General features: G+C 40.7%; 1 protein-coding gene across 1 annotated transcript; it reads right to left on the bottom strand.

The window, feature by feature from the left end:
• Window positions 1-850: 850 nt before the first annotated feature.
• IL17RE (interleukin 17 receptor E) lies at window positions 851-56180 on the bottom strand. Its single transcript, XM_075183515.1, has 16 exons — window positions 55785-56180; window positions 28678-28693; window positions 27054-27203; window positions 23345-23451; window positions 22720-22840; window positions 20713-20849; window positions 20392-20454; window positions 18794-18860; window positions 18123-18292; window positions 15610-15657; window positions 15088-15133; window positions 11732-11886; window positions 10381-10449; window positions 8382-8436; window positions 7135-7242; window positions 851-5682 (listed from the first exon to the last, which is right to left on the bottom strand). The coding sequence occupies exons 1-16, from the start codon at window positions 55932-55934 to the stop codon at window positions 5048-5050; spliced, it is 2097 nt and encodes a 698-aa protein (XP_075039616.1). The 5' UTR covers window positions 55935-56180; the 3' UTR covers window positions 851-5047.
• Window positions 56181-59677: the final 3497 nt, after the last annotated feature.

The raw sequence follows: 59677 nt of genomic DNA, 5'->3' as shown, positions 1-59677 counted from the left end.
ATTAAATGAATACAAATGGAACTGAGTAGATCCAAAGGAACTATTTAGTATAATCTGGTTGTGCGGTGGCCGTATTTTATAGTCTAGTTATACCTTGTGTTTGATTAAGGTGAGAGTGTCTTTTGTTATCATTCCTTATCTACCGTTTCTCCTGTGTGTTCTTTGCTTTCAAGTGGACTAGGGCAGCACAATTTGTAGCCAGACAAAGCATTACAGAGCTCACAGCAGCACAGAATCTTTCAGGAAAATAATTTGTTGATCTTGTGGGAGGTAGTGTCCCATACAGTCATAGGATTAGGTTAGTGAGGGCGGGGCTACATGTGACATGATGTGATGAGGGGAATGGAGGCAGCAGGAAGTCACAGACTGAGAGTTATATAGCGGAAGGAGCAGGGTCCTCCAGCAGCACAAAGTATATCAGGAGATGAGTGATGTGTTAGTGAGGACAGGGCTGCATGTGACAGGCGCAGTGACATGATGTGATGAGGGGAATGGAGGCAGCAGGAAGCCACTGACTGAGAGTTATATAGTGGAAGGAGCAGGGTCCCCAGCAGCACAGAGTATATCAGGAGATGAGTGATGTGTTAGTGAGGACAGGGCTGCAATGGACAGGGGCAGTGCATGATGTGAGGAGGGGAATGGAGGCAGCAGGAAGCCACTGACTGAGAGTTATATAGTGGAAGGAGCTGGGTCCCCAGCAGCACAGAGTATATCAGGAGATGAGTGATGTGTTAGTGAGGACAGGGCTGCATGTGACAGGGGCAGTGACATGTTGTGAGGAGGGGAATGGAGGCAGCAGGAAGCCACAGACTGAGACTTAGATAGTGGGTAGAGAGTAGATAAACAGAAATGACTTCAAAAATCAGTTTTATTGTAATTATCAAGGATTTGTAATTGAATTCAGTGACTTTTTTGTCTTTATATAAAAAGGATTTCTTTTACAAGCAAGTGAGTCTGTCAATATAAACACTGTACAAAATCTATCATTTTCTTATTTTGCATATATTAAATCTTACAACATGGCAAATATATTATCTATGTAACAGAAAGTGCAAAGTATCTTGAAGTATGATTCATGCGGCAGCTTGCTACTTTGCTGAGTGCAATGCAAAAGATTTATCTGTTTCACCATAAAACACATCCCTGTGGAATAGATGAAGACAATTTCTGCAGAGAACGATATGTTAGAAAAGATTTAAATGTAATAAACTGTAGATTATCCCCCTGCTATAGAATTAGAGAATCACTATGATGAAATTTACCAAAAGTGAGTTTCTACATGGAATTTTTTTAATTGTTTGAGATATTTATTATTGTTTATTTATATAGCATCAATCATATTACGCAGCGCTGCATAGAGCATACGTAGTCATTCACGTCAGACTCTCCCCCTTTGCAGCTTATCTAAATTCTCTATAACACACACACTCTAGGGTTAATTTTGTCAGAATCCAATTAACCTACTAGTATGTTTGAACTCTGGGAGGAAACTGGAGCACCTGGAAGAACCCCACGCAACCACGGGGAGAACATCCAAATTCCATACAGATAGGGCCCTGGTCGCAATAGAACTCATGACCCCGACTCTGTGAGGCAGCAATGTTAACCACTGTGCGGCAGCAATGTTAACCACTGTGAGGCAGCAATGTTAACCACTGTGCGGCAGCAATGTTAACCACTGTGAGGCAGCAATGTTAACCACTGTGCGGCCGCAATGTTAACCACTGTGCTGTGTGTACATGCTGCCCACATGTGTGTACACATGCTGTGTGTACATGTGCAGTGTTAATCATGCAGTGTGTGAAAAAAAACTAAATTTTGTTTGTCTGAGAAACCTAGGGCAACAAGAACTGTAAATAATAAAACTGGTTTTGAAGTGTAATCTACCACCAACTCTTTTATTCCTCTTATTAGAAGACATGTTCCTTACAAGAATTAATATATCAAGAAGCCGCATGTATTGTTAGGCTTAGTTGTTTTAGACCTAATTGGGTACAGATTGTAGCGTGTCCTCCAAAAACATACTAGTAGGTTAATTGGCTGCTATTACATTGACCTTAGTCTTTCTCGGTCTATGTGTGTATATTAGGGAATTTAGACTGTAAGCTCCAATGGGGCAGGGACTGATGTGAGTGAGTTCTCTGTACAGCGCTGCGGAATTAGTGGCGCTTTATAGATACAGGATGATCATCATCATCATCATCATGATATCTCAGCGGGATCGGCAATCTTTTACCACTCAGATCCGCACATGGCCCGAAACTTGCGGTAGAATCAATCAGACGATGACTGTATCTGACGTGTATGTAGTCATTGTCTGAACACGCTGTACCCATGTCCGAGAGGGTCGGGTGTTTCAGACTTGGCCACACATGTTTGGTCAAATCTACCAGAGAACCACCCGCCTACATCTCCCAGCAGTAGTGAATGGGCACGTTAAGTTAAGATTAAAAGGGCAGAGCCTGATTAAGACCCTATAGAGCTAGCGGCGGTGTAAAACGCGTCAGTACGGTTCCGTGCTTACCGGGGTGCCCAGCCAGCCAAGGTATAGGGGATCGGGCATGCACAGTGAAGCCCCGAAGGGCATGGGGCCCTAGGAAAGGTCTGTTTTTGGCCCCTTAACCTTTGCTCTGCTTGTCAAAAAAAACTCATAAAAACAGGATATAGTAATCTGCACCCCTCAGTAAAAAACAAAACGTAAATATAGTTTTGGATAATTAGGGCTCCTCAGTGCCGTAGGGAAGAGCCTAGTTTGTCCAATGCATGATCCGGCTCTGAACAAGAGTACATACATTTTAGAATCTTCCATTTACTTATGACATATTTAAGGTTTTGTGGTCCTTTAATAATGCACTACATTTTTTATTTTATTTTTATTGTGATGTAACTATGTTCCACCTTAATCCTTCTAACAAATCACTGGCAAGAGTTAGGTACAGAACATGATTTTGCAGGGAAATGTCTTGATTATAAGGTCCCCCTCCTAAGCTATAGTCCACATGCCTTGTACGCATCTATGTACATAAAAAGACTCTCATAAATTGATCAATATATACATATTTAATCCTATGTATTTATAAAATTTCAGTGATTGATTCCTATATGTATAAAAATAAAATTCTTTCTTAAAAATTTCCACTTTCACAGTAGTTCATTGAATGCCTGTGTGTCCCGGGAATTTCTGACAGCAGGAAGATGCAGTTTAGTCATTTTTTTGCAGTTTAACATAACTTTATGCTTCCTGTCATATTCACCTACACATGTAATACCAGATCGCAGAGCTTAACCAATTAAACAAATGTCTTTTGTACAAAACCTGGGTGCAAAAAGATGCTTAGAAATACACAGAATAGTGTGAAAATAAAGGGGGTGGGATAGATAATTGGGACGCTCAGCATTAAGGTGAGCAATGTTAAACAGAAAAACTGATTACTGCGGAATAATTCAAGGGTAACCAGCCCTTATTTTCAAATACAACAGTGATATTTAAACACATAGGATTGGCAACAATGTCATTAGTGGGGGGACAGGAAATTAATTGTATTACAATAGAAGGGAAAATAAAAATACATATAAAATGCCAATACTTGGGGAAATAATAGCAGCCGTAAGATTATCACAAAAAATAATATTTCTTATAGAGCCCAGCTAACGTCTCTGTAGAGATTGAATTTTTTTCCATAAATATCTTTGCATTTTTATTATTATTATACAAGTCATTTCTTGTCCTCTATTCAGATTTATCAAATGTTCTAAAAATGGAAACTTGGAGGTGTTGCCCATAGCAACCAATCAGATTCTAGCCCTCATCTTCTAGAATTCACTAGATAAATTATATTTAGAATCGGATTACCGTAGTTGCTATGGGCAACACCTCCACTTTTCTTTATATATTATAGATAATATCACTGACACTTTGTTTTTTTCTTCAGTCTATTCTACCAATTTCTATACATCTTTGTGAGCCCAGGTTGTGTGCAAGAAAACTTTACAGGATTGACAAACCTACCCTAGCAGTCAGCATTAATATTTTCCCACCCATTTTTTTTCCATTTGAGCACAGGAACTTATTGTATTATTTTTTTAAAAAATATATAAGGGTTTTTGTCCTCACTCCAGATAATATTGAAACTATACGCAATTAAGGTGTAATCTATTCAGTAGTGTGGGAAATTTATTAATTCAGTTATTTTCAAGAGGGAAGGTCTATAACAAGTTCTCCTAATTATTATCTGGAAAGTGGACGTTTCAACTTTGGGACACCAACCATTCCCAAAATGCAGTTCACCAAAATTTTAATTCTCCAAGCCTCATTAGCTTCTAGTAAGACAGACTCCACCCACTTCTAGCTATAAAGACTCCACCCACATTATCATGACACTTCAGGAGATTGCATCTAAAGCATGATACTTTTCCCAAATATCAGACCCTCACCTTTTGCTAGACGGGAATGAGGGGACAGTAAGAAGAGTTCTGGCACTTTTGGCTTTCCATATATGACCTGCATCCCCAATAGACACTGGGGGCAAAGAACACCAAAGATTGGGCTTAAGAAACATTATACGTCAGAGCTGATTAGAGAGTGAGGCTTATATTTAAGCAAGCGGCTTTCAGATTTAAATATTGCTTTACTTAATTACTGTATGGATTGTTTCTATAATGTACATAGCAACCTTATTAAACCTTAAATCCTTCTAGCCAGCTTTGTAAAAAAAAAATTCAACGTACAACAAAGACCTTTCAGTCTTAATACAATCTTTACAAACACAAAATGTTGCCACAAACCCTGACTGCAACATCATAATTCAATAACACCTGGAGAAAGTCTTTTTCTGCAAAAGTCTCGTTTTTCATTAATGGACGCTAAATCCACTTTTCAGTGGTCTCCTGTCTTCTGGTTGGGTTCTCCGGAGTACAGTCAAGAGTACACACCCTGGCCTGAACCTCAGCAGGTAGGACATGATGTTATAGATTCCTAATGAGCATCGACTCTGCTTTTACACCAGGACATCTTGCCAGTAATTTGTTCATCTCCACCTCTCCATCTTTAGGTGACCTGTTCATGGAGTTTCGTCTTGCAGAGTTCTATGTGGTGCTGTAGTCCTTGGCTTTTTTCAGAGCTTATAAGCTTTTTAATGAGGTATTTGGCAACGGCCTTTATCAGGCAAGGAGGGGATAGGCAAGTAGTGTCCTGCAGTTTGCTGACCAGTCTGTAGAGGTCCTTAAAAAGGCGATACTTGGAGATCTTCCTGAAGCTTTTGGGGATGTCCTTCTTCTCGCAAAGGCCTTCGAAATAAACCATGGTGTATTGCTCCAAATGTTCATTCTCCTGCTCTACTTCGAAATCTTTCTGCAGACAGGACATGGCGGCGCCGAACAGATTGTTTGAGTCTTTCCACCCAATGCTGTTGAGTTTGCCGTTTCTCCACTGTTCATACATTGTCTTGCTTCGCTTGCTCCACACAATCATCACTTTCCCTTTCCGTTGACTCACCAGCTCTCTCTTTTGGTAAAACCATGGCAGCACCCCAATCTGACTAACAGTGTTCATGTCCCACAGGTCCAAGATGACCTCGCAGCCCAGGATGGTTTGCAGGAGGTCAGCAAAGACGCAGATGAGAGTCCTGTACTCGGCAGAATCTGAGGAATACACAAGGAGAATGGTCCTCCTCCAAAGTGGAGCTTCGTGGAGAAAAAGCAAATAATTAGATTTATAAGGCAAAGATATAGTCCACAACGTGTTAAGTAACACTAGGGGGTAAATGTATCATACCCCGGTTTTTGCAACTCTGATACATTTACCCCTAGATCATTTTAAGAATGCAAAACACCATAATGTTTTTCAAATTTAAAACAATAAGTATATATTGATATTATATGACATATGGAGCACAATGGAATGTATTTGAAAAGGCTTCTGTCTAGAGGCATCTAAATATGGGGCCACCACATCAATGTCAACCCAACTCATGTTGAAACCATTCCCAATCAACATTGCCCACATCATAAAGAACCTACGAAGGAGTGGATTATCAATAGTTTTAAAAGTTAGGATTGACTAGAAATTGGTGGAGATATTTAAGCTAGGCACCCACGGAGACCTGCGGTTGCTTGTTCAAATTGCTAGATCTTTGGCTGAGGTTTAGCCAGATCTGGTCATTCCGTAGATCTAGTCGGCCAATGGCACCCTCTACTGTGACCATTGTCTGATTAATTTTATGAGCCTGCTAGATAAGAATCTAGGGGCTGATTCATTAAGGATCTTAACTTAAGAAACTTCTTATTTCAGTCTCCTGGACAAAACCATGTTACAATGCAAGGGGTGCAAATTAGTTTTCTGTTTTGCACATAAGTTAAATACTAACTGTTTTTTCATGTAGCACACAAATACTTGATAGCTTATTTGTACACTGACATTTAAAGTTGATATTTGTGTGCTACATAAAAAAACAGACAGTATTTAACTTATGTGCAAAACAGAATACTAATTTGCACTCCTTGCATTGTAACATGGTTTTGTCCAAGAGACTTAAATAAGAAGTTTCTTAAGTTAAGATCCTTAATGAATCAGGCCCCTACTTTTTATAAGGCAATACAATCATAGGTGGTTATTTGGGTCCAAATAGCAATATCAGACCAATTAGGTAAAAAAAAATCCTTGATATATTCATGTGATTACATATCTGCTGGCTCAGTTGCAGCTGATTTAAACTAATTCTCAATAAATAATTGAACCTGCTTAGCTCACCCCCCACAATACTCAAACCCTTTCTGCTGATATTCACTGTCCCCCCCACCCCACACGTCACAAGTTACCATTAGCCAGTCCAAGAAGGCGGCACAAATCTTTTTTTTGTGTTTTCGCCAAGTCTGGATATATAAATTAAACCTTCCCAGACTTAGTTGTGTAAATTGTGGGGGCTCCAGATGGGCATGACGCATCCAAACCATTCCGATGCTATATTACTTATACACCATCTGTCCATAGCTTTGGACACCTGTAATGTTCAGCGCTAGAGGTCCTTCAGAGACACTATTGGATCAGAAGGAGTCTCCTAAAGGGGTCAATTCCTAAATCCTGAGATTCTGCTGCCCCCAAAACCTCATCATACACTGAATGAGACACGTCCTCACCTGTGAATATCTTCCATATCCTCTGATAGCTCAAGTACAGGAGTAAAATCAACATGAAGACCACTAGTGTGGTCAGGAGAGCGACCAGGCCCAGGTGTTTGTGAGAAACTGCCAAAAAATAAATAGGAAATATGTTAAAAAGAAGCCTCCATTAAAACACTATGTATTTTGTCACAAACATTTGTGAGAATCAAATCAATTCCATTTCTGTTTTAACAATAGGGACTAGATTTACTAAGCTGCAGGTTTGAAAAAGTGGGGATGTTGCCTATAGCAACCAATCAGATTCTAGCTTTCATTTATTTAGTACCTTCTACAAAATGACAGCTAGAATCTGATTGGTTGCTATAGGCAACATCTCCACTTTTTCAAACCCGCAGCTTAGTAAATCTAGGTGTCAACTTTGCTGGGGAAGTAACCAAGTGAAGATGGAGGAGACGTGTCATGACCTCCACTATTTAAAACTATGCACCACCTACATTTTAATTGATACGAATTTTGAAGTGGAGAGATCCAGTAGTGCCTCACTGATGGGTCAGCTGATATCAACACTCTAATTTTCTAGGAATGCTTACATATTACGTATGGTGGGGCAGCACAGTGGCTCAGTGGTTAGCACTTCTGCCTCAAAGCACTGGGGTCATGAATTTGATTCCCGACCATGGCCTTATCTGTGTGGAGTTTGTATGTTCTCTCCGTGTTTGCGTGGGTTTCCTCCGGGTGCTCCGGTTTCCTCCCACATTCCAAAAACATACTAGCAGGTTAATTGGCTGCTATCAAATTGACTCTAGTCTGTGTGTGTGTGTGTATGTTAGGGAATTTAGACTGTAAGCTCCAATGGGGCAGGGATTGATACGAGTGAGTTCTCTGTACTGTGCTGCGGAATTAGTAGCGCTATATAAATACCTGATGATGATGGTTTCTTAAGGAAGACCTCTATTGAAAATGTATTTTACTACATGGAAGGGCCCTACCATGCTCATATTCTGGGACATCTTCTGGGACTTTATCCCTCACCTCGTACCAACAGTGGTGGTACTGCAGATGCTTCCATTATCTGCAGTGTTTGGTTGTCAGTGAGGAATGGGCACATTAGCAGGGACATGTACAGGACGTGTATCCAGGAGGAAGAAGGACTCCAGCCAATTTAGTATTTTTTTGTTAGATATAAACACTCTACTCCCATCATTCATGTTAGGCAAAAAATGTCCTTTCCCTACGACAGAAGCAGAAGTTCTCATACTTACAGTCAAAGGAGCAGATGAGATATTTTTTTGCAAACCGGACATCAGAACGCCACACCTGCAAGAATACATAGGTGATCAACAGAATAAGTGGAAACAAAATGTAAAAGCTTATTTAATAATACATAACATGTAGCTGTAACCTAAATTCATCCATCCGTTGGCCTAACGTGCAATTATTGGGCCCCTTGTCAAAGTGCGGGTGGTACCTGATCACAGTGTCCAGCCCCTCGGAATGACCCTTTTTAACTTTCAGTCCTGGGGGTAAATGTATCAAGCTGAGAGTTTTCCGGCGGGTTTGAAAAACCAATCAGATTCTAGTTATCATTTATTTAGTACATTCTACAAATTGACAGCTAGAATCTGATTGGTTACTATAGGCAACATCTCCACTTTTCAAACCCGCCGGAAAACTCTCAGCTTGATACATTTACCACCTATAGTTGAAAGTTAAAACGGGGTTTAATATGACGGCTCCGGCTCATGTTCAGGGGCTTCTGGGAAACGTACTGTATAAGATTAGTAAAAGCCACACACAGGAATCTTTGGAGTTTATTTACAAAGCCGGTATTGCAACACTTTACCTAGATGGTCCACCCAGCGAACTTCAAGATGCGCTTGACTCTTTCCATCTTTGGGAGATGTTTTAACAAACTAGAAGCAGGGAACACCTCTAAAAATCCACCCTTTCCACCCATTTAACTAATTTCAATAATCTCACACTGCAACATGACATTTAGTTTTTGTATTACTCCACAAAACCAAACCACCAATTCACCTACTCCACCTCCTCCGCAAACCTATGTTCTTTGGCGGAAATATAGGCGCACCCACACAAATCACACAACACCACTATATAGGATCTCTCAGTGCACCTTGGCAATATTCAGTGACGCTCAGCTCGTACTACAACTTGTCTTCTCGACCCTCTGTACTCATACTCTGTATAGAGGGTCGAGAAGACAAATTGAAGTTCAACTTCAACCTCGCTGTGGACACAACACCAGGATGCCCGAAAGGAACCGATGTTTGAATGGACAACAGGTCGTATATTTTTTTATTTCAATATTTAAATTTTTCAATCCAAGGTAAACCACAATACGAGTGCATATTTCATTTTTACGTTTTGGTTTAGAATCCCTTTGAGCTTTTAGTCCAAATAGTCAATTTGTTTGCGGTAAACTTAGAAGAGAAGCCTTTAAAATAAGGGCTAATACGTTATAAATATTAATGTCTATGATTAGTACTCTTTAGAGAGCCAAAAAATTGGCAAACCACTCTCTTGACTAGAGATGTCCGAATTATTCGAACCGGTTCGCATTAGAATCAATTATATTTGTAACCGTTCCATTGGCTGAATTCACAACAACAAACAAAATATTTTAAAATAAACTGTACAATGTTGCCCGTTTGAGATTAAGTGGATTTAACAGTTTATTTGTATTTATTTAATGCAAGCAGCGAACATTATTGTGTTCAAGTTTGAATTCCGAGTTTGCATGTTGCATGGGAAACTGTTAATATACTATATAATATAGCAATTGAATCTCCAGCATCTGTTCAAATCAGCTTGATCTGGGTTCAACCTGTTTACCTTGTTCGAATTTAGATAGAATTTTAAAACATAACTAAAGATTAAGGGCTAGATTTACTAAGCTGCGGGTTTGAAAAAGTGGGGATGTTGCCTATAGCAACCAATCAGATTCTAGCTTTCATTTATTTAGTACCTTCTACAAAATGACAGCTAGAATCTGATTGGTTGCTATAGGCATCATCCCCACATTTTCAAACCCGCAGCTTAGTAAATCTACCACCTAAGAGTTTATTGCAAATGTTTGAACGTTAGAGCCAAGTCGACAAACCAGTTTGAGAACCACTGAAACAAATTTCAGCGTCTTTAGTCTTCACCAAGACAACAAATGAGAATTTTGTTTCCTCTAACGTTAATTGCAAAGTAAGTAAAAAAATAAAATCATCAAAGAGGGTAATAGAAAGGTCTTACCTGGATACAGCTGCCTATGCTAGGCCGAGGGAGAGATAAGTGCTTCTCTTTAGATCCGCCTGGATGTGACTGAAAGAATATTACATAATGAAAGAGGATAATTCAATGTGTCTGCTTCATTGTGAAGATAAGTAAAGTACAAACTAGCCAGCAGTGATATCGTCATCACTCCACCAGGCAGGATTAGGCTCAATGTTTCCAGGATTAATGTACTGCTAGGAGAAATATATTATAAGTCACCCCATAGTCATGTTCTTTGTACTAAACTAATTGTCTTATATCATATATTACAAATATACACTGTCCCTTTAAGTGCTGTTACAGTTATTTTGCCAGGAATTGATTCAGATTAAGGAATAATTCAGGGTTTAATGAACATAGAAACTGACTCCTGGCCCCTACATTTGGTTTCAGTTTTATTGAAAATGTATATAATATAAACAGTAAACATGTATATGATCATCAATGGGGGAGAATTGTGGAAGGTTGAAGTCATATATCCATTGGGACTGTATAACATACCAGTTATTGGGTCTGTATAATATTCTGGCTATTGGGGCTGTATAACATACCAATTATTGGGGCTGTATAACATTGTGGCCATTGGGGTTGTACAACATACCAGTTATTGGGGCTGTATAACATTCTGGCCATTGGGGCTGTATAACATACCAGTTATTGGGGCTGTATAACATATCAGTTATTGGGGCTGTATAACATACCAGTTATTGGGGCTGTATAATATTCTGGCTATTGGGGCTGTATAAAATACCAGTTATTGGGGCTGTATAACATATCAGTTATTGGGGCTGTATAACATACCAGTTATTGGGGCTGTATAATATTCTGGCTATTGGGGCTGTATAAAATACCAGTTATTGGGGCTGTATAACATACCAGTTATCGGGACTGTATAACATACCAGTTATTGGGGCTGTATAACATACCAGTTATCGGGACTGTATAACATACCAGTTATCGGGGCTGTATAACATACCAGTTATCGGGGCTGTATAACATACCAGTTATCGGGGCTGTATAACATACCAGTTATTGGGGCTGTATAACATACCAGTTATTGGGGCTGTATAACATACCAGTTATTGGGGCTGTATAACATACCAGTTATTGGGGCTGTATAACATACCAGTTATTGGGGCTGTATAACATACCAGTTATCGGGGCTGTATAACATACCAGTTATCGGGGTTGTATAACATACCAGTTATCGGGGCTGTATAACATACCAGTTATCGGGGCTGTATAACATTGTGGCCTTCGGGACTGTAGGACTGTTCATGTATGAATTAATATTTTTGCCCATTAAGCTGCATTCTATGTTGCTGCTCACCATTGACACATTATAGATGACGAACTGAAGGCTGCAGTTCCCTCTGTTTTGGTTTCGGTGACAGATGGCTGCACTGAATGTAGCTGGAACGTTTGAGGATATTGTGACAAATGCATCGAAAAGCTGCATTTTGACATCAAAGTTCCAATTACGGGCTGAAGAGAAACAGGCACATTACACAATTTGACTTTAATTTAACCAGCACGAAACAGATAAAAGACAACATTCCTCATATTAATGACTAAAAACATTTTCTGCAGAAACATTCCATATGTATGAATATAAAACAAGTTATATCTCTCTATTTAATGATCGGTATGTAGACAGAAGCGGTTATATTGCTGACACTGGTCACAGAAAAACCTGTTTGCTGTAATGCACAAAAATGTATTTTGTTTAATGAGTACCAGCATAGGTTTAGGATTTTAAACTATGTAAGCGGCTATGGCTTCCATATGAACACAAGACATCAATTATGTCAAGATCTGGATAGATCAATTGAGCATATCTGTGTCCAAATCAGGAGATGTAGCTTTAGAATATATATATATGGTGCTTTATATGGGACTATTGGTGACTATTGTTATTTTGCAAGAATCATCAGGTTTAATACACTCAGATGTATACATTTGCCAAAACAAGATTGTAATCATCAGGTGAATAAATTGTATCAAAACAGAACCGTTTGTGGCAATTGCAAATTGAAATAGAACATACATTCCTGATGTAATACTAGTTAGCTATATGTTATATCTGTATCATAGTCTGAAGCTGGAGATAGAATATATACAATGTAGCACATGGAATTATCCTTCTAGTAGATTGGTTGGGGACTAGTAGAGTTAAATAATTAAAGCATACTTGTGATAAGAGAGGAGATGAAAGGAGATAGAGGAGAGATGAGCAAACAAAAGAAGAAAATAGAGGATAGGAGAAAGGAGAGGGATGAGAAAATAGGAGAGAGGAGAGGGAAACAGAGATGGAATGAGAGTAGAAGTGTGAGAAGAAGAAGTGAACACGAGAGAGGACATGAAAAAGAGAAGTTTATAAAAATAGATGACAAAGAAAATGAGGGGAGGAGAATAGAGGAGAGATGAGGAAAAAAATGATCAGAAGAGAAGAAATGGGAGAACAGAAATAAGAGGAGATGAGTAGAGAAGAGAAATGAGGAGAAGAGAAAGGAGGAGAGGACATGAGCGAAAAAAGGAGAAGAGAGGAGAAGAGAGGACATGAGAGAAGAAAGAAGAGTAGAGGGTAAAAATATGGAAATGAGGATAGCAGAAATGAGTGGAGATGGGTGGAGAAGACATGAGATAGGAGGAGAAGAGAGATGAGATAATAAGAATAAAGAGCAGTGGGCAAAGGAGATGAGATGAGGAAAGAGGAATAGAGAGAGATAGAGGAAAACAGAAGACATGAGAGAAAACAGAGGAGTAGATAAGAAGAGAGGACATGAGAAAAGAAGAAAGAGTAGAGGAGAAGAGGGTACAAGAGAAGAAGAAAGAGTAGAGGAGAGGACATGAAAGAAGAGTAGAGAATAAGAGAATACAAGAAAAGAAGGAAGAGTAGAGGAGAGGACATGAAAGAAGAGTAGAGGAAAAGCGAGGACATGAGAGAAGAAGAAAGAGGAGAGGACATGAAAGTAGAGTAGAGAAGAAGAGAGGAAATGAGAGAAGAAGAAATAGTAGAGGAGAGGACATGAAAGAAGAGTAGAGAAGAAGAGAGGACATGAGAGAAGAAGGAAAAGTAGAGGAGAGGACATAAAAGAAGAGTAGAGAAGAAGAGAATACAAGAGAAGAAGGAAGAGTAGAAGAGAGGACATGAAAGAAGAGTGAGAAGAAGAGAGGACATGAGAGAAGAAGGAAGAGCAGAGAAGAGTACATGAAAGAAGAGTAGAGAAGAAGAGAGGACATGAGAGAAGAAGGAAGAGTAGAGGAGACGACATGAAAGCAGAGTAGAGAAGAAGTGAGGCCATGAGAGAAGAAGGAAGAGCAGAGAAGAGGACATGAAAGAAGAGTATAGAAGAAGAGAGGACATGAAAGAAGAAGGAAGAGCAGAGAAGTGGACATGAAAGAAGAGTATAGAAGAAGAGAGGACATAAAAGAAGAAGGAAGAGCAGAGAAGAGGACATGAAAGAAGAGTAGAGAATAAGAGAGGACATGAGAGAAAAAGGAAGAGTAGAGGAGAGGACATGAAAGCAGAGTAGAGAAGAAGAGAGGACATGAGAGAAGAAGGAAGAGTAGAGGAGAGGACATGAAAGCAGAGTAGAGAAGAAGTGAGGCCATGAGAGAATAAGGAAGAGCAGAGAAGAGGACATGAAAGCAGAGTAGAGAAGAAGTGAGGGCATGAGAGAAGAAGGAAGAGTAGAGGAGAGGACATGAAAGCAGAGTAGAGAAGAAGAGAGGACATGAGAGAAGAAGGAAGAGTAGAGGAGAGGACATGAAAGCAGAGTAGAGAAGAAGAGAGGACATGAGAGAAGAAGGAAGAGTAGAGGAGAGGACATGAAAGCAGAGTAGAGAAGAAGAGAGGACATGAGAGAAGAAGGAAGAGTAGAGGAGAGGACATAAAAGCAGAATAGAGAAGAAGTGAGGCTATGAGAGAAGAAGGAAGAGCAGAGAAGAGGACATGAAAGAAGAGTATAGAAGAAGAGAGGACATAATAGAAGAAGGAAGAGCAGAGAAGAGGACATGAAAGAAGAGTAGAGAAGAAGAGAGGACATGAAAGAAGAAGGAAGAGCAGAGAAGAGGACATGAAAGAAGAGTAGAGAAGAAGAGAGGACATGAGAGAAGAAAGGAGAGTATATTAGAAGAAAGATGAAACAAAAGTTTAGAAAAACAGATTACATTATGTAAGAATGCAGGAGAAAAAAGAGAACAGAGGATATGGGAAAAGAAAGGAGAAGACTAGAGGATAAAAGAGGACATGAGAGAAGGAAGAAGAGTAGAGGATAAAAGAGGACATGAGAGAAGGAAGAAGAGTAGAGGAAAAAATAGGACACGAGAGAAGGAAGAAGAGTAGAGGAAAAAATAGGACACGAGAGAAAGAAGAAGAGTAGAGGAGAAGAGAGGACATGAGAGAGGACACAATAAAATAATAGTAGCACATAAGAGAAGAACAATGGGAGAGAGGAGAACAGAAATGAGAGAAGAAAAAATAAGACAGTAGAGAAAAGACAATAAAGGAAAGGGAAAGACAAAGGAGAGGAGACATTACCATATGAGGTATAGATGGATTAGTGGGTTCTATGCTCCTATAATATGTGTGATTGATCTTCTGCACACAAAGGTCTGTATTGTATATGCAAATACTGTATATTCCAAAAATCATCCACTTGCTCCTATGACTCTCTCACTTACCTTTTACATCAGGGCATTTTATAAGGGTGTTGTTCAGTGATGCAAACTGTAAACAAAAAAAATAAAATAAAGGCAAGTGTTACAAATATATATTTTCCAATATTTCAGACAGCGTTTCCCTGACCAGATAAAGCCCTAAACTAACAAGCACATCTGGGTCAGGGGCACTCTTTGCAAAACGAAAACAGTTGTCTAATATTATTTAAATATCAAACAGGGGGGGGGGGGTGCCAGCCCGATGACCCCACCCCTTATCTATAGTTTAATAAAAAGATACTTTTTCTGTTTCCCAGACAATCCCGCTCTGTTACTGATTTTATATGAACATTTTTAAGCTTTATGTTAGTTCTGGAATGTTGTCATTTCTATATTCGTATGCTGCTCTTTGTGATTTGATACATTTCTCGCTTACGCCTGTTGGACTGAGTAATCTCTTTATATTTTCATGTATTATTTTAAATAAACTGAGAAAAATAAATTATTTACAGAAATATGAATATGAATATATAAGGATGGTTTTACCTTAAAACACAGGTGAGGATCTCTGTCAACATTTTTAAGATAATATTCCTGGAAGACACAGACAAGAAAGTAAATCAATTATTATATATCAACCAACAATCACTACAAGACATAATAAAACTAATAAGATCTCTACTGTGACTGGTTCATGTTTTGTGTCATTTCATTGCTGTGCCAAAATGACAAGATTCTCCGCGCCCTGCCCCCTTCCATCCTCCCATTTTACCTCCTCGCCGGGATCTCCCGGAGGATAAGACCAAAAATAGTCGGTAAGTATGGGGCATTGGGCCACCTTTTGAAGGCTAGAAGGCCTTACTGTGTGGCCCCTATAATGTATCAGGTTGTCCATTAGTGCCGAATTCCGGGTAGGTCTCCCGGATCCCCGGGAGAGCAGTCAATTCTCCCTCATCCTTCCCCCACTTCCTATTGAAGTGGTCACTATGGGAACCTCCACGACGCATTTCACAGTAAATTTCGTCCTTTTGTCCCCCGTCCCCATGATTCTCCGTGACCTGCCCCCTTCCGTCCTCCCACTTCAGCCCCTCCCTGGGATCTCCCAGAGGGTATGACCAAAGGGTTGGTAAGTATGGGGTATTGTGCGGCCCTTTGAAGGTTAGAGGGCCACACTATGTGGCCCCCAAAATGTATCAGGTTATCCATTAGTGCCATACACCCACTACTTAATCACCGTAGCTCCCCATCGCCCCTACAGCACCTTATCTTTAAAAATGATGTAAAATGAGGTGATTCATAACTAACTCTGATTGATACAAATGGTAATAACAGACAAATAATACAATTTCGATTTACAAGATAAAAAAAACCCATAAAAAAATCCCCAAAACACGATAAACCAAGTGAGACTCGCCCCGGCACCTCTACCTTTCATAGATCTGGATCTGTCAGTAATGGTTTATCATAGGAAACCGGTTTGGTTGCCTTCCTAACATTCATATGAATAGTAACTGAAGTTCAATATAATTTTCACCCAGTGTTTGCTATTGTAAAGACTTGTGAACTGTGGACATAATCCACTGATACGTGCAGAATTATCCTACAGAATTAAAGCTGCCACCTAGAAAACCTGCTCAGACAATCTCATTACTTAGATTAAGGGTAATGTGAAACCCTTATGAAGGTTACAGAGCCACAATATGTGTCCCCGAAGTGTTTCATGTTGTCCATCACTGGACTAGAATGTGAACTTGCTACTCACAGTTAGTTCAGTCTAAGATCTGAGACAAGGTGGTATATTTACTAAACTGCGGGTTTGAAAAAGTGGAGATGTTGCCTATAGCAACCAATCAGATTCTAGTTATCATTTATTTAGTACATTCTACAAAATGACAGCTAGAATCTGATTGGTTGCTATAGGCAACATCTCCACTTTTTCAAACCCGCCGTTTAGTAAATATACCCCTAAGAGTTTAATAGAGACTCTGGTTGTCACCAGGGACCCTCTAGGAGGGTGATGGACTTTGCTGCGAGGGAACCACAGGTGGCGGCTCCCAGAACTAACCTCACTGGGGCAGCGGATGACTTTATAGAGCAAAAGAGACAGAAACGTAGTAAACATGCAGCTCTGGGTGAGGGCAGGTAGAACAGGTTTAGATATGTGACATAAGATACGGTCAGGGTCACAAGCAAACAATCGTAGTCAGAGCAGGTTACAAGAATATGAGTAAACACAAAGGATGCAAACACAGTCTGTTGCTCAGGCACAGGGCCGCATTAAGGTAATGGAGGCCCCTTGGCTAAGGGTACTGTGAGCACCCCACCCCAATATATATACAGCACTAAACTGGTCCTCTTCTCTCGCTGCAGCCTGCAGGCTCCACTTCTTTCTTCCTGTCCTGCTGTCCGTACAGGCGCGCGGTGGGCAGCGCGCTGCTTAGTGAGGAGATCTGGCGTGACTCATGAGTCATAGTCTCACGGAACCTTCTCTCTAGCAGCGCAATGTGCACCGCGGCCACACCAACAGCAGGGCAGCTAACAGCATCAGATTTGCTGTTAGCTGCTCCTACCTAAAATGAATGGGAGGCCGCCCCCGACCCGATCGCCGGCAGTATTACATAAAAATATTTGTTATGGCCCCCCCAGCTGCCCGAGGTCCCTGGGCTATAGCCCACAAAGACAATTAGGTTAATCCGGCTCTGCTCAGGCACCAGAGAATATTCTGAGAGGTTTTAACAGAGAGCGCCTAACACCATGGGCAAAAACCCAGGCATGCCGGAATGTGCACTCGTCGTCAGTCATTCGGGGCGTACGCCTGATAATGTACCCACCAGAAACTGGGGGCACCTAAAACTATGGCCATGTGCTTGAACGCACACTGACCAGTAACTGTTGGGTCCCAACACTAATAGCCACGGGACACCGAGGATCTACTCAATAGGTGGAGTTGTTTGCAAACACGGCAGACTTACAGTTGAGTTCTTAGCTAGATTTTACATCTGCTATCCGTATATTGTTGGGAGGGATGGAGGAGAAATATAATTTGAAATAAAAGTTACCGTTTCATCTCCCCCAATGACAGCCTCTGGTACTGTGATACAACTTCCGTTCTCCTTTATACAGAAGGAAACCTCCGGCACCACGTTACAAGGGCTGACGAATTTAACCATCATTATGTTTGAGTAAAACGTTATCTCTTGTACGGAGACGTTGAGCAATTCCGCGTCATCTGTTGGAGAGATCAGCAGATTAGTTTGTTAAACGCACGATATAAGAGATAATATACCATAGAAAGTAACAAAATATCAGTTACCCGAAGTAAGACAGAGCAGGAAAAGTCATTGGGTTCGTAAGTAACAGCAAATTATACTACCACCGGCTACAGGACGGTCTGCTATTTAAAGGGGTGGGGGGGGGGGGGGTGAAACGGTGCCATTGTGGATATAGGTGAGCAATAATGAGGGTGCAAGTGGGCATTGTAGGGGTGTTTACCGTTTCATTATAAAAAAGTGAGCGTTAAAAATGGAATTGAATTGGGGGTAAAGTTAACCCGCTCGAAAATGATAAAAAACAGCGTTAAAATTACTTAACACGGTCAAAAGAAAAAACTCGCTGACGCTTGAATACCCCCCATAGAGTCGCAAGCGGGAGACACAATATATGTTTCTATGCCCCTTGAATTTCTTAGTAAAAGAGTCTACAGTAACATCTCTACAAATAAAATTCTTACATTGCTCCGCGTGGTCTTGAAAGGGACATGATATATTCCTCTTACTGTCACGACACGTATAAAATACCTGCAGACGATAGGACATAATCAAGGCTCAGGTCTAAGCATAGAAGGAAGACATTATTCAGATTAATTAGAATATATTCCTCTAAAGAAAAAGTTTAATTAAGATATTATCATTATCCTTCGTCATGTAGCAGGGAGGAAACCCACCAGAACACAGAGATAAAAGCCCCATTAGCAAACTCAACGCATTTCGCACAGATCTCCATGCTGTGAGTCAGCAATGCTGACCGCTGTGTAACTATGCCGGGCAAGATATTTTTTTAAGCAGATGTGTCAAATGAAGCATAGTTCTTCAGTGTTCTTAGATGTTTTTCATCACAAGTTCTCAATAGTATTAAGGTCTGGGGAGTTTCCTGGCCATGGACCCAAAATTTCGATGTTTTTATCCCCGAGCCACTTAGTTATCACTTTTGTCTTATGGCAACGTGCTCCATCATGCTGGAAAAGGCATTGTTCATCACCAAACTGTTCTTGGATGGTTGGGAGAAGTTGCTCTTGGAGGATGTTTTGGTACCATTCTTTATTCATGGCTGTGTTCTTAGGCAAAATTGTGAATGAGTCCACTCCCACCAGTGCAGAGCTTGCTCAGGAATGGCAGCAGGCAGGTGTGAGTGCATCTGCACGCACAGTGAGGCGAAGACTTTTGGAGCATGACCTGGTGTCAAGAAGGCCAGCAAAGAAGCCACTTCTGTCCAGGAAAAACATCAGGAACAGACTGATATTCTGCAAAAGGTACAGGGATTGGACTGCTGAGGACTGGGGTAAAGTCATTTTCTCTGATGAATCCCCTTTCAGATTGTTTGGGGCATCTGGAAAAACGCTTGTCCTGTGTCATGTCAACAGTAAAGCATCCTGAGACCATTCATGTGTGGGGTTGCTTCTCAGCCAAGGGAGTGGGCTCACTCACAATTTTGCCTAAGAACACAGCCATGAATAAAGAATGGTACCAAAATATCCTCCAAGAGCAAAGTCTCCCAACCATCCAAGAACAGTTTGGTGATGAACAATGCCTTTTCCAGCATGATGGAGCACACTTAAGGCAAAAGTGATAGCTAAGTGGCTCGGGGATCAAAACATCAACATTTTGGGTCCATGGCCAGGAAACTCCCCAGACCTTAGCCCCATTGAGAACATGTGGTCAATCCTCAATTGGCGGGTGGAAAACCCAGACATTCTGACAAACTCCAAGCATTGATTAGGCAAGAATGGGTATCCATCAGTCTGTATGTGGCCCAGAAGTTGATTGACAGCATGCCAGGGCGAATTGCAGAGGTCTTCAAAAAGAAGGGTCAACACTGCAAATATTGACTCTGCATAAACTTAATGTAATTGTCAATAAAAGCCTTTGACACTTATGAAATGCTTGTAATTTTACATCAGTGTACCATAGCAACATCTGACAACAAGGTCTAAAAACACTGAAGCAGCAAACTTTGTGAAAAATAATACTTGTGTCATTCTCAAAACTTTTGGCCATGACTGTACAATAATTTAAAGAGCAAACTACAAATATATGATAAAATAACACTCACCTCAATACATAAACAAGGAAGTAAGTGTTGATATGACAAAGATGCATTCTGGGAACCACCGATCTGCAAAACAAACAGTAATTTAGTAAGTACACAGCAACTCTAAATGTTTATAAACGCATACACCTTTGTTTGTGGAAATATCACACTGGCCTCGAGGACACAAGCTCTACCTTTTGAGCACATGCGGACTGAGAAGGTGTTGGGGTCATTGTTTCTACTCAACCAGTTATAGAACGGTAGGGAATGAGTGCCTGTGCGGAATTCTGCTAGCTTCTATCCCTGGGAAGAGAACAAATACTGTTTCCCATGTTCTCTTACCAGCTGCTTGGGACTGTAGTTCAGGTCATCACAGATAAACTTCTTGTAGCATAGCCGTGCATAGACATCTGGCCCCGGTGGTATGGACACCTCAAACTTCTTCTCCTCTGCGAGATGATGAAACATGAAATGTGGCTCTGGCGGGAAGAAAAATGTAATAAAATATGATCATTTAGCCGTGTGATCTGCTATTTGTTATCTATAATGAGTTAATTTACACCTACTACTGTGAGTGGAGGGGTTGAGGCTGGAAGGGGGCACCTCTGTAGCCCCAGCAGAGTACCCATGGAGGTTCCTCCACTGTGTAAAGGGTGCAAATCTACCCCAGCCCCCTCCCTTGTCTGACAAGAGCGAAATCCTTTTCTGGGCGGTGTATGCTTTTCAGAGGGGGCCGGGGGGGGGGAGGGGGGCTGTAGCATCATCACTGAGTTGCTACCCAAGTTTTTTTGCACAAAAAGCACATTATGATGGATGCACAGGATCGAGACTCTGTTAAAGTTTCACAAACTAAAATTATAGATCAACATGGTCTAAGATCAGCCCCTCCTAGCTCATTTTGATATGTATGTTTGGTGCTGTTTTGGTATTCAGCAGAATTTTTTTGGGCAAAACCATTTGGTATTCTACTGTGGATACGGACTTGGTGCATTCTTATACATTAAATTTAAAAATGAAGAAAAAAGAAATGCGGGACGTTTATAAAAACCGTTCTACCAGGAACCATGTAGAAAGGAGGTGTTGTCCCTAGCAACCAGATGCTGTCATTTTGTTAGTACACTTTACAACAGTGATGGGCAGCCTGATACCCTTTAAAGGGTCGCAGGTGCGGCCCTCTACCCTTCAAAAGGGCCACACGCTTCCATTAATCTCGGATTAAGAGTTGGGGTCCGCAGGGTGAACTCAGATGGGCATAAAGAAAACAACATGAGCAGGATTGATTAGGCGTAAAGCAGAGATGAGCTGGGGGCCGCAGGCGAAGGCATAGAGGGCCACATGTGGCCCTAGAGCTGCCTGTTGCCCATCAGTTGTTTACAAAGTGAAAAAAAACAACTGGTCACTAGGCGACAGCCCCCTCTCTCTGTACAGTGTTCTCTCCGGGCATCATACAGTTGAGAGTATTTTCGCACTGAGCGCAAAAAAAGCGCACGTGGAGTCACACACATCTCACGACACACCCAACTGGTATAGTTGTATTTGCACCAAGTGTGTGTCATCCGCACAAGTGTGTAAACTTACACTATCCGATAGCGTAGAGGTGCAGCTCACATTGTTAGTAGAAATAACATCAAAGTAATATTACCCTATTTGTACACAATGTAATAATATAATGAGGTGTCACATACGCAGGAAAGTATAGTGTCTTCACAGTTATTGATAATGCGAAGGTCGCATTTTCCATATAAAATGTGAATCAATACAAACAATTCCACATCCATATTTTTAAAATTCCCATTTAAAAATCCAATGGAAATATTCTTTCTTGTTGCAGTCCAAATGAAAATGACAAATAGTCATCATCATCATCATTGTGTATCGTTGCACCAATCCACCAGCAGGCGCAAGATATATACGCCGACCAAGAGGAGTATCGAGGGATGCTTGACCGTCTAATTATGTCACATGTGCCCCCGTTCCTCTGCTACAGGCATAAGTGGCCGAAAGCCTATACAGTACGCAAAATTCTAGACAAGGACGCAATATGGTGCACCGACAAAATTATTTAGCTACACATAATACACCAATGTGGGTATACAGCCCATCAGGAACTACTGATGGCTGAGAACTAGGTTAAAACAACAGAGCTCTTCGTGATAGTCCTAGTGGATTATTGCATTACCTTGAATAATGATTTAGCGCAAAAAATGGCTGCCACCACTGGAAAGAGGAGCACTTGATATTCAGTGAATGTTTGAAGGCGAGCTATGTTCTCTTACAAATATTACAATAGTATTTCCATGATGACAGATTCCCTCTAATATCCCCCCCAAAAAAAAACATTCAACTTACTGGCATCTTTGCTGGGCATGTAGTATTGTTTGCTAATGGACACTCCATAATTGGGCTGGGTTAAAAGAGTAACAGATATGTGCCCAGGGGTAATGATCCAGCAGTCATATCGCACATGCCACTAGGGAAAGAGAAATGGATGTATGGTTAGTAGCTGAATATTTCCTTTTGCTCTGTAAATAATATATTAATTTTACCTAACTCCTCACTGGATGGCCCATAGCAACCAATCAGATTCCAGCAATCATTTCCAAGAATGTACTAGATAAATGATAGCTAGAGTCTGATTGGCTGTTAGGGGCAAGACCTCCACATGTTTATCTATTGTTGATGGATGCTATTGAATTTTATAATATGAGTCCCCATTGCACCTATTGTTTTTCTTCACACCACCGCCCCACCGCCCCCCCCCCCCCTCCCCGCCTCTAGAATGTAAGCTCTTTTAAGGGCCTTCTGGGCCTTCTATGATATTATAGAGGCATGAGGCACCCCATGCCTCGTATCTCAGAGTTGTCATTGGTTTCTAATAAATTGGTAAGCTTTATAGGCTTAATCATCAGCTTGTAATTTTATCATCTTAAAAGGCTATCGATAGGGTAAATATCTGACAGATATTCTCACTCACCAAATTTCCTACTCTAGAGGTTTTGTTCTTTAAAATACTGAATGAATGAAACGAGTTTTCACTTGTTCCCAGTCCTAGTACATAAAAACCGCGGAGCTTGGGGAGTCCTGTAATAAGAGATAGAAAACAGAACAGGTGTATTATACAAGCAGTCTATCTACAGTGGTTACCGTACAGGCTCATTGAGCCAAACACACAAACTGATCCAATATAAATTAAATACATTGCAAAGATAGACTCATTAAACATGCAAGACACAAATGCACAACAGACAATGGACACAAGAATATAGCACGTGCTGTGATCGCGGTCTGCCATGTTTCTTCTATGAACACTTTGGGGTATATTTACTAAACTACGGGTTGGAAAAAGTGGAGATGTTGCCTATAGCAACCAATCAGATTCTAGTTATCATTTATTTAGTACAGTCTACAAAAAGACAGCTAGAATCTGATTGGTTGCTATAGGCAACATCTCCACTTTTTTCAAACACGCAGTTTAGTAAATATACCCCTTTGTGTCATCCCATTTCCTTCCCATTGCCATGGCCCCAGTCTCGCCTATGTATCTTCTGTAAATTAAAATGGAGTATAAGGAATATGTTTATTCTACCGGTAATGTAAAATGATCATTGGTTTTATGGTATCAGGCATAAAAAAAAAAGTGTCTCTAAGCTGGAAGAATTAGGATTCTGTTTGCTCCTAGGAAAGTGAGCAAATCTGAGCAAATTGATCCCAAGGTTCCTTTGTTGGTCACGTGATGCAGAGGAAGGATCATGTGACTGTTGTTACCATGGTAATCACATGACAAATTGTAAATCATTAATACCGGCTTGCATCAAAACACTAAGCAAAATAGAACAACTCTGCGTGCCTTCTTATAGGTAACCAGAGTTATTTATGCTACTAAAATATACATAACATTGACTGTGAATTGCAGCTTTAAGGTAAAAGAAAAACACACTTGCATTTAAAAAAAAAAAATGATATCATTTAAAAATTGAACACTAGATGGCAGTGTTTCTCTGGCTTAAATCATGATAGCGCGTAAGCACGTGAATGAGCTCTTGCAATTCTGACATCATCATTGCAACAGTTTTCTAATTATAGAACTAATGCAAAGAATGTCTTGATTTATCTGGGAAAGAGCATTGTAAATATCCATAAGATACTATGTGTAAACATGCTATTAAAAAATACTCAAAGAAACTTATCTTGGAATCGATGAGAATCAATTGACCTTATTTACACTGCATACTGCAGACTTCAATTAGAATTCAATGCAAATACAGCTAAGGGGTTCAAACTACACCTGGACAGATCATGTGACTGTATAAGAGGGGCAAATGCTTTATCTTTTTTTACTTTTTCTGCATACATTGTTGATGCCCCCTCCCTCAATCTTTCCGCACATTTTAAATTTGTCCCCTCTTCTGTGCAGCATGGATTTGCCAAAGTACATCTAAAAGAGATTTGTATAAAAATGTTATATCTAACACTCACAGTGTTTTAGGTTTACTGTCTTTCAAAACTGCTAAATTAAATACGTGATCAAGGAACGATCATGTGAATATTTTTTTAAATTTTATTTAAAATTTCAGGGGCTGATCACATTTAAAGACTCCCTCTATGTAAGGAACTGCAAGGTTCTCAGCGACTAAACGGCTGATAACAGAGAACAAGAGTTCTGACGTAGACAAGAAGCTTTCCTACAATTTCAAACATATTAACTCATACTTGCCAACTCTCCCAGAATGTCCGGGAGACTCCCGAATTCCGGGTAGGTCTCCCAGATTTCAAGCATCCATAATGCGATTCTCGGTGCCACGGGTAATAGTTATGTATTATATATAATGCAGCTCTGCCAAACAGAGCAGCAGTGACAGAGGATTTCAGCACACGAATCAATGGTGGGAGCATCGTCATTATCAACAACATTTATTTATATAGCGCCAACAGATTCCGTAGCGCTTTAAACAGTATTAAAACAATACTGGGTAATAAATGCAGAGAGGTAAGAGGACCTTGCTCGCAAGCTTACAATCTATGGTGCGCAACAGGCCGCGTGACAATGATGAATATCACTGCCTTGGGTACACGCCATCGCTCCACAGCTTGATGTGGCTAATAAGGAGCAAAACTTGATAATGGGCTGATTTTTCCTCCATCTTTACCTTATACATGAATGAATTAACTTGAATTCTAAGTCTAGTCAAGTACAGCAAGAGGATGTCTCAGGATAGGATGTGAGGTAATCATGTGACTTCCCCATCCAATCCTGGGACGCCTTCTTCAGTCAGGTACGCCACACTGCTTTTCAGTATCTCAGCCAATTGCATTAAATATTGAACAATGTGTGTGTATGTGTGTGTGTTTGTATGTGTGCTGTAGCAAAACAAAATAATTTGGTAAGACATTCCCCTTTTACCAACTGAGAATTTTAGACTTCTCCATGAAAATCAGGACTGTTGGGGGACCTGTGGTCTAATAACACAGTGCATTTGAGCCACTGTTACATGTTGCACTCAAAATTGATTTCAAGTGGTTCTCAAGTCCGAAAAAGTGCGATGAAGTCTCAAATTGAACAAAGTATTGTTCGCTATTAGAATTAAAAGAAACAAAACAAAACACTATATAATTTTGATATTTTGAAATAAATAGAGGAGGAAAAATGATCCCAAACAATAATACGTGGATCCTGTTGCACTCATAGATGTCATATATGTTACGATGAGCTGAGTCTGCCAAGAAGGAACTATTGAGAATCGTCCATCATAAAATAATAACAAAGAAGCAAATATTTAATAACCAAGCGTGTTTAAATTGGCAAAGACCATTGTCGTTATTTCCGTCAAGATGCAACGCCCAGTCACAGCTGCAGAACATTATCAGGTTACTGAGAGATCTCTGATAATCTATAACAACTCAGGCCTGCAGTGCAAATCACGTTTTATAATGCCCGGCAGGAGTGTTTCCTCTGCTGGCCTCAAGGTGGCGATATCTGCTATGGCACTAAACGTCGCTAATTCTGACGGAAAAATCTGCGCAGGATTGAGGCGTAATCTCTAGATATGATCTAAGAGCGGGATTGGGCGCTGTGTTGCGCCCACGTGCTAAAGACAGGATTTCATGATACGTGACAAAATATTTAATTTAATGAATTTCATTACAAACATATATGTCAAACAGGTGTATTTATAAACGCGCCTCGACTTTGCCTATTAACTTATTAGTAAACTGGCTATATTATCTTTTAGTTAATATTATGATTATTATTATTATTATTATTTTTAGTGATCATGTGACTAGTTGGTACAGGAACAGAGCTTACACTTTGTGTAAGCGACAGATATATTTTAAGGAGACAATTGGCAGTTATGGAGGCGGAGGTAGTTACTGTGGGGTAGATTTTTTAAACCTAAAAAGGAAAAGTGGGGGTGTTGCCCATAGCAACCAATCAGAATGCATCGATCACAATGTAGTAGACAAATGATAGCTGGAATCTGATTGGTCGCTATGGGCAACTCCTCCCCTCTACCGTTTTAGAAGGTTTGATATATCTATCCTTGTGTATACAGCATATACGAACATTGCTAGGTCCCAGTGTGTGTTCTGCGTGTCTCTGCCATGTTTTATATCACTGTGTAATAGGCACAGCAGTTACGTCCAGTTTTTTAGCCACAATTTAAAAAAAAAATCCATTTCATTACCTGTAGCATTTACTGAGATGTCAACCCGTAGGCACGGCTTATATAAGGCACCTTCTCGCAGGAAGACGGTGGATAGGTTTAGGGATTCGATGGGCAGGTGCCAGCGCGTGGTTAAATTCCTTCGCTTGTTTATGTATATTCGATGATTTTCTGGGGAAGAAAAATAAGGATAATCATAATCAATTTAATGACTAATCTACCGATTACTGTTTTAATGCTGGCTGTGCACACTGTGGTATCGGCAGCGATATCAGGCAATTGGCACGACATGGGATGTTGGTGAATACGGTTGGGAAATGATTGTGGACTACCTCCATTGGGCTGTATGTGCAGACCTAGGGGTATATTTAGTAAGCTGCGGGTTTGAAAAAGTGGAGATGTTGTCTATAGCAACCAATCAGATTCTAGCTGTCATTTTGTAGAAGGTACTAAATAAATGAGAGCTAGAATCTGAATGGTTGCTATAGGCAACATCCCCACTTTTTCAAACCCGCTGCTTAGTAAATCTAGCCCCTAGACCGCTTTGCATGCGTGGACAACACAAATATGAACATGTTTCCGCTTTGAATTCCACCCCGGCAAATTTCTGACCCTGAAATCTGACTGTGCAGGATTAGTAGGGAACATGCGGATTGTGCGGAAGGAGGTAAAAATTCAGTGTAAATAGTAAATCTTGCCTACTTTTTATACTGCCCATCTCGGATCCCAAAGGGATCGTACAAGGAGCTAATGCGGGGGGGGGGGGATTCACATTACGCAGCACGGGACTGAGACATGGCAACGCGATTCGCCTCATCAAGGCCACGTCCACGTCTCAAGATAGAGAAGTGGGATCCAAGAGGGTGGTCTACTCTCCCGGTAATTCAGGAGGATTCTTCAAAACTCAGGAGTCTCCCTGAACATCCGGGAGAGTAGGCAAGTAAGGAATTAGACTGTAAAGTCAGCAAAATATGACTTTATAAGTAAATGTACCTGACAGTTATGTAAATACGGCTCATCTGCCTCCCTGCGTTGGCATTAACCAATTTTCCTCTTCATCATCTCCATGTGTCTGCAATTACTGTACCCGTGCATAGGCAAACTCAGGGGGAGTTTCCTAGTGCCTGGAAACCTCCCTCCAAGCCTGGGGCACTGTATAATTGAGGTGGCTGGACCCTGCTTCCGGTTCACACGGCTCTGCTTAAAAAGGGAGAGCTGCGTGCACCTAACAGTAGTGCACGCAGCATTGCCCATGTATATTATGGGGATAGGAAGAGTTGGAGAGCAGCCAAGCACTGTCTAATATTATAGCTATGCCCCCATGCATGCTGGTCACGCCCACTGGCGGCGTGGTGTGGAAACTCCCCTCTGCAAATCCTGCATTTACCCCTGCTGTGTTACTTTCTAATGCCCTAGCTCCTCTGACTGTGATATCTGTCTTATCTCCATGTTGGCAAATGAGTGGTGAGGAAATTTGCATAATCACATCATCACACGCCTGGCCCCGCCCACTTGATGATGTAAAACGGCGTCAAGACGTGACGACGAAATTAACTTTGTCCTACAACTTGCCCTTCCCACTTACAGGTTAAATAGAGTTCTGGTTTTCCCCAACAATAAGGAATGTAAATAAATAAATACTTACGTATTAGTTCGTAGTCCTGTAAAAAAAAATGAAAAATCTATATCAATAATCAATTATATAACCAGAGAAGCAACGAGAAAATATAACAATTTTAAACAGTAATTAATTATCTGGACTTCAAAACAAAACTGCACCATCCAGCAAGCTCACTCCATAAACACTTTGATAGAGGGTCCTGTTATGATCTTCAATGCTTCAGATATGTTACTAAAACCACCTTTCCAACCCCTTAAACAAAATTCTACACAAAGATATGTTCATAAAAGCATAGAATATTTATTTTAGAAAACAGGTCAGACAGATTAGTGTAAGATGAGGACTGTCGCTTTTTCCATGACTCGGAGGGGCCTATTCGTCAAGCCCTGAACCATTTCCGCATGGTTCAAGGTATTTTTAAGTAACGTGGCTACTTAACAAAAGCCTAACGCAGGAGATTTTGACATATCTCCTGCTTTAGGAAAAGCACCGCACAGTACCGTAGTCCTCATAGTTGGGACAGCGATGTGGGCATATGTATCTTGTCCCAGCAGCCTCCCTGCTTTCCCCTGCGTTAGCTAACGTCAATGGCCTCTGCGCATGCGCAATCCTAAGTGCCACGTGCGCAGAAAAGTCTCCCGGGAGTAAATGTATCATTGTACAATGTTTGGAAATCGACAATATTTGGCGACTTTGCAGGGCAAATTTAAAACATCAATGTCTTTAAAGACAAAACTTGCGATTTGTAAACATTGCACAATTATTATTATTACCATTTATTTATATAGCGCCACTAATTCCGCAGCGCTGTACAGAGAACTCACTCACATCAGTCCCTGCCCCATTGGAGCTTACAATCTAAATTCCCTAACATACACACACACACAGACTAGGGTCAATTTGGAAGCAGCCAATTAACCTATTAGTATGTTTTTGGAGTGTGAAACCGGAGCACCCGGAGGAAACCCACACAAACACGGGGAGAACATACAAACTCTAGGTAAAGTGTTGCAATACCAGCTTTGTAAATAAACTCCAAAGATTCCTGTGTGTGGCTTTTACTAATCTTATACAGTACGTTTCCCAGAGGCCCTTGAACATGAGCCGGGGCCGTCATATTAAACCCTGTTTTAACTTTCAACTATAGGTGGTAAATGTATCAAGCTGAGAGTTTTCCGGCGGGTTTGAAAAGTGGAGATGTTGCCTATAGTAACCAATCAGATTCTAGCTGTCAATCTGTAGAATGTACTAAATAAATGACAGCTAGAATCTGATGGGTTTTTCAAACCCGCCGGAAAACTCTCAGCTTGATACATTTACCCCCAGGACTGAAAGCTCAAAAGGGTCATTCCGAGGGGCTGGACCTTGATCAGGTACCACCCGCACTTTGACAAGGGGCCCAATAATTGCATGTTAGGCCAACGGGTGGATGGATTTAGGTTACAGCTACATGTTATGTATTATTAAATAAGCTTTTACATTTTGTTTCCACTTATTCTGTTGATCACCTATGTATTCTTGCAGGTCTGGCATTCTGATGTCCGGTTTGCAAAAAAATATCTCATCTGCTCCTTTGACTGTAAGTATGAGAACTTCTGCTTCTGTCGTAGGGAAAGGACATTTTTTGCCTAACATGAATGATGGGAGTAGAGTGTTTGTATCTAACAAAAAAATACTAAATTGGCTGGAGTCCTTCTTCCTCCTGGATACACGTCCTGTACATGTCCCTGCTAATGTGCCCATTCCTCACTGACAACCAAACACTGCAGATAATGGAAGCATCTGCAGTACCACCACTGTTGGTACGAGGTGAGGGATAAAGTCCCAGAAGATGTCCCAGAATATGAGCATGGTAGGGCCCTTCCATGTAGTAAAATACATTTTCAATAGAGGTCTTCCTTAAGAAACCATCATCATCAGGTATTTATATAGCGCTACTAATTCCGCAGCACAGTACAGAGAACTCACTCGTATCAATCCCTGCCCCATTGGAGCTTACAGTCTAAATTCCCTAACACACACACACACACACACACACACACAGACTAGAGTCAATTTGATAGCAGCCAATTAACCTGCTAGTATGTTTTTGGAATGTGGGAGGAAACCGGAGCACCCGGAGGAAACCCACGCAAACACGGAGAGAACATACAAACTCCACACAGATAAGGCCATGGTCGGGAATCAAATTCATGACCCCAGCGTTGTGAGGCAGAAGTGCTAACCACTGAGCCACCGTGCTGCACAATAATACATTTACCACCCGAAATTGTCTTTAGAATGAAGTCATCACAGGGACAGCCCCCTATCGGACGCCCTGTCCCGATATGACTTTGATAGTAAATTGCCACGTTATTCGCTGCAATAATTATTAACGGGCCAAAAGTACCAATAACAGTAAATAGGCCACTAAATGTGGCATAAGAGAATACAAATCTGCTGTTGTTTATTTAAAATAGAAATAAACATCCGTCTGGATTTTCTTCCCATATTTCTTAATATAGACCTGTGATGGACAAAGTGATACAATTCAGGGGCTCCATGGGCGGTCCTCTATCCTTCAAAAGGGCCGCACGTTACCTTTAATCTCAGTTAAAACAATACATTTTATCAAAGAAAGAGACACCTATCTGTAATAACATATTAGCAGGGATTGTAAACAACTGTTAAAAGCTCTAACAAACACATCTGACAATTCAACAGTCTGGGGGCTGCAGCTGAAGGCTCTGAGGGCCACACGTGGCCCCAGGGCGGCCTGTTGCCCATCACTGAGATACGGATAAATCTGGCCTTGCAGATAAGGAAACAGAAACGCATAGGCAAACCGAGGGGGGTTCCTAGTGCATGGAAAACCCCCCTCCAAAACTGCGGCACTGTATAATTGAGGTGGCTGGACCCTGCTCCCGCTTCACACGGCTCTGCTCGAAAAGAGAGAGCTACATGCACCTAACAGTAGTGCACGCAGCATTGCCCAAGTATATTATGGGGATAGGAAGAGTTGGAGAGAAGCCAAGCACTGTCTAAAATTATAGCCACGCCCCCAATGTATGCTGGTCACGCCCACTGGCGGCGTGGTGTGGAAACCACCCTCTACAAATCCTGCGTTTTCCTCTGAAACGGATAACGCTCCGCTTTGGTTAGCTATCTCCACCATTGTCATCTTAGACTTTGTAAAGGAAGCATCAGTTTTTCACCGGGGTGAAGACTGTTTCATTTCCGTCACTTCCGTTTTTTTTCCACCTACAACATTTTTATAGTACTCCGCGGCTGCCATTTTTGCGACACACAATTAACGACTTTTGCAAAATGCATTTGAGTCAAATGTTTCTCTTTTTTGCTCTGGACAAAATCTATTATGTAAACTGCTCCTGTGCTTATTTGTTTAACAGACGCACAACTAGAGGATATATTTAGCCCAAAAATATTTTGAGGACAAACTGTACAGCTACGTGTAGGGTGTGCAGAGCAAAATATAATTACAGTGTGTAAGGTAATTAAAGCTTCTTTATTTTACAGATGAAATACACTATAATTAAGTTGACAATATTGCCAGGGCAACTGGTTTATTGGTAACTTAAACATAAACTTTTAAAGCAGCAATAGCTCCTATATCTTTGCATAGCACTCAGAGTATTTGGTTGTGTTGATCTTTTTTGTTGCTATTTTAGCTGATCATTGACAGAGGGTACAAAGGCTGACTGATAGGTGGGTGTACGGTCTCTATGTCAGCAGAGGATTTTTGTTACGGAAAGAGAAGTTGCTCTTAAAACCTTAAAGGGAAAAAAAATGATTTTTAAATAACAATTATTTTCCAGCCAGTGGATAAAATATGGCTAAAGCAGACTGTGGAAAGTATGTATCTTTTCTGTTTATGACCATTTATTGATTCATAATAGCTGTTGTATTGCTAGTATGTTATTAGAGCTAAGGTTACAATACTTCATAGGCAGCATTAAGAACAATCAATAATATATATATATATATAATAATATAACAAACTAAAAATTAGAGTGATAACTTTAATATAGTTTAAAGTGGTATATAAATGTATATTTAACAATAGATTTAAGGGGTAGACTTACTAAACCTTTCAAAAAGGAAAAGTTGAGGTGTTATAGCAACCAATCAGATGCAACAATTCTATCTATCTAGTTTCTACTGGTGAGCAAAGGATTCTGGGAGTTTTGATCAAGATGTCAGATTAAACAGCCACTAATATAAAAGATATAACAGATCTGATATTAAATAGAGACTGAAAAACAGACAAACTAAAAGCTCTTAAAATTAAAAGTGGAGGTGTTGTCCATAGCAACCAATCAGATTCCAGCTATCATGTTCTAGAATGTACCAGATTAATGATAGCTAGAATCTGATTGGTTGCTGTGGGCAACACCTCACATTTTGCTCTATCTTAGTATATATACCCCTAAGGCTTTTCTGATGATACTCTCCTCCACTTAGCATGTTGTATAGTAACTTTTGATGGATCGGTATTGAAGTTGTGCTGTGTTGGCACAGTTGTGTTGCTGTCTACAAAGACCTTGCATTGTGTGGTACAGTACTAATCCTCTGTCAGGACTGTGACGCAGCAAAGAAAAATTACATGACATATTAATATGCACCTTTATGCTAATTCCCCAATAAAAGAAAATATTAATTATTTTTAGTTAATGTTCAGGACACCATTCAGCTAAAAAAAATGCATATTGCTGTGTATAGTAATTATTATCATGAGTGAAAATTACCATGGGTTGTACAAGATGATGATAAATTTAGGAGCCAGTTAGAAAACTCAATGAGGGTTACTTTAAGGTGTTCATTTGCACTAACCAATCAGACATTTGTTTTCATTTACAAAATATGGGAGTTGTTGTTTTTTTATTATTTGTTTAAATTTCACTGTTTTAAAAACAAAAATCCATCATCCTTTTAACTTTCAATTATTTTTTTTAACAAGTTGAAGTGAAAGCCCGAATCTAGACTTTCAGTTCCGCTGGCCATACGTGACTGGCATATCTGCAGAGACTGGCATCAGCTGCCCAGGAGACATTTCTCATCCTCATAGCCAGAGAAAGGGGCAATTGATACATAAGACTGGCACAACCAATGTGTTTGTCTCAGTTGGCACAGCTAACGTACCCGGTGTGCAGCAGTCAAAACAGTAATAAAACCCTGTGTTTGTTTTGGAAGGAAGTCTCACACCATTTATTAATTACTGTTTCGTTAGCTTGTGCAAATGACGTCCAGCCTGTGCGTTAAGTAAACTTCTGGCTTCTCCAGGTGTCAAGAAATTGGCAAAAATAGGAATCAACGTGTTCATTTAATTAAAGGTGATTGAAAGCACATTAAAGTGGCATTGTACTGAAATATTAGTTAATAAAACCGTTTACGAGAGAGGCTTAAGTGGGCGGTTGTTGCTTACTAAAGACAGACAAGTTTCCTTCCATAGGTTGAGAAGCAGTTATTGTCAGAAACACACTTAGGGGGAGGGATTCCCATTGCCAAGAACTCTGCCCCCCCCCCCCCCCAGTGCAGTATTAACTCTGCTGATCCTCCCCCAGCCACCTGGGAGCGCTGTTCTACAGCCCGAAGCAGCACACAGTGTATACGGACACAGTCCGAGCCGCACGTCCATCCCCGGGTTGCAAGGGGATATGCAGGAAGGGGGATAAATTCACCCTGCTCCGGGAGCTGCCTGGAGAGAAACGGATTATGACGCAACGGGAGGAGCTAATCTGATTGGTTGCTATAGGCAACATCTCCACTTTTTCAATATCCCCCCTGGTCTACTACATTGGCGGCAGTGAGTATGACTACCGCTTACATCAGCTCTTGGGACTACATCCCACTTAATCATATTCTCACAACTATGAAGGAGTTAAAAATTTGTGAAGGCAGCGGGTAATGACTTGGTATCGCGGAGGAGTTATCACACCAAGGACGAGGTTACTCAGTAGATCTAGTAGAATCGCCTCAGTTCAGCTGCTGGAGCCATTGACTTCAGCTGTCATTGTTGTAGCCATCTCTGTTCCTCCCTTGGTGGTCTCCTCGTCCTCATTGGGGGCACCAGCTGCCTCCGGATATAGGGAACAGCTGTCCTGTTTACAGAGAAGCACCGGGCACACAGGTACTCTGAACTGGCGGATCACCACAACAGCACCCTGCGGCACGAAAGCAAAAGCCACCTCTAGAGTCAGAAGAGGAAGCAGGTTCGCCTAAGATAACTGGTGAAGGACTGTCATGACTGTTCATCATCATCACCATTTATTTATATAGCGCCACTGATTCCGCAGCGCTGTACAGAGAACTCATTCACATCAGTCCCTGCCCCATTGGAGCTTACAGTCTAAATTCCCTAACATACACACACACAGACAGAGACTAGGGTCAATTTTGATAGCAGCCAATTAGCTTACTAGTATGTTTTTGGAGTGTGGGAGGAAACCGGAGCACCCGGAGGAAACCCACGCAGACACGAGGAGAACATGTTTTAAGATTCCATGAGTGACTGATTCATGTTTCGTGCCTCCACCTTCTACTGTCTCTCCTTGTTCCAACCATGCCGCACCACCGCTAGCCGTTAATGGCTGATTTATTATTGGCGGTTGATAATGCTGCATCCTTACAATAGCTACACACATCCCGCTACCCCCCCACTACCTTATGTAGCAAGTGTAACCCACTCCTCTTAGATTGTAAGCTTTTCTGTACAGGGACGTCTTTACCGCCTGTTTCATGTCATTGTATGTCATTTGTTTGTTTCATGATCCCCTCGATGCACAGCACTGTGTAGCAGGTCATTGCTTTCTAAGTAAAATATATTAATAATAATCATCACTATATTGACATTAAGCATTGTACATTCTCTTAACTATTCAAGCTACTAGCTGTAGTCAGGAGTTTACCAGTTTATAATATGACAAACATTTGTTTATAACTAGTGCCGCCGATCACAAAAAGTATCCATGAGTAAAAGAATTGATCCATATGTACTATAGATAATAGGATGTGGCATTTAGGTAAGGGTTTGCTAACCTTGGCGCTGGTGACTTCTCTAGAAGTTTTACAGGACAGGTGGTACAATGCAAAAATTGATAAACACTTATCTCCTGAAACCCCCCTGTGCTGCTGTGAGCATTTTGAAGATCTGATTGGTTACAGACTGTTCTGTCCACAGCCCACATCACAAATGAGCAGATAATGACAAGCAGGAGATGAAGATTGATAACAACAATATTACACCCTAGTCTAATGCAGCTTGAAAGTGATATAGGTCAGAGATAACGGTAAGAGGTTAAAGGTATGGAGACTGTATCAGAAAACCGGATGTATGGAATCTATAGATAGGCTGCTTCCTGCAAGGTGTGATGCTGGGGCAATCTATTGTATAAAAACCTGTGTAACCTGTGTCTATAGTCACAAGCCAGAGCTTCACCTCTTGCCACACATCTGTCTCTCTACAACACGGAGCACTTTCCACGCTACTCTATACACACACAAGAGGTTTCCAACTTCCAAGTCCAGAAAATCAATGTCTAAATATTTGTTGCCAGATACGGAACTTAACTCAGACAATTAGACTATTTATTGCCTCTGTAAGTACAGACGTAATCTACGTTTCTGCGTGTAGGGGATGAGTACAGTTGGGAGAGGAGTATATCATCATTTCTCCCTCTCTCAGCTTGTTATTGACATGTTACAAACATAGTTGCCTACTCTCCCGGAATGTCTGGGAGACTCCTGAATTTCTGGGAGTTCTCCCGGACTCCCGGGAGAGCAGGCAATTCTCCCTGATCCTGGCCGGCTGTGTAAACTAAACGGTGGGGGTTTCTTCCAGGTGCTCCGGTTTCCTCCCACACTCCAAAAGACATAGATGGTAGATTTATTGCTGCTGCTAAAGTTAAATCTAGTGGTAAATGTATCAAGCTGCGGGTTTGAAAAAGTGGAGATGTTGCCTATAGCAACCAATTAGATTCTAGTTGTTATTTATTTAGTACATTCTAAAAAATTACAGCTAGAATCTGGAGATATTGCTATAGGCAACATCCCCACTTTTTTTAAACCCGCAGCTTGATATATTTACCCCCTAGTGTGGCTGTGTGTGGTAGACTATAGACTGTAAGCCCCAATGACAAATATTTCTGTACAGCGCTGTGTAAGTGCTGGTGCTATATAAATAAACGATGATAATAAAACAGTGGATAACGGGACTGTAAACTGAGTGATCCCTAGATTTCACATATAAGCCCTAAAATGCAGGGGCGGACCTAGACTTTAATTTTAGGGAGGCGATTTAGCATAAACACATCCCTTCTTCATTCTGATTGGCCGGTCCCAGGCACTCAGAACAGGTCATAGACCCAAAATGCTGATATTCTTACAGAGAAACCCCCCCCCCCCCCTGGGCTATATTACATTTCCCTGTTTCAATTAATCCCAACAGATTAACCTGCAACACTTGTTTGTTTGTTTTTATTCTAATGTTCTTTTACTGAACAAAGAAAACAATTATCAACCCATGCACTGAGCAGGAAAACAAGTCGACTCTCAGCCAATGTTGCCCCTAGGCAACAGCCTACTTTGTGATATTCTATAACCCCTGGCCTGGTTTACAGTAATGGCTATACCTCTCACTGTCATATAAAGAAGCTTTTATTTTAACTGTAGTAGTTCTATATCTGTAATGAACACCATGTACCTCTACAGCCAATTGTTTAAAAACAATAGATATATATAAATGCATTTAAAAGGAAGCTGAATGCCTCATTCATTATCAGATGAGAACTTGTTGTGCAATAAAAAGTTGTTTATTTAGCCAAACAAAGAGAGGATGACAGTGTTGTTGAATTAGGTATGTGAGGTGCTCATGAGCAAATTTTAAAGTCTCTGTCTATTGCTAGAGAAAACAGACTAAATCCACTTAATTCTACTAGGTGCTCTGCTGGATATTAATGACATTATGCTATTAAAATTTTGTGTAGTGGGATAGAGGAGTAGAAGGCAAGGGTTTTGATTAGGGATAGATTAGTAAAGATCTGAAAACGTCTACATCATAGAAATGTTAGCGTTACTGAACGGTGAGAGAATAACGTTTATCTAATTCAAGTTCCTCCAGAATGATACAGCCTCTCAATTTTATTTTCTCCAACTCGCATAATAAACCAAATCTATGTCTTTTAGAATGTCCGTATAATCCGAGAGATAGAGGTGCCCGTCTCAAAATAAATCAGATGGATCTCAGGGGCGGTCAGGGCCGGTGCTAGGGTCCACGGCGCCCTAGGCATTTTTAAAAAAGCGGCGCCTCTCTGCTCCGTCTCCTCCCCTCCACTCACTGACACTAGTAAGTGGAGGGGAGGAGACGGAGCAGAGAGGCGGCGGTGGTGACAAAATAGCCTCTTCTCCCCCTCCCCGTCCATCTGAATGCTGTGCAGCGGCCGTGACAGGTATGGTCAGCGGTCGCCGCACAGTTTTAAAGTATTTTAGAATACTGTGGCGCCCTCCAGGCGCCCTCCAGAGCCCGGCGCCCTAGGCAAGTGCCTAACCTTGCCTAATGGGAGCGCCGGGCCTGCGGGCGGTGACCATAGAAAGATGATTTCAAGTAGACACAATTTAGCGTTCTCTCTATTCGTTCAAAATGGAAACAAAATATTAGATTGTCAGAACCACATATTCCCCGTGGTCTTTGAAACAAATCAGGCAGTGCGGAAATAGTCAAATGGGCAGAATCCAAATCCCGCTTACGGGTGAAAACATTATTGTATTTGGAAATACAGTTGTATTCCTCAATGCTGCTATATCCAGATTCTCAGTTGTGTGTAGCAATTTGAATGTTTACAGTGATACTAAGATGCATACAGTACTTTTTGCCATGTCTGCTAAAAGCCTAGATTTGTGAGTACCAATATGGGTGTGACCTTGCCGGAAAGGGGCGAGGTTTTGTCATGTTGGGGTGTGGTTTGGATGGATCTGGGGGCATGGCTATTAAGGAATCTTTAACTCAAAGTACATATTTACACACAATCTAAACTCCAGGGGTAAATTTATCCAAACTTCTGAAAAAGGAAAAGTGGAGATCTTGCAATAGCAACCAATCAGATTCTAGCTATTATTTATCTAGTACATTATATGGGCAGCATGGTGGCTCAGTGGTTAGCACTTCTGCCTCACAGCACTGGAGTCATGAGTTCACTTCCCGACCGTGGCCTTATCTGTGAGGAGTTTGTGTGTTCTCCCCGTGTTTGCGTGGGTTTTCCTCCGGGTGCTCCGGTTTCCTCCCTCACTCCAAAAATATACTGGTAGGTTACTTGGCTGCTAACAAAATTTACCCTAGTCTGTGTGTGTATATATTAGGGAATTTAGACTGTAAGCTCCAATGGGGCAGGGACTGATGTGAGTGAGTACATTGCTGCGGAATCAGTGGCGCAATATAAATAAATGGTGATGATTCTAGAAAACGATAGCTAGAATCTGATTGGCTGCTATGGGCAACACCTCCAATTTTCCTTTTAGAAGGAATGATAAATCTACCCCCTGATGAGCATTTTAAATATAGGGTGTAACCTATGAAAGTGTTTAGGACCAGGGAACTACATTATCAGAGAATGCTGACAGCAGAAACAGGCTGCACAATGCAGAACTACTGTGACCTTGCTGTGAATGTTGAATTATCCACACGGGTTGTGGCCAAACTTTCAGAAATACTTTATACATAGCAATACCTATCAACTGTCCCCATCTTGGCAGGACAACCTGATTTGTTGGCTACACATGGGTATGGTTTAATATAAAGATGGTGGGGTTTTAGCCAAATTTGCGGACAGAGTTTGGACAGAAATTGGGCAGGGCTTAATTGTCCCAATTCCATTATTCTAAATATAGGGAGTTATGCACACAGGTTGATAGCTGCCATCTGGGTTCATGTTACAACCAAATTTACCAACACACCTAAAAATGATCCGATCTATAGTATTCTTTGTTTAGGTTCACTTGCTCCTGGAACAAGGTATATGTATACGTGTATGGCTGTAATTTGAACAAAAGCCCAATTGCGTCTGTTTACAGAATACTAGTCAGTAGTCGAAGTGGAAATTTAGAAGTAGGGGTATGGAAAATGGAATTTGATAGATTTACAATGAAGGGAGTAGGAGAAGTGGCAGTATGGCATAACTTCCGCCACTGTTACTTGTAGGTAGTCAGCTAAGTAGCAGCACTCAGTGTCAGGCAGTGGCTGCAAGAGCTAATCAAATTCTGGGATGCATAAAATGAAGCAAACACATTTACAATTACAAGTTTTGGGAACCTATGTGGGGCATTGGTGAGCTAGAGAGGGTTCAGGGATGAGTGCATTATTAGTAGAGGAATAAAGGATTCAGTTATAACTAGAGATGCTCAGGCTCGGTTCCCAGAGAACCAAACACACCTGAACTTAGCAGATCCGGCTCGGCTCGGTACTTTCGTGCGCCCTCGGAATTGAAAACGAAGCAAAACATCATTGTTACATTGTCGGATCTCGGGAGCTTTGGATTCTATAAGTATCGCCCTCCACGACGATCCAGCGCCATTTCACAGAGGGGCACAGAAGGGGTAGCACAGTTCTTGGCAGTCTCTAGTGCAGTTGGGCAGCGTCATAGGTAGAATAGAAAGAGGAGGGGGTAGCAGTGTTCTTCAAAGTCTCCAGTAACATTCAGGAGAGCTCCATTGCTCCATTGCTCCATTGCTAATTCTCATTGCTGAAATACAAATACTAGGTCTGGCAGGCTTGGTCTTCTAAATCTGCAGTCTTTGTTTGAAAGCGTATGAAAATGACACTGTGACCTGTGAGGTGGTCAAAATTGACTGCAAATGATTTGAAATTAGTGTTATTGAGGTTAATAATAATGTAAAGGGAAAAAAAGCAAAAATATGTGATTTTAGCAAAAAAAATAGAGATTTTAGAAAAAAAAAATGGATCCAAAACCAAAACACAAAGTTAATCCAGATTCAAAACCAAAACCAGAACACAGGAGTCAGTGAACATCTCTAGTTATAACAATAGTTTGGATAAATCGGAATTATTTGCTTTGGGAATCAGGATATTAGTGGTGACCTATTTACTGTATGCAAATATATTTAAGAACAATAGAAAGACCTGTCTGTCAAGCTTCTTACTTCCAGAACTGTACAAGTGCCAGTGGGACATACTAAGTGACTGAACGGGAACAATGTTTTCACTAGCAACAAAGAGGGACTGGTGTCCTTTGCTACCCTCAGCAACTATGTAACATTATTAAATGTCCTTCTAGATCCTGTGACCTACATGAGACAACTGTTTACAGTAAACTATATAGGTATCCCTGGCCCCATGATAATAGCATGTATTTTATTTTTTTCAACAACTTTTTTTTGTTATTTGAGTTAACAGTCAATACAAAACAAAAATAAACATTTGCATAAAGAAAATTAAAATTTTGATAAACAAAAATAACGTGAAAATTTCTGGTATGGCTGTAGTGAGCACAGATATATTGATGAATATCTAGTGTTATTTAATACTAAATGCACCTGAGAGCCAGACACAATCATTTAAAGAGACAATACATTTGCACAACAAACATACGTGGGAAAAGACACGCACAACAAAAGTGTACTAACGTGTGTATATGTTAAGTTGAAAATATCGCAAGATCTGTCCAACGCCAAAAACAGTAGCATTTGCGTCAGACTGCGTAAGATGTACAAGTGTATACGCTTATTCCCCATGATAGCGTAGAGATGTAGTTTGACAGTATTCGTACTCTATTTGTACACAATATAATAATGTAATGAAGACTCATCATCATCATTTATTTATATAGCGCCTACATATTCCGTAGCGCTTTACAATTGGGGACAAACATAGTAAACTAAAAAACAAACTGGGTAAAACAGACAAAGAGGTTACAGGGCCCTGCTCGCAAGCTTACAATCTATTGGACAATGGGAGTTTGATACATGAGGTTAAGTCTACATTTGCAGTCGGCCCAGCTGACTGTAAAAGTGACTCATAAGCTAAATGATCCTGTCACACAGCAATATTGGTCAAGGGGTAGTTGTATAACGGGTGGTAATAGGATAATGTAGTGAGGTTAAGAGGGTGGTTGGGGAATATTATAAGCTTGTCTGAAGAGGTGGGTTTTCAGAGAACGCTTGAAAGCTTGTAGACCAGAGGAGAGTCTTATTGTGCGAGGGAGAGAATTCCATAGAGTGGGTGCAGCCCAAAAAAAGTCCTGTAACCGGGAATGGGAGGATGTAATGAGGGTGGATGAGAGACGCAGATCTTGTGTAGAACGGAGTTGCCGAGTTGGGAGATATTTTGAGACAAGAGAGGAGATGTATGTTGGTGCAGCTTTGTTGATGGCCTTGTAGGTTAGTAAAAGTATTTTATATTTCATATACAGAAGAGGGAATATTGTCTTTACAGTTATTGCTAAATGCAAATGTGTGTATTTAATTACATTTTGCAACGCCACCACATCTGTTGTGTACGCCTTTAAAAAATCAATTTGAAATCTTCTTTCTTGCAGTAGTCCAAATGGAAATGTCAATCAAGTAATGTGAATAGACAGCTGTGCCTTGATATAATAAAGTTGCAACACTAATGATTTAAATACTATTAGCTGAAAGTGTTACTCAGCAGTCAGCCAACAAATTTCATACATATTTCTTGTTACAAATAACAAGGGCCATCAGTTGTGAATGAAAGAAAGAAGCTCTCACCATCGGCATGGGAAAGGATTCTTTACAGTAAAGGTAGTTATGCTGGAAACTTTCTTACCACATGAGGTGGTGCTGGTAAATCCACTGACATATTTGACAACATGCAGTGGATGTCTTTCTTACAAGAAATTAAGTCTGTAGCTGTAATTAGAGGACATTTCTGGAGGCATTGAGACAGGTAAATTATAAAATTCGACATTGTTGGGATTAGAAAGGCATTTTTTTATCCCCTCTAAAGCTAATAACGCAGGAAATAGGGATTATTAAATATTTCGGGGAAAAGACTTTTGCATTCTCCTCCCACGGGAAAAAGAAAATAACTAAATTCAGAACAGGCAGGTACAAGACTAAGTTATAGCATTTAATTGCTATAAATATGCCTTGCGTGCCATCTCTGAATAATAATGGAATTCTACCTGGCTTAATAACTAGGTTACCTGCTGGAATAGCAATTAGTGATAACTTAAATTTAAATCTAAATATATATAAAACAGTTGAGCCAAAAACCATTGTCCAGAATAAATAAGGTTTATGGACATATTTTTTAAACAAAAACAGGAACAATACTATGTTCTCCCTTAGTTCATGATTAACATTTGTTTAGGAATTTTGTTTGCAGTAAAGCATATTTCCTTTGTAGGACTAGGTCAGGCCTGTCCAACCTGCGCCCTCCAGGTTTTGTGAAACTACAAGTCCCAGCATGCCCTTCCAGCTATCAACTGGTTGTCTACCAGCAAAGCATGCTGGGGCTTGTAGTTTCACAACACCTGGAGGGCCGCAGGTTGGACAGGCCTGGACTAGGTGTTGCACAATGCAACAATTCTATCTATCTAGTTTCTACTGGTGTGCAAAGGATTCTGGGAGATTTGATTAAAATGTCAGATTAAACAGCCACTAATATAAAAGATAACAGATCAAATATAAAATAGAGACTGAAAAACAGACAAGGGGATAGATGAACTAAAAGCTCTTAAAAGGAAAAGTAGAGGAGTTGCCCATAGCAACCAATCATATTCTAGCTTTCATGTTCTAGAATGTATTGGATAAATGACAGCTAGAATCTGATTGGTTGCTATGGGCAACACTTTCAAATTTCCTTTTTAGCAGTTGTATTAAATCTAACCCCCAAGATGTCAATGTGAGTTGCACAGAAATATTTTGTGTCGACTCTTCTGGAGCTTTAAGAAGCTGAACATCAGAGGTCCTCTGTTTCAGCAAGTACCGGTGTCCTGCTCTGCAGAGCCAATGGTAGGTCTAATGTTCAATTCAATACATTTCTTATTATACCAAGAGCTGATAAAAATCGACACCACAAATTAACATGTCCAGATTCAATATCTGACCACTACTTGTGACCCTGAGCTGGGTGGGCTCAACTAAACCTTACTCCCGGGAACCAGATAGTGGAACTGAAAGGTCAGTTAGCGCCCGTTTATACTCAGCGTGGGTGCCCCAGGGTGGATGAACAGTTATCTCCAGACCCCCACTCATCGTTGGGCTCCTCAGTAGTCATGGTGATATTTACGCCATTGACCCTGTTGTGTACTTTAAATTATAGGTGTGCTCGGGACAACAGTGGGAACAATGAGCAGCTAACAAGAATGTTGTAAAACCTGCGCTGTTTCCAAGTGTTACAGGAAACTATGTGACTGTAATGAGCTCTTTTCTTTAGTAAATAATAATAAAAAAAACTAAATCCCCCGCTCAGAAAATGATTTATGAGTTTTCTTTATAAATAGAACATAAAACTGTTCCTGAGAATTGCACCCAGCTCGCAGGAGGTCCACAATTAACAAGGGAGTTGAATATGTAGCCGCACCGGTATTAAATAAATGGAACAGAGGGTGTCTCAGTCTGACCACTAAACAGGTAAACTGGTCAACTAATAAGATGCATGGAAAACATTTCCCACGTGTCTGATTGGTTGGCTGGTTTTCAGAGCAGAGGAGCCGGGGATGTTATAGGTCAATCGCCGGGCCACTATCCAAACATTGCTCTACAGCAATACAGAGTTCTACCCCTGAATGAGCCTCTCCATAATGTCATCAAAAAAGATGCACGGACAGCTCAAAAGACATAATGATTTGCAGGTCCTGTACTACAGAACCTGGAGAATTCTGGGAAATATGGGTTCCTGTAGCAGCCCCCAGGGCAGAAAATAGAAAGACAGGTAGATTAGTAAAAACATTTTCATAGGTGCAGCTTTAAGATAGAAAGAGAGTAAAAAAGAAAGTCCCTCCTGGTTAGCACTTTCATAACTCATTGGAAATAACTTGAACTGAACTGCAATTTCCTGTAGATTTATAACGAAAATTATTAGATTGCTTAAAAAAAAATAACCAATCACAAGAGGTTATGCAGCACCTAAACTGACATACATTGTAGACAATTTCCAGGTAGCAAAACCCAATGCTTTATCAGATAGGGCAAGTAGTACATTTTAAATCTGGTGCATTAACTTAACTGGCAATAATCTAGTTTCTAAGAAATATACTGCTTGAAAATACCTGTAGACAACACAGTGATGAACAATCTATTTATCTTTACATCAGGAGACAACAGTAAAACTTCAGCTGGCTACACACTACAGAAAATTACTGCACAAGAGATTTCTGCAACGATTTTACCAAGGATTGAAAGTCCAGATGAACCTGCAGATTCATGTGTACACACCTACACGATTCACCTTCAGATCTGCGCTCTTCATCTCTCATAACTACGCTGCAGGTCGTGAGTGCCTACACTCTTCCACATTTGCCCAACATCGTTGACCGTGATTTTTAGGAAGTTTATAAAGCCAAGTCGAACGATGCGATGTAACTTGATATGATAAAATGTGATGGTGAGAGCATACACACTAATGCCATATCTTACCAAATGGTCGTTTATTGTGTGGTCGGCACGATAATTGGATGAAAAACCTGTAGTCTATACCCAGCTTTACAAAGTAATGAAGTGGAAGAAACAATGTTACCAATTCTGTAGTGAAAAGTTACAGTTCTTGTCTGGTGTGAATAATGATTTCATTATTGTGATATGTTGTAACCAATGTTTGAGTTATTAGGATGTTGGTGGAATTCATTGTAAATATTATTAATATGTTAGTTTATATGGGGAAGAAGGAAGGTTTAGACAATGGTCCTGAGTCATTAAGGTTAAAAAAAGGAGTAAATGATACACAAGGGCATGTGCTACATCATATTGCACAATGGACCAGCAAGAATGCAAAGGTAAAAAGTATTTAGTGGGCTGTGTGATCAGTCACACAGCAATGTTGGTCAGATGGTTGTTGCATTGTATTAGCTGTGTAGAGGGTGGTAATAGGGTAATCTAGGGAGATTAAGATGGTGGTTGAGGAATATCATAAGCTTGCCTGAAGAGGTGGGTTTTCAGAGAACGCTTGAAGGTTTGAGGACTAGAGGAAAGTCTTATTGTGCGAGGGAGGGAATTCCACAAAGTGGTTGCTGCCCGAAAAAAGTCCTGTAACCGAGAATGTATGTCGGTGTAATTTTGTTGACGGCCTTGTATGTTAGTAGAAGAATTTTATATCGAATTCGTTGAAAAACAGGCAGCCAATGTAGAGACTGACAGAGTGACTCAACAGAGGAAGAACGGTGTCCTGGGATAAAAAAAAAACCTCTCTCCCAGGCTTTAACTAGTATATTTGCAGATATACGGTATGTATATGTGCTTTTTGTTTTTACAAAAATACTGTTTTAAAAATGCTGTTCTATGTTTAAGACAATGGCTATACTATTTTATTATTTAAGTAATGGAAGTAAAAGCACTAATCTGGATTTCTGTGTCTCTCCTGGTGTTCATCACCCTCTGTCATCCATCACCAAAACCATCATAATTAAAATTCCAGCTGTGTGACTACAGACAATACAAATTATTATTCACACACTGTACAAAAAAAAACCCAATCGGTTCTAAAACACTTACTATAGACATCTGTGAAACCATCCAACCATCTATGCACTATTTTTAAATGAGTAGAGAGAATAGATTAACATCACTTCCACAATCTCAGCATTTGCTGTCTGAATGATACAATCTGGCGGTGTCTACATATGTGACATGGATCTTCAGACAAATATGTCAGCATGCCATGTGCAACATCTGAAGGATCTTTCTTTTTTTACTTTTTGTCTTGTACGCCTTCATATATTATTTATGTTTTGCATTTCACATTTTTCAGCCGATAAAACCCTGGTGTGGAGAGTCATTTGCCTTTGCACAGATGTCATGATAAGAAATTTTACTACATGTCACGTGTAGATTTTACTTGTAGACTGGAGAATTTAAAGGGACGGTGAACTAAAAGATGTGCAGGAAGCGTATATACTAAGAAACAGTTTTGTTTTCACGTTGCGCAGGCTATGAGAAAACTCACAGGGTTGTTCCTGCAACCTGCTCTCTGTTATATTTCCATTCATTTCCAGAACTGCTCACATCCCGGTTATGTCAGACAGACCCCAAGCTATTGTCTTGTGAGAGGATTAGAGACGCATCAGTTAAATTGACAGGAGAGTTATGGGTGAAAATAAAGGATTTTGGGACAGAACTTTTACACTGGGTCCGAAAAGATTCCAGCTCCTATTTATATAATAATACCTGTCCTGTGTTTTATTTTGTGTTTTATGCTGCTTATGTCTGCATAGTAAATTCTGCTACAGAGCATGTGCCAAAAAATCAAATATTAAGGTGTAAGCATCACTTAGACACGGAGGGGGTGCATTGCGTTATCGTGACCCACTTTACTAGGCTGGGAGGGTGTTACTAGTCCAGGATGATTCCCCAAAATTCTGGAGTCTCCCAGACATAGAGAGAAGCGAGTACAGCCAACTTTAGAGTACCCAAAAAAGAAAGTGATATGAAATATATAATTAACACCTCTTGCTTTCAGGTGTTTGCAGCACGGTGGCTCAGTGGTTAGCACTTCTGCCTCACAGCGCTGGGGTCATGAGTTCAATTCCCGACTATGGCCTTATCTGTGTGGAGTTTGTATGTTCTCCCCGTGTTTGTGTGGGTTTCCTCCAGGTGCTCCTGTTTCCTCCCACACTTCAAAAACATACTGGTAGGTTAATTGGCTGCTAACAAAATTGACCTTAGTCTGTGTGTGTGTGTGTGTGTGTGTGTATGTATGTTATGGAATTAAGACTGTAAGCTCCAATGGGGCAGGGACTGATGTGAATGAGTTCTCTGTACAGCGCTGCGGAATTAGTGGCGCTATATAAATAAATGATGATGATGACGATGTGTTTATTCCCCGTAATCGCACAATTTGTGCGCATTCTATTCTAGATTATTGATTTTCATGAACAAGATCTGAGGTCGTCCTTGGGAAGCATTTACACACGAGATTACACGCAAACCACAATTAATAACTGTCTCATGCATCTCCAAACCCTAGGTGTTTATTTCCTATGTGCTCTTGTGGTTAATCTCACCCTGCCAAAACCAGAGATAATAAAGTATAGAATTGCGAAGACTAATGATACTTGTAATTACATGAAACTGAGACCATGACCATATTGTAAGTACACTCAATTTTCCTCTAAAATGAGCAATCTGGTAGCTCAAGATTTTAACGCACAATCTACTGAAAACGACATTGTATAAGACCATCCTGAGAATCTGCTGTTCAGTGCAATCCTGATTGCACTCACCATTTTTGGGAGTGCAAAATTGTACATTAACTGAACACTTGCGGTTGTCTGTCAGTTCAGAGTAGCTGTGTGCCTGGTATTTATCTGGTATCATGCTCACTGCTCCACAGAGAGCCAGGACACTTGTTCCATCTGTTCACAGCAGTTGTAAATAGGCCGCAGTGATTACCAAATATGATATAGATAGTTATACAAACATGGACACTACACCCTCAACATGACCTGACCACTGGACATGACCATAATACAATTCTATTACACTATATACAGACATAGGACACTACACCTCCAACATGACCTGACCACTGTACGTGATCATAATACAATTCTATTACACTGTATACAGACATAGGATACTACACCTCCAACATGACCTGACCACTGGACATGATCATAATACAATTCTATTACACTCTATACAGACATAGGACACTACACCTCCAACATGACCTGACCACTGGACATGATCATAATACAATTCTATTACACTCTATACAGACATAGGACACTACACCCCCAACATGACCTGACCACTGGACATGATCATAATACAATTCTATTATACTGTATACAGACATAGGACACTACACCCCCAACATGACATGACCACTGGACATGATCATATTACAATTTTATTACTTTTTAAATATTAATTGTTAATATGAGTTATATAGCTTGTAGAAATCAGAAGCAGTCAGGAAAGTGTCCTTGGGTTCGATTCCAGGTTCTTCAGAGGTCTACAGGGGGTGGGGGTTTGGGTATCGCTATTACCTCTCCGCCCAGCGTGTACTATGGTGTAGTTCGGATGATACCAGAGTTTAGACTCATATTGAGGCTGAGAGTCTGGGAATGCTTTCACCTTCTTCTCTCCTCTGGCTCCCAAGGACTCAGTGACCATAACGCTCCCTCTTCACCCAGTCATCTCACATTCCCTGTCTATCTTGGACTCCTCCTCCCAAAAATTTGGCCTTTCTTCTCACCCCACCCCAATGTTTGCCGTTATTTAGCTGACTTTTCTCCTGTACTCACTCCTAAAATGTTTCAACCATGGCTCTCGCAGGGTGTCAGATATCTCAATGACTTCACCTCTACTATGACATTCCCTCAGTTTTCTGATATTCACACTCGTCTCCACATCCCCTCAAAATATTTCTATCAGTATTTACAGATACACCACTACCATAATAGTGTCAGAGCAATGCCTTCTCGCCACCTTTGAGAACTTTTGTCTATGGCGTACCTCTACAAAAGGTTTAATTTCTTTAATATATCACAAACTTGCCCCGTCCGCTTTATACCTTAGGGAATCCCACAAACTTGGTTGAGAAAGAGACCTTGGGGAAACTTTACTAGACGAGGAATGGTCTGAGATATATGAACACACTGCCTCTAGTTCGATTTGTGTCAAAAGAAAAGAAAATGTTTACAAAGTGATGTACCGGTGGTACTATGTCCCCACGCGTTTCCATAAGATCTTCCCGCACTCTTCTGATCGGTGTTGGCGGGGATCCTCTGTATCTGGTGGGGGTGCCCAAAGCTTATTCGCTTTTGGACTGAGGTTAAACAATTGATCCAATCGATCCTTCAGATTGATATCCCTCTGGAGCCCAAAATTTTTCTTCTAACTTTGGGAGCACCATCAGCGACCCATCATCAGAACAAGTTAGCTCGGCATATTATCTTGGCAGCTACCTGCCAAATCGCTGTGGACTGGCGACAACAGGCCCCCCTACCCCTCCAGGCCATTATTAATAGAGTATGGCAGAACCAACGCATGGAATATGTGACCAGCATTAGTCGTAATTCTTCGAGACCCTTCACAAAGTTGTGGGGCCCATGGCTCTCTTTCCAAGCCCTCTCTCCTTACTTGATTCTGCACTTTCCCTATTCCTGCTTCGTCCTCCAATTTATCCTGATCGATTCCATGGACATTAGCCACTCTATCCCTCTCTCTCTCTTTCTCTTCTTTCGCCCCCAATCCTTTTTTCTCCTCTCTTCTCTATCTTTCTGTTCCTTAATATAAAATCCTTGGTCAACCTTTTTCTTAGATATTCATCATCATCATCATCATTTATTTATATAGCGCCACTGATTCTGCAGCGCTGTACAGAGAACTCACTCACATCAGTCCCTGCCCCATTGGAGCTTACACTCTAAATTCCCTAATAATAACACCCTCACACATAGACATAGACAGACAGAGAGGGAGAGACTAGGGTCAATTTTGATAGCAGCCAATTAACCTACCAGTATGTTTTTGGAGTGTGGGAGGAAACCGGAGCACCCGGAGGAAACCCACGCAAACACGGGGAGAACATAGATTGTACGCTCCTCTGAGCAGGGCCATCTCTCCTCCTGTTTCCACCACTTCTAGCTCTGCTCTCCAGCTACTTAGCCCTCCTCCTCGAGGGTCCTCCACCCCACGTCCACTCTCGCTCCCTCCTCCCCCCTGGGAGTCTCCCTGTCTTCCGCGCCCTCCTTCTTGGGCCCCGTCGTTTGCGGATCCTCCCTCCCCCTTCCCCGCCCTCTCTAGCTGTGCATTGAGCTTACTGAGTTGCTGTGTTTACTGTACTGTGCTGTCTCCCATTGTATTGTAATTTTGTTTGTCTCTGTACGGCGCTGCGGACGCCTTGCGGCGCCTTATAAATAAATATTAATAATAATAATAACATACAAACTCCACACAGATAAGGCCATGGTTGGGAATTGAACTCCTGAATCCAGTGCTGTGAGGCAGAAGTGCTAACCACTGACCCACCGTGCTTTTATTGATGTCACGTCTGCACTGAGTGATCTTTTGGCTACGCTGGTTGTAGTTACTGTATGATTATTATGCCTATATATAATTATGCTCTCAATGTCAATTGTACTTTGTTGTTTGACCATTTCAAAATAAAACTTAAAATACAAAAAAAAAAAAAAACAGAAGCAAAAGAAAATCTGGTCCATATTCAAGTCAGGGACAATAAACAATCCCCTGCAGCAAATCCTTGGATCGTATCTATAAACCAAGACAGCCAAACATCATGTGTTTCTGCACAATATATTAACACAGTTTTTGCTTTAAAAGTTACATTTGCAATTTTGCGCACTATTGTGTGGGAAGTGAGTCTTTTAAATGACAGAAGGATATAGTTGTTTTGTCATAAAAAAAAAGTCGAACCACAGGAGTTTCCGTCCAATGAAATGACATCATTGGGACATTCGGCTTGCAGTCTAAGGGCTAGATTTACTAAGCTGTGGGTTTGAAAAAGTGGGGATGTTGCCTATAGCAACTAATCAGATTCTAGCTATCATTTTGTAGAAGGTACTAAATAAATGAAAGCTAGAATCTGATTGGTTGCTATAGGCAATATCCCCACTTTTTCAAACCCGCAGCTTAGTAAATCTAGCCCTAAGAGTACAATCAATCATTAAGCACATAAACGTGGATAGACAATACTGGAAAGTCACTTACATTTAGTTGTTTAGCTATTACCGTGACTGCAGAGAGATCTGTATCGTTTTCTAAGCTCTAAAAATAGGGCAAATCTCACACTGATAAAATCACCCTGGGGTTTGTAAATAGGTCATATTTTTTTTTTTGCTTTTTAAATCAGAACCAGCTCTGGCGGTAATGCAACATTTTCCAGGAACCATAGCAGCACGAAAACAAGACAGAAAAATCCTAGTTTGTGTAAAAAGACGACGAATAGTACATGGAAACAGTCTCCAGTAATACAAATCACCCCAGTAGTAAGCCGAAAAACAAGATGTTTTTACTTATTTAGAAAATGTCAAACATGTCAGATTGTGTGAAAAACGTTGAAAGTTTTGTGTATTTAAAAAAAGAATCACTGGATGGAAACAACTGACCCAACACTAAACAGAGACTTTGGGCTAGATTTACTAAGCTGATGGTTTGAAAAAGTGGGGATGTTGCCTATAGCAACCAATCAGATTCTAGCTGTCATTTTGTAGAAGGTACTAAATAAAAGAAAGCTAGAATCTGATTGGTTGCTATAGGCAACATCTCCACTTTTTCAAACCCACAGCTTAGTAAATCTAGCCTCTTGTCTTGTTGAAAAGCGTATTGATAGAGCATTCTGGGAAAGTAAACCATCGTGGTTTGGTTTCATGTCAGCAATGAAATGATGTCTGTGGACTATTGATCTTCGGATGAAAACTTTGTGTACAATTTTAGGCATCCCTACGCTTGTTAAAGCGAAAATTCACTATTATTTATATGTAAGGTTTAGTTTCATAACTATTGGCTTTAAATATGTATATGCCTAATTCATACCCCCCAACTGTCCCGATTTTAGCAGGAACTGTCCCAAAGTCCCGAAATCTTCTTGCAAGAAGTTAGGGGGTATGTCCCCTGCAGCGTGCACCAGCGGTAGGTAACTCTGCTGCACGCGGTACTGCAAAGGTGTTTTTGGTGGAGGAAGTGGATGCCTAGATCTGAGCACGCCCCCATGTGACATGGGGTGCCCCAATGTGACCACACCCGTTTTTGTGTGTAAATTTGTCCCAATCCCCTGAAGGGAGATATTCCGTTTGCATTTAATGGTATGGGTGGAAGATGATATGAAATAGCAGCCACAGATTGAAAATAAGCATTTGTTTGCTTCCTTGGAGCCGACATGTACCGTATATACTCGAGTACAAGCCGACCCGAATATAAGCCGAGGCACCTAATTTTACCACAAAAAACTGGGAAAACTTATTGACTCGAGTATAAGCCTAGGGTGGGTAATGCAGCAGCTACTGGTAAATTTAAAAAATATTGGGGGGTGGCTTCTATGCATTAGATAAATACATATACAGCTAGTACCATAACTGTGCGTATTGATAAGCAAATATTCCCTGAAAGTACAGTTCAAAAATGACTTGCTTCTTTTAATAAACTCAGGCTCCCAAAATGTCTCCAAATGTACCAAAAATCATTAAATGCCCACTGTCCATGAAAGTACACAGCCAGAGGAATAAAAAAAACAAACATCTTATTTACCTTCCTTGGTTGGCTAATTGGTGACCTAATGCTTTTGAGGGAGGGAGGGAAGGATTTTCTTCAGCCCTTAACCTCCGCAGTGGGACGCATGTGCGTTCCACTAACAGGAAGTTTGTCACTTGCGGTCCAAATGCCGAACTTCCTGTCAGTGGAGCGCACATGCGTTCCACTGCGGAAGTTAAGAGCGGAGGGACCGGAGAACAGGTACTCACTCGTGTATAAGCCGAGGGGGACTTTTTCAGCATAAAAAATGTGCTGAAAAAGTCGACTTATACACCAGTATATACGGTAACCTAAACACAGAGAAGGTCATTTACGAAGGGCAAAATGGCCCGAGTGCGGAAAAATAACTCTATGGTGCTGGCTGTGCATCGTAATTTGTGCAAGGGCCCAGATTTAGTCTGAAGCAAATAGGATGGCAGACTAAGAGAACCAAGGAGCCGGAATTTCCACCAAGTGACTGGAGGAGTAGGCGCATGTTTGTAGAGCAGTGGGAGAAAAAACTTTTGCAGAGCGAAATTATTGAAATTATTGAAACAGGATAAAGGGTGGAGCGGGTGGAGGGACACACAGAGATTAATTTTTGCTCCAGTTTTATATTAATAGTTGAGAGAAAAGCCTTAGATCATGGATTCACTGGATTTAGGGCTTCTCCCTGTGCACCGAGGCTGGTGAAGACTATCCGCTGGGTATCGCTGGTAACAGACTTTGCCAGGGGCCTCGGAAAAAACTCAGGATGGACGAGAGCCGGGCATCAGAACCAGAAAAGTACTTTGTTATGTAAATAGACCATTTTTATCTTAATTTAAAGGTATGAAACTAAAATATTCTTATTTTTCTACTTTTCGTCTATTTTTATTTTTTTACATTTCGCACCTAATTATAATTTTTTTTCAAAAAAAGTGGTTGGAAGCTCAATTCTAGACTTACAGTTCTACCGCTCATGCGTTGTCCGGCGCACCGGCAGGTAGACTGCCACGCCGGCCTGGTGAAGCGGCAGGTATACTGCTGCCAGCCAGTATTTCAGGGAAGCTGAGCACCGTTCGGCTACCCCGCCAAACATTTATTGGTAAATAGCGGCAAGGAAGGTTTTATATTACTACTATATGTGGTGATAGAAAATCTTCCATATCGCCATCTAATAATCAGTAGACCACCTAATTTAAGTCATGAATTAGGCCAAATTGAGCAGTGTTTTAGGAGCAAAAAAAGGAAACGGTTTACTCAGTGATAGCTGTGATTCTAATGTGGTTGGAGGCTGAAGATTTGATGTGACGTTAATGCTATTTCACTGCGTATCTTTCTTACACGTCTAGACGCACTTTATTTGCGGCGGTGTCTCCCAAGAGCGGACAGCAGGCGCATACTTTGGGGTATATTTACTAAACTGCGGATTTGAAAAAGTGGAGATGTTGCCTATGGCAACCAATCAGATTCTAGCTGTCATTTTGTAGAATGTGCTAAATAAATGATAACTAGAATTTGAGTGGTTGCTATAGGCAACATCTCCACTTTTTCTAACCCGCAGTTTAGTAAATCTAGCCCTTTGATGTATGCTGGGCCGGCCATATAGACACATGGGTGTAAAATCGAGGAGTTTTGCGCTGCGCATCCAGTACGCGCAGTAGCTGACCTCCACATTAGCCATCCATTTTTTTTTTTAACTAAAAGCGAGGAGCCAGTGACATTGAGGTATGACTAATATTCATGTTAACTAATATTCATGACGAACTGGTTCCAAGGGAATTACTAAACTACATTCTCATAAATATTCATTTAGCTCAAATATAGCTGCCTCCACTGTGTGTAGCTGACAGGTCTATAACGATAGCACAATATTTGGCAACCTGTGGTTCCCCAACTGAATTAATATTAATATTAATGTTGGAAAAAAAGCTTAGGTGTCTTGACACAGTGCTACCCTTGTTTTGTTATTGCCGCAATAGTGTATACTGTTATTTTTTACAGCAATATCTGTCGCTAACATTAAAATAAAAATGAAAATAACAGTTGCAGTCAAGATTTTATGCAAAAAAAAAATGGTCCTCTATAACTTTAATCCTAAAATGCTGCAAAAATCAAACTGTTGCTAATATTTGATAAATGTCAGTCAATATTTAGTTTGCATTCCCACAGCTTGTAATAAACTTTTCTGTTGACATCACAAGTTTCCCAACATAAAGTCATAGCTGAATGTACAAGTTGATTGTTATTCCTCGTAGTGATACCTATCAGTTCTTTAGCTAATCTCATGTAGTATTACAATTGTCTACTAGACTGTGTTATATAAATATGTAATAAATAACAATATAAGTACCAAATAACCTCACCGGCTCATTTTCAGTAGAGTTTTCAAAGTAAAACAAAAGGATTTGCCTGCCCTGGGAGACTGACAGCGTAATTAGATAGTAAGCTCTGCAGATCAGGAGCTTCTTTTTTATTGTAAACGTCTGAAGTTGCCATTCAGCCTAATTTGTTTGTCACACATGCTCGAATAAACATACAAATATATAAATAAACATATACATATTTATAAACTCTTAAGTGAATGTATACATACAGATAGAAAAATTCCACATAAAAAACATTTAAACTCCAAATCAATAAAACTATACATAAAGATAAAGTCTGCATATATAAGGAAAGACACACATATAAACTACATTATTAATCGTACACATACATATGTACACTCGCTCATACACATAAAATTTAGGGAAAGGAATTCTTACGAAATTTGCGATGACTTTTTTTTCAGATATTAGGTTCTTCTCTTCCTCCTGCGGACAAACATCATGACACCGGCTACAGATCGGCAGCAGGAGTAGGTGCAAGGCGAGGAAGAGCAGCGTTGGGCAGGTACCACATCCAAAGCTCCCCATGGATTTAGAAAGCGCAGTTCATGGCAGGATTCCCTTATCCCACCTGTATGTAGAATTTAGGCTCCATGCTGGAAGACACTGTCGGATCCCTTGACTGACTGTCCTCCCCCTTCCCCTCCAAGTCGCCTCTGTCAGATGGCTTTGTTAGAGCCGGCCAGGCCACATTTTTTCGGCTGTCACCTGAATTCCTCCATCCCTGTCGCCACCCTGCGTTTATTTTCTCTTTTGTGAGTTAGCAAACTCCTCATGCCTGGGACACCCCCCCCCTTCCCCTCCCTTCTCAGTGTAGTTTACTTCCACCCACTCTGTATTTCTTAGTATCTTTCATGCAGTGTGTATGTGTGTGTTCAGAGAATTTCCTGGCAACTGGCCTCTCCCAGAGATGACTCTTACCTGCCTGTAGCCGAACTACGCCCACAGCTCAGAGTCTACGAAGCAGACACCTATAACAGCGGCAATAAAGATCCTCTCTGACTCAGAACACAGAGAGCTCTACTAGTATCTCTAGATTCCTCCCTTGTTTATCCTCTATAGAATCATCTCAATCTTTAATAAGCACCCAGGGCTGGCTGGTCCCATCGTGGGCTACCTTGGGCTATGACACTTGGCTATCTGCATTTTTTTTTTCCTTTAAAGTTTTTCTAATAGGCCGTTGAGCTGAGTCCCCCTCCCTAGGTAAAATTTTCCAGTCTGCCCTTGATAAATACACTGCTGGAACATTATAAAGACATTAACCAGGATGCCTGTACAAACCTTACTACAGAAATGAACTTAATTGTAATTATTGTATAATTTCCTGTTACTCCAGTTTATTGTAGCTGAAATCTTTGAACTAGTGCACGCACATTAACTTTCTGTTTATTTTTAAACCCAAGTTTTATATTAACTTTTTAATGAGGATACAGGAAAAAGACACACATATAATACTTTCTGTAATAAGAATGGCTACAGGTGTATTATAAGTTCAGGGAATAAAGTGTCAGGAGTACATATATTGCTACTTGTTAGCAAACTTCCTCAAGACAAATGGAAGAATAGAACACAGTGGAAAATTCTGATATTAATCAAATCAATGGTCGAAGCGGAGAATTTGGAAGTGGCGGTATGGAAAATGTAATTGGGAATGTAAGTGAATGGCATTTAATAGTTTTACAATGAAGGCAGCAAGAGAAGTGGGGGTATGGCATACCACCGTATACACCCCCACTTTGAACACTGATTCAAATTGATTCAATATTTACTACAAATATAACTCAACAATCAATTGCATAATACATTAGATGCATGCAAGAAAACACAAAACAAAACATAAATGGGTTCATTGACTTGTACATGTCCTCCTTTAAATTTTATTAATTTTTTTTTCCTTAATGGTGATGTTCTGTGCTTTTCAGTCATGCATTTATATCATTGAGTTTGTTAATTTTTCTTGACCTTGGGTAAAACACAAAACTGCTCTTTGGACATAATTAATTGCATGGTAGAGCTGTTACGTAAACCACGGCAACAAAATTAATCATTTCTGACTGATGATGTAAATTCATGTCTGAAAACCAGAGAAAGGAGTGAGAACAAGAAATGTAATTAGCAAATGTTGCAGTAAAGCGTAGCTGGGAAAAAACTCCTTTTAATGATCATTTGTTCTGCTATAAATTGGTCGTAACAATAAAAACAATAATTGTGTAAAATTAGATATAAATGCATACAAATTAGATTTGCCATAATTTATTATATTAGAAAAATGCTGATTTCTCTAAAATTAACAAAACTCTATAAATCCTATTTTCCCACCGCCTCCCACATTTTGAGCCTCTTGGCTTCCGCCTGCCTCTAACATTAAGTGGGAGATTTAAGAAACCCACAACATCATGAGTCCTTACCCCAACATTACTGGTTCTTAGAAATTAATGGGTTCAGTATAAAATAATCAGTTACGCATAAAACAAATAATAAAACAGAAAGTACTTACACATTTACAATTGTAAAGCGCTACGGAATGTGCTGGCGCTATATAAATAAATGTTGATGATGATGATGATTTATATTGAGGAGGGGAAGTCTCCCAAATATCCCAATGATGCTAAAAATATAAAAAAAGAAAAAAAAGTCACAGACTGACGCAAGAAGGTGATGGACTTTTCGGCGAGGGGCACATAGGTCACGACCCCACACTAGGCAGCTGCTGATGCTGGGGGGCATAGCTGAAGGCTGAGGACAAGGGTCAGATGTGGTCAGGGAGAGGTCAGAGGTCAGGACAAGAAGCATGGCTGCAAGGTTAAAAAAAAAAATTAGGGTCACGAGCAGATAGGAAAGTTCAAAGACAAAGCTGGATCTGTAGAAACAGGAACAAATCAAGCTATGGTAGAAAAACGTACTAGGTCTTTCTCAGGCACTGGATGTACACTGATGTCAGAAGAAGACAAGATAGCGTGGGTTCCTATAAAGATGAGAATGTACAGATTATAGGTGTGATAACACAAAGAAACCATTATTTCATGCATTCTGCCTGGGATCCTCATGTCCATAACTCCCACTCATTTCTAGATCTTACTGATGTTAGATTGCTGATGTACTTGCCAAGATGTGTCACTGATACTGAAATGGCATTTTATGTAAAGAAAATGAGATTCGTTAATCTGTAGGGCAATGAGCAAGTAGGACTGGGGAAGGACTAGCAAAAACTAAAAAATGAACACACGTAATAGAGACAGCCTCCAGAGCCGCCGAGAGGGTGGGGGGGCGGGTACTAATTACCCGAGCCCTAATATGCCAGGGGGTCCGGCCTGAGCCCTCACTGTCGACTGTTTTTTGTTTTTTTTTTCGTTTTTTTAAACCTAAATTGTTTTTTCTTTTGTCTTTTTTTTGCGCGGGGGGGGGGGGCGGTTGGCGGCTCCACCCCCTTCGTTGGTGGGGAAGCAGGGTACTTAGAAAAAAAATAAAATAGAAATACTCTCATGATCACGGCACCGGCGTCCCTCTTCCCTCCTCCCTGCTCTGTTCGTGCTGAATGTCGGGTTTGACGTCATCACATCACGCCCGACATTCAGTGAGTAGCGGCGCAGAGAGGACCCAGCAAGAAGACAGAAGAAGAAGTTAAGGAAAGGAGGAAAGCAGAAAGGCACAGTGTGATGAAGAAGGGGGGGCACAGTGTGATGAAGGGGGGCCAGGTGAAGGGGGGAAAAGTGCATGGATGGCGCAGTGTGGTCATAAGTGGGCACAGCGTGGTGATGATGAAGGGGCACAGTAATGTGTGTGTGATGGCACAAGGGGCTGGTGGCAATGTAGTGTGTGTGAGGTAGGAGGTGGCTAATTAATGGGTGCTATTTTGTTTGTGGGGTGATGGTGGGGCAATTTAATTGTGGGGACTATTAATTTAACATGGGGTGGTTTGAGGGCTATTGAATGTGGGGCAGAGTTTGGGGAGAATGAGGTCTCTTAATTAAATGTGACTATGAATTATTTAATAGCAGTGATGGTTGCAGGAAATAGGTATATTTATGAAATGTAAATACTATTAATTTATTGCTGGGGCTGTTTGGAAGGAGAGAAATAGGTTTATTTATTAAATGGGAATACTATTATTTTAATGTTGGGACTGGAGGAAGGCCTAATTATTAATCGTGAGTGCTATTCAACGCTGGGGCTGGTTGGAATTTTCTAAATGTACCCATTTTTTCCCCAAATAGGACCCCCAACATTCCAGGACCCAGACAAGCCGCAACTAAAGAAACCAGCAGCCACAG

Source organism: Mixophyes fleayi, chromosome 8 (assembly GCF_038048845.1).
Source record: "Mixophyes fleayi isolate aMixFle1 chromosome 8, aMixFle1.hap1, whole genome shotgun sequence".
Lineage (NCBI taxonomy): Eukaryota > Metazoa > Chordata > Amphibia > Anura > Limnodynastidae > Mixophyes > Mixophyes fleayi.
This window is presented reverse-complemented; position numbering and strand designations above follow the sequence as displayed.

What these genes read in the sequence shown, in the direction of transcription:
- IL17RE (XM_075183515.1), bottom strand. Translation starts at nt 55,934, where the DNA reads ATGGGGAGCTTTGGATGTGGTACCTGCCCAACGCTGCTCTTCCTCGCC. An exon ending in CATGCCCAGCAAAGATGCCA is followed by an intron (nt 20,850 to 22,719) that starts GTAAGTTGAATG and finishes TCTTCCCGCCAG; the next exon opens with AGCCACATTTCATGTTTCAT. An exon ending in TCAAGACCACGCGGAGCAAT is followed by an intron (nt 18,293 to 18,793) that starts GTAAGAATTTTA and finishes TCTCTCCAACAG; the next exon opens with ATGACGCGGAATTGCTCAAC.